The sequence below is a fragment of the Chiloscyllium plagiosum genome, unplaced genomic scaffold (genome assembly GCF_037043375.1).
Source record: "Chiloscyllium plagiosum isolate Xiang-an unplaced genomic scaffold, Cpla_swu_hap1 HiC_scaffold_48, whole genome shotgun sequence".
In the NCBI taxonomy this organism is placed as follows: domain Eukaryota; kingdom Metazoa; phylum Chordata; class Chondrichthyes; order Orectolobiformes; family Hemiscylliidae; genus Chiloscyllium; species Chiloscyllium plagiosum.
In genome coordinates this window covers 2154953-2227041 of record NW_028270186.1, presented here as the reverse complement: position 1 = coordinate 2227041, position 72089 = coordinate 2154953, and positions in this window count along the sequence as shown.

The window sequence follows — 72089 nt, the reverse complement described above, 5'->3', positions numbered from 1 at the left end:
TCAAGGCTGACACTCTGTCTGTGCTTTGAAGGAAGTTTCCTCTTTGAATGAGACATCAAACTCTCGCTCCATTCAGCTGGTGCCAGTGATATGTTCATTATGTCATGACACATTGGAATCGGGTTTATGGCCTGTCCAATTCAGGCAGCCCACAGTTGTGTTTATTCATCTGTTTTCTCCCATTCATCTTCTTTTCACCCAAACCATTTCCTTCTATTCAGTTTTACATTGTGTGTTCATGAAGGTTTTCCTTAAACATGCTGAAATGCTTTCATTCTTCAGTCACTGTCTCGGGTCGGGAGTTCCAAATTCTTACAGTTTTCTAAGTTTTTCTGAAATTCCCTACTGATGACAATCTGATAAATCAAATATCAGAACCGATGAAGGGGCACTGGACCCAAAACGTTGATTCTGCTTTCTCTGCAAAGATTCTGCCATACCTCCTGAGTTTATCCAGCAGTTTCTGTTTTTGTTATAAATGTCCTTCCACAGGGAATGGTCACAATAGCATTCAGGAAGAGGAAAAACTGCTTGGTGACTTACAGCTGCCTCCAGAGCAGATTAATTGGTTGTTGGATCTTATTGAGTGTGAAATTACCATTTGGCTCCACTTCAAAAAAGTAATTCATTATCTGGGAAGGTCTTTGAAAAGTTCTGTTATTGCTGTGTAAGCTAATCCTTGCTGTCTATTTATTGGGACTGCCACACACTTGGCATCAATGTTTCAACAATCCATTGTCTCACATATTATTCTATTCTCAGCTTGCTTTTCAATTGTCTGTGATGTTGGTGAAACGCCTTTCCAGGACGATTTCATGGTGTGCATATCACCATTGAAATTACTCGCCTGACAGTGAAGGTAGTTTTACTCCAAAAGCTGAAAAGTGGAGAAGCTGAAAATCTGATTTTTAAGCAGAAAGTTGTGAACTACTCATCATCTTTGGCGAGGAACAGAATTCAGTTGAGGTAGTTAACTTTCTAATAGTGTGGGGGCTTATGAGTGGACAGCTGCTCAATGGGTGACCTGAGACATAGTGTGGGTGGATTGATAATTATTATATTGTGGTATGGTAGCTCAGTGGTTAGCACTGCTGCCTCTCAGCACCAGAGACCCAGGTTTGATTCCAGCCTTGAGCGACTGCCTGTGTGGAGTTTACCCATACCCCCTGTGTCTGAATGGGTTTCTTCCCACAGTCCAAAGATGTGCAAGTTCGATGGATTGACCATGAGAATTGCAGTGGTAGAGGGTTAGGGTAGGGCCTGGGTTGGATGCGGTGTAGAGGGTCGGTAAATTTATGCCCTCTGGTTCTAGATTCCCACACACTTGAAAAAAGACCTTGGCTATCCACACCCCTCATGATTTTATCAGCCTTTATAAGGTCACCTCTCAGCTTCCAAGGATAACAGCACCAACCTATCCAGCCTCTCCCTATAACTCAAAACCTTCAGCAATATCCTTAATCACCTTTTTCTGAACCATTTCAAGTTTTAAAACATCTTTCCTATGGCAGGGAGGCCAGAATTGAATGCAGTATTCTAGAAGTGGCCGAACCAATGTCCTGAACAACCACAACATGACCGCCCAACTCCTTTACTCAATGCACTGACCAATGAAGCTAAGCATGCCAAATGCCTTCTTCACCATCCTGTCTACCTGCGAAGCCACCTTCAAGGGACTATGCACCTGTACCCCTCGGTCTCAATTCAGCAACACTCCCCAGGGCCCTATCATTAACTGTCTTAATTCCTGCCTTGGGTGACCTTATCAAAATGCAACACCTCATATTTATCTAAATTAAACACTGTCTGCCACTCCTCACTGCATTGGCCTTGAGAATGTTGCATTTGTGGAGCTTGACCTCGATCCCAAGATAGCCAATGAGATGACAAGCTGAACAAATTAAAGGAACACCATCAACAGAGCTCTCTGCACACACCTACCATCCCACAGAAGAGTACAGAGCTCGCTAATATCACACATAAATGAAGAGGATATCTTTCTGGACATGATTCAATAATGGTCCCTCAAGAGACTGAGAGTTTCCTGACAGGTGGTTCCAGACAATACTAGCTCCAACAGCATACCAAACATTTTCTTTAAAGTAAGAAAACATCACAAGACTCCTCTTGGAAGAAGATTTTTGAAAGAAAACTTCCTGCCAAGCAGACCAAGTGGGTACACATTGCCAGAGGCTGTCAAAGTCACTACAGCCTTTCATGCCTTTACCTCTGAATCTTCACAGAGATTCGATGTTTGTCTTCCAACCTGGTGGAGAAAGTGAGGGCTGCAGATGCTGGAGATCAGAGCTGAAACTGTGTTGCTGGAAAAGCACAGCAGGTCAGGCAGCATCCAGGGAACAGGAGAATTGACGTTTTGGGCATAAGCCCTTCTTCAGGAATGAGGAAAGTGTGTCCAGCAGGCTAAGATAAAAGGTAGGGAGGAGGGACTTGGGGGAGGGGTGTAGGAATTGCGATAGGTGGACGGAGGTCAAGGTGAGGGTGATAGGCCGGAGTGGGGTGGGGGCGGAGAGGTCAGGAAGAAGATTGCAGGTTAGGAAGGCAGTGCTGAGTTTGAGGGATTTGACTGAGACAAGGTGGGGGGAGGGGAAATGAGGAAACTGGAGAAATCTGATTTCATCCCTTGTGGTTGGAGGGTTCCCAGGCAGAAGATGAGGTGCTCTTCCTCCAACCGTCGTGTTGCCATGGTCTGGCGATGAAGGAGTCCAAGGACCTGCATGTCCTTGGTGGAGTGGGAGGGGGAGTTAAAGTGTTGGGTTACGGGGTGGTTGGATTGGTTGGTCCGGGTGTCCCAGAGGTGTTCTCTGAAACGTTCCGCAAGTAGGCGGCCTGTCTCCCCGATATAGAGGAGGCCACATCGGGTGCAGCGGATGCAATAGATGATGTGTGTGGAGGTGCAGGTGAATTTGTGGCGGATATGGAAGTGTCCCTTGGGGCCTTGGAGGGAAGTAAGGGGGGAGGTGTGGGCGCAAGTTTTGCATTTCTTGCGGTTGCAGGGGAAGGTGCCGGGAGTGGAGGTTGGGTTGGTGGGGAGTGTGGACCTGACGAGGGAGTCACGGAGGGAGTGGTCTTTTTGGAATGCTGATAGGGGAGGGGAGGGAAATATATCCCTGGTGGTGGGGTCCGTTTGGAGGTGGCGGAAATGACGGCGGATGATACGTTGTACATGGAGGTTGGTGGGGTGGTAGGTGAGGACCAGTGGGGTTCTGTCCTGGTGGCGGTTGGAGGGGCGGGGCTCAAGGGCAGAGGAGCGGGAAGTGGAAGAGATGCGGTGGACGGCATCGTCAACTACGTCTGGCGGGAAATTGCGGTCCTTCCAACCTGGTGCCCAGTTATGGCCATGATTACATTTCTGTTCACTTCACAAACAGCCAGAATGAGTTGGCACTTAGCTCTGATGTGATCCCACAGCTGCAAGGAGACATCAGTCACATGGATGTGTAAACAAGCTGTCCCAATGAGGAAGAACCTCTTCATTCAGAAGATTGTGAGGCTTTGCAACTCCTCACACAGAGAGCTGTGGGGGCAGACTCCTTGGCTATATTTAAGACTGAGGTAGATTCTTGATCACTGGGAGAATTGAGGGCCACTGGGAAAAGGCAGGATAGTGGATGTGAGGAATGTTAGATCAGCCATGAATCATGGAGCAGGCTTGAGAGGTTAAATGACTTACCCTACTCCGATTCCTATTCCTTATGGTCTTGTAACAACATGGCAGTAAACCCTTCTGCTCATTACACAGAACACACAGAGAAGCTCACCTTTCTCGTAATCTGTGAAAGTATGAGGAACAGAGAACTACCCGAATTCCACTATTGAAAGGAAAAATAACAATTTTCCACTTTAACTCCAAAAGTGAACATTAAACAACAACTATTTACAACTCTAAGCCTCCTTTCTCTTAAAGGTTTGCCATCTCCCTCCCACTCTATAACAATATACTGATCCAATAAAGCCCCTATTAAATTTACAGCAACTTAATTTTCAAAAGCAGACAGCGGCTGTTTTCTCCGATGTCGATCTTCCTCTGTTTGTAGATCTCCCTGGGTTATCTTCAGTCTTCTGCTGCAAAGATGTTTCATCTGAAAGAGGTCCCTTTGACGGAGAGTGTGGTGAGTAGCAGTCTTTCAATGGCAGTTGGTGCTCTTTCTGGCCAACTGTCCAAAATGCCTGCTTTATTTTATACCCCAAACATTGGATCATCTCATTGGCTCAATGTTGTCAAACAGTAAAATTCAAACTCGATTGGGTTTTCGTATCTCAGGGCATAATTTGAACTGATTGATACTGAGGTATCTAGGTTGCAAGATACTGTGAGATACTAAGGTATCTAGGTTGCAACCAAATGTTACATCCAGTACATTCTGTAACTACTAGTCAGTCGCTTGACAGGTGCTTGCAAGCTTTCAGTTTTCACTCTGTCTTTAAGGTACAGTACACACCTTCAACTTCCTAGAGTCTAAAAGCTTCCACTCTACCAATATCTAGCTAGTCAGCAATGACTGAAAGATCATCATGATTCCCAGGGAACAGTAATGAAGTTTGCTTCCCGCACCAGTCAGATCTTGCTGAGATAATAACACCTCCAAGCCAAAGTCCCATCTCTGAAGACCCAGATGAAGTGATGAAAGCAGAAATGAGGCCCAGGCAAGACTCTTTCAGAACCATCTGACAATCCTGGACTGTGAGTGATCAAACTGTCAGGACATTGAGAATTGCTTCAGGTACATTAACAAATATAGAGATGCCTTTCAGATTTACTCATCGATTTACTCATATTAACTGTGAGGATTGGACCTCAGGAGGAGGAGGTTGCTGAATGCAACCTCTTCAAAGGATAGGAGGAGGATGGTCCCAATGTGGTGAGGGGACCAGCAACCCCACAGACAGCTGCCTGGGATGGCCTCAATCTGGCATGTTCACTTAGACTGAAGCAATCTGTGGCAGCCATCTGTCAGAGCTATTCTCTCGAGTGGTATCGGTAAAGTATCCCACTGACTTGCAATGTGCCATTGAGAGGTACAGTGCTGTTACCATTGCTTCAGTTTCTGTCTGTCTCTGAACAGCTGCATAAGGAATGCTTGAAGCTTCCTTCTGGCAGGGTCCCTTTCAACAGTTTCACTGCAGCAACACTTTGTTCGCAGGTCCAAATTCCCGGGCATTAGTGTTAGTGCAGTAACGGGATTGTGCAGCTTCTGACAAATGCAGGGCTGAAACCTTTGGGTAACCCACATGCTACTGTTCTGCCACCACTGTCATCAGGTCAGAAGATTAAAATCCAGCCCCTCACATATTCAGGCAGTCCTGATCAAAGGTCACACGTGTTGTTTCTCTCTTCACAGATGTTGTCAGAGCTGCTGAGCCTTGGCAGGATTTCTATTTTCATTAATACGATGTTAAGCATTCAGTTCATGATTTTGCAACACATGCAAGCTGTGACCATAAACAGGTGATTTAACCTATTTATGTAATATAAACAGACTGTTAGGACATGATTGGTATGCGGAAGAGCACTGGGATCTGCACACAAGCTGTGACCGTAAACTTATAATTAACATATAACAGCCATTGTCTTCGTCTATTTGTGCTCTTTGCTGATGGAGCTTTAGTCAACGCTCTCCCTTCTCATAAAGACTAAATGATTGATTAATTAACAACTTGATAACTCCACACCTCATCACTTAGTTCTTGCTGCATTTATGGTGTGCTTTCCATGGTGGTTGAGAAAAGGGAGTGATTTTGGCTCCTTCAGAATGCAAGAAGAAGAGGAGGGTTGGGCTTCTGGATCAATGCAAAGAGCCGATTAACAGACACAGGCCTCCTGACATCTAAACTAAAATAAATATACAGGGTAAAGGGATGTTTTTCATTCTCCACTTCCCCACGTCATGCTGCTTCACATTCACTTGTATTCTTCAAAGAAGATTCCCAGCAATCTTGAGAAGAAATGGAGATCAGAAATGGAATAGCCCTCTATGTTCCCCACAATTATGTAATCCAATCTAGCCTTATAACCTTCCTCTACCTCTCCACACTTTGAATACTGGCCTCTTGTCTTTAGCCACTTTTGGTTACTGACTGTTGACCACCATACCTTCAGTTTCCTTGGCCACAATCTCCGAAATCTCCACAATCTCCCCTACCTTTCTGCTTTCCACTTTTAATACATTTCTTAAATTGTAGCTCTTTGACCAAGCTTTTAAACATCCATCCGACCATCCACTCATGTCGTTCAGTGTCACTGTGACACATCTGAGGAAGTTTCGTTCAATTACACAGGTTATATAAATACTATTTATTGTCATTAGCTGATTATGGGGCCACAGTAGAATTCCTGGATGTCAATGTGTTGTGAACAGTTCAGAGCAGGTTAACAGACCAATAACAGGAATGGGTGGGCTTTCTTATGAGGAATGGTTCAATGGGATAAGTTTGTATCCACTGGAGTTTAGAAGAAGTGAGTTGATTGAAAGAAATATGATCCTGAGAGGTATTGACAGGATGGATGTGAAAGGAGAATCCAAAATGAGAAACTACTGTTTGAAAATCGGGGATCGTTCATTTCAGACAAAGGTCTTTGGATTTCTGTTCCTGCAAATCGGGTGGAGGTGGATTATTTTTGAAAGCAGAGCTGAATAGATTCTTGTGTGAAACGTTATTGAGGGGAATGTGAAATAGTCAGATCAGCCATCATCTTTTCAAATGACAGCATGTCTAAAAACAGGGCAGAATGGCCAATGTGTGCTCCTGAATTGTATCTCCATACATTCAGCTGACTTTACCGCCAGTCTCGCGGAATTGCGTCCAATGCCTCCACTAACTTCAACCTAAAACAAAATCATTGAAATGTTGACCTTTGCCTACATTCGAGGCTGTGGAAATTATGTGAAGCCTGTCCAACCAATTTGATCAGATTTCCTTTGCAATAAGAGCTGGAGGGCAAAGTTATGCAGAATTAAATAGTTGCCAGCAATACTGTTGGAAAGTTATGAACAGCTGTGAGGCCTTTGCAGTGATAAATCTATTGCCCAGTTTTTGCCTGGGGCATGCCAGTCGCTGTCAGCAACTGAAACCATGTGGGCTACGGTGTCAGAAAGTTTCAAGAAAACATAGAATAGTTTCCCCTCTTCACAATGATGAACACTTGGGCTTTTTACAGAAGGCCAAAACCACGGGGGAGAGATTCTGAAATGTAGTCGCTGCATACAGGCAGAGTTTGATAGCTTTCAAATCTGTCACTTTCTTTTGAGTTTCTGACTCATTTGATTTCAGTCTATCAAAACGCCTCCCAGTGCTTCCTGAGAAAAATATTAAACAACTGTGGTTGGCCACGACACCTCTCTTGCTGTTTCTTGAATCATACCCAGGGCATATTTTACAACCTGAAAGAACTATCCAGGTTTTACATCTCATTGTGAAAAATAACACCTCCAAAAATGCAGCATGCACCCATACTACAGTGGAGGATCAGCTTGAATGATGTGCTCAGGTTGCTGGAATGGAGCTTGAACCCTAGAACTATGTGATTCAGTGGAAACAATGCAACCCACTAAACCATGACTGGCAAACCACTCGTGTGGTTATGTGTGCAAATTAACACCCAGATTAAACGATGCAATAGGTCTTTGTTCAGTAGGACACAGTCTGGCTTTAACTAAGAAGGAACAGAGGAATTCTGGAAAGATTCAGCAGATTCATAATTGATTTGTAAAGTAAATAAATAAATGGTTGAATTAATAGAATCATATAACATGGAAATAAATCCTTCAGTCTCATTAGTCCACACCGACCATGTTTCCATCCTAAACTGGTCTCACATGCCTGCATTTGACGCATATCCCTCCAAACCTTTCTTACTAATGTGCTTATCCAAATGTCTTTTAGTTGTGTGCTCCAGTGAAAAAACCCCCAGCCCATCTAGCCAACTGTTATAACTCAAACCCTCCATTCTTGGCAAATCTTTTCTGAACCTTCTCCAATTTAATAATATCCTTCCTGTATCTTAATGTCACCTTCTTCTTACCAGACCATGAAGGAGAAATGACTGGTGAGTTTAACCTGAGGGTCAGCACCTTTTAGCTGAAAGGGAAAATTGAGAAGGAGAGTCTTTCACAGTAACTTCAGCCTATGTGGGAATTGAACCCAAATTGCAGATCAACCATCCAGCCAACTGAACTAACCAACCTTTTGATATGATTTAACTTTATAATCACACACACGCCTCTGCACTCTGCATGCAGAAAGAACATATCCAAGTATTGACAATTTTCAACTGAACAGAAATTTGGAAGACAGCTATTCTGACTTGCCTGATTTGAATTTTAGCAAAAGCTTGACAATTTGCTTTCTCCTGGTGCATTGTCTCTGGCAGGGTAAATCATCTACCCATTTGGTTTGGTTAAAAGTGTTTGTATCCAGTGATATATACTATTTGTGTCATATTTGATGCTGTAAATAAAAACTTCAGGACAGCAGCCAGGACACCAAATGAAACAAAATATGTAGAACTCATATATTTGCATTCTGATAATTCACCAATGTTCCTTTGACAGCACTTTCCAACCCATGACCAGGAATTGAGATGGCTATGGACAGCACAGTGGGCGGCACGGTGGCACAGTGGTTAGCACTGCTGCCTCACAGCGCCAGAGACCCGGGTTCAATTCCCGCCTCAGGCGACTGACTGTGTGGAGTTTGCGTTGGTCTGCGTTGGTTTCCTCTGGTTTCCTCCCACAGTCCAAAAATGTGCAGTCAGGTGAATTGGCCATGCTAAATTGCCCGTAGTATTAGGTGCAGGGGTAAATGTAGGGGAATGGATCTGGGTGGGTGCGCTACGGCGGGTCGGTGTGGACTTGTTGGGCCGAAGGGCCTGTTTCCACACTATAAAGTAATCTAATCTAATCTAATGTATGGGAACACCATCCCCTACAAGTTCCCCTCCAATCCACATACCATCCTAATTTAGTCACTCGTTGAAAATCTTGGACTTGTCTCTTGAACAGCACTGTGTCTGTCCCAAACAACTGCAGCGGTTCAAGAAAGCAGCTCACCATGAACTTCTCAAGGGCAATTAGTGATGGACAATAATTGCTCGCCTAGTCAGTGATGCCCATATCCCACAAACTAATCAGAGAACATTCCATGAGAATTCAATTCCAAAAAATGGGGACAATGTACTCTTCCAGATGGCTCCCAAGAGTGAGGAAGTAAAAGCAATCTGATTGTTATCAGCCATAAACTGGACAACACAGAAGGAGGATGAGTGGGCCAAATTGCTTTTCAAAAAGCAATATTCTCGATGAAGTAATCCTCTCTGGCTATTTTACATTCTGTATTTCTGGAAAAAACATGCTGTCAAAGCTTTTCATCTTTCTCTCATTCACTCACTCAACTTCGGTCAACGAGTTGCAATGTGAGTGCACCAAGGAACGCTTATCTCCCGAATGTTTGTTGATTTGATAATGATTCAATTCTTAGAATGTCCCTTCTTCCTATTGTTGACAGGTCCCTGCATATGAACACGGATATGGCTCAGTTGCAGGAACTTCAAATCCGAAGGACTTTCTAGTTTCTACAATCAAATCAAGGAGCACTGGAAACATTGTGGTAAACCCAGCAGTATCTGAAAAGCAGTACAGCATCCCTTCAAGGAAGGATTTGCAGTATTATCCCACTGTGAAAGGCATTCACAAGACCCAGTATTTACCAACAAAAAGAGATAGGCTTTTCTGTCTCAGCAGTGAGGACGCATCAAGCTTTGACATTGCTTTTCTCCAAGGCTGTAAAATGGACTGATGTTCATCCATTATCAAACCCTTCTGGCCACTGCAGATCTATCCAAGCAAGAAATAGTCATTTAAGTGTGCTATCTATATCCATAAAAATCACTGAGGAAGATCATTTTCACTGTGAGTGTTATAGCTGTTACTCTTCAGAGAGTAATCAGCGCCTAACTGTAACACTAATTTCACAAGGTAAGCTCTCAGAAAACCAAAACAGAAAATGCTGCAAATGTACAAGACGCCTGTCAGTTCTGTTGTTGAAAAATGCAGGTATCTGTTTGAAAAGTGGGCTTGTTCAAGTAACTGGGAGATAAAACTACAGGTAAGGGAAGGAAGGGAATGATATTTGATGATAGAGTGTCAGAGCAGACGATTACTGAGCTCATACGACCAATTTACTTTTAGATAATGGACAAATATGAGATGATCAACTGTTTGAAACGTAGAGAATAAGAGCAGGAGTAGGCCATTCAGCCCTTTACGCTTGGTGTATTATTTATTGTGATCATGGCTGACTGTCCAATTCAGTAGCCTGGTCCCAGTAACCCAAGAGCTGTATCCAAATTCTTGAAATTATTCAATGCTTTGGCCTCAACCACTTTCTGTGATAGCAAATTCTGCAGGCTCAACGGTTTCTGGGTGAAGAAATTTCTACTCATCTCAGTCTGAAATGGTTTACGCGTATCCTTAGACTGTGACCCCAGATTCTGGTCTCTCCCGCCATTGGGAACATCCTTCTTGGATCTGTTTGGTCTCGTCCTGTTTGAATTTTACAACTTCCTGTAAGATATCCCCCTCATTCTTCTAAACTCCAATTATTACAATCCTAACCGAGTCCATCTCTCATCGTATGTCATCTTGCCATCCCAGGAATCAATTTGGTAAACTCTCGCTGCGCTCGCTCGATAGAAAGAATATCCTTCCTCAGATACGGAGACCAAAACGAGACACAATATTCCCGATGTGGTCTTACAAAGCCCTGTATAACAGCAGCATGACTTCCGTGTTCCTGTTCTTGAACCCTTTTGCTCTGAAGATCGACATACCATTTGCCTTCTTAACCACCCAGTGTACCTACAGATTGACCTTACAGTGGACAAAGACACTGAGATCTCATTCCACATTCTTCTCTTTCAATATACAGCCATTAAGATAATAATATCCTCGTGTTTTTTCTTCTCCCAAAGTGCATAACCACATATTTATCCACATTATACTGCCACTGCCACACATTTGCTCACTCACTCAACTTGTCCCAATCCACATTGAAGCATCCTCCTCACAGTCCAGCCTTTCACCCAGCTTTGTGTCATCGGCAAATGTTGAGATATTACATTCAGCTAAACCATGAATATATGTTGTGATTAGCAGAGGTCTGAGCACTGGTCGCTGCAGTACCCCAGTCATCACTACCTGCAATTAGGAAGAACTATGTGATCCAGTTCTTTATTCACTCTATCCCTCTGCTCCATTCCTTCCCTTTGTTCAGGACCATTTATTTATCATGTCTTGTTTAATTTTCTCCTCATTGTGTTTGGATGCTCATTGACCCATTGTATCTTTCTGGCATTCTGCACTCCTTCGGTCCACTATGATAACCCTGCCAACACTGCCGGGTACACTATTCCTGGACAAATCACTCATACCTATTAGCCTTAATACTAACACTTTGTAAATCTGGCAACAAATGAGAGATTGACATCTACACAACATCTTTCACAATCTGAGGATGTCCAAAGACACAATACAAGATGCATTTTCAAATGCAGCCATTGTCATGACATAGGAAACATGGCAACTGATTCAAACTCAGCAAGCTCCCCGAAAATAGAATGAACAATGTGTGCGATATTGGCAAAGCAAGCATTTTATTGCTTCTGCCAAATTATCACTGGGAATGTGATAGTAAGCCAATCCTTGAATGGTTATATTCCATTTGGTGCAGGGACACTCACAGTGCTGGGAGAGAGGGAACTTCATTATTTTGACCCCTTGACATGACGCACTGTTGACGTTGGTTCAAGTTGGGATTATCTATGACTTAGAATCATAGAATGGCTACAGAACAGAACACACAATACACAAAAAGCAACGGTGGACATTCAGCTCCTTAAAAGCATGCTCCAACATGCAATAAGATCATAACTGATCTGTTTGTGTTTCAAATTCCACATTCCCATCCACCTCAATAACCTCTCATTCCCTGCCGAACAGTACTCTATCTCCACTTTAAAAATATTCAGTGAACCACCCCCACCCCGCCACACCCAACCACCCCCATGGCCTTCTGAGGCAGAGTGTTCCAAACTCTCACAGCTCACTGACAAATCAAAAAGTTCCCTTCATTTATGGGGAATGCTTGGACAGATTGAGACTGTCCAAGAGTTACGAAGAATGAGAGGTGGCTTGATTCAAATGTATAAAATCCCAAATGGTCTTGAATAAGGAGAATGCGGAGAGGATGATGCTTCTGAACTGCCTCAGATGCAATTGCAGTGTTCCTGAAATAAGCAAGCCAAAATGCACGCAGTATTTGAGATCTAGCCTCACCAATGCCCTGTATGACTGAAGCAGACATCTTTACATTCAAGTTCAATTCTTCTCAGAATAAGGGAAAACATCTTATTCGCCTCTCAATTACATGCTGCACTTGCAGAAAAACAGAGTATTACTTAAACAGAGAATGACTGCAGAATCCCAAGCTTTTTTTCATTGGTTTATTTGATGGGTACATTACTGTCTGGGCTGGCATTTAATGGTCTTCCTGACCTGTCCAGAAAGCAGTTTAGATTCAAGCACTTTGCTCGGGGTCTGGAGTCACATGTTGACCAGACCAGGTAAGAATGGCAGATTTCCTTTCTTAAAGGCCATAAGTAAGCCAGATGAGTTTTACAACAATCAAACTTGTTGCATGGTTGCCACCTTGTTTGCTTAATATTTCAATTTTATTTTATTGAATTCACATTTTTCCATTTGCTACAGTGGAGTCAAACTTAAGTTCCCAGAATATTAGCCCAGCCCTAGTAACATTGGCACGATGCCACTGAATACTCTCTCCATGTCACAATCCTTTCAGAACTGGGGCTAGATTTCCATTCCTCCATTGTTGCTGGATTGAAAACCTGAAACTCTCTTTCCAACAGCAATATTGATGTCCCCACACTCAAAGAAAGGGCTTCCTAAGTTTGAGGTGAGGACCCAAGCAAGCAGCAGCAATGACCAATAACTGTGCATCTTCAACTGAATTATAAAGCCTTGCTTCTACTTGTATAACCACTCACACAGCAATCCACTCCCCTGACTCTCACTAGTATTCAGTCTAGACCTACAGGTCTTCCCCCACATTCACTCTCACATTTCTCTACCCTGCAATATTCTCAAATTGTTTCCAGTGTAATTAATTGCATTTTCTGTGATACGTATGTCTATATCTATTTTGTATAAAAGCATCTTTCTGCGTGTGTACCATTCCTTTAGGGCAACGGAGCGATGGCATCACGATATCACAAAGATCCTCACCCAGCTTTCAATTGTCGTGGTGTGTGTAGTCAGTCACTTTGTCAGCTGTGTGAGATGTTGCATTCATGTAAAGTAGCTATAAAAATCGATAAGCACAGCACAGATTCGGTGTTTTCATGAGATCTTGTAACCATATAAATAGTTAAGTCATTAATAGTTTTCAAGACATCTGTCTCAACAGGAATCCAGTCTCCAATCGTCTCCATTCTCCTCAGCTGATCACTATCCACTCCTTTGTATGTCTTCTCCCTCTTTGGGCTCTATCCCCACCTATCTTTTACTCCTTACCCATTCCCTCCACCCTATCTTCTGCATAGGAACCATCTTTTTCCAAGCTCCTGTCAGTTCTGAGGAAGGATGACTCCATCTGAAACGGTAACTCTGATTTCTCTCCAGCTATGCTGCCAGACTTGCTGAGCTTTTCCATCACTTTCTGTTTTGTTTCTGATTTCCAGCATCCACATTTCTTTCAGGTTTTGTTAAGAATCCACTCTCCAGGGCTATTTTACAAGGGCGAACAGATGGGAAAGAACTCTGACCACACCATATTGTAAGCTTTTTGATCTGAGTAATCACTGGCAACGAGTCAGTATGAAAAGTTCCTGCTGATAACTAGTTAGTGTCAGCTAGCTGGGGCAAAAAGGTGATCAATTATGGTGTTAGTTTTGAATCCTCTTTTCTGAACAGTTCGTATTAATCTCCGTGAAGTCAGAGCTGAATTTTGCAAGCAACAGTCAAGACAACATATTCCAACCTTTTCTGGAGCACATACATCTCAGTAGAGAAGGAACCTTTCACAAATGCTTTCTCTTCAGAAGACAAGGAAGTCACAGTTGACCTGATTCAAACATCACAGTTTTGCAAGTAATGCAGGAAGTTCAAATCTTCCTCAGGCAAAGTACAGATTGAAACATTGAAAAAAAAAATTGTCTGTATTATAAAGGTTTACCTGTGTCCAGAGATTGGTTGATTCTGCTATTTTATTTTTCGGAAATGGCACAAAAGCAACTAAAAAGACATGCACGATGTCACTTTGATCTCTCTTTTCACTCAAACATTTGAGGGGAGGAGTCTAAATTAAAACAGAGTTGCAAGGGGAGATAACCCACTGAGGTGCCCACCCCTCTCTAAAGGCATCAAAAGTATTGGTGGGCACTGCGTGATTCCTCTCCAAGGGCACCTGGACAATGAATCCAGCACTTTAAACAGACTCCAAAGAGTCTCACATGGTCTCAATCAACTCTGGAGCTGATCTGGTTGAGCGTTAAAGGCACCTGAATTGCCAACGTTGTTGAGTAGCAGAGAGAAAGGTACAAGATTGTGGAAAGAGACTGACAAAGCAGGAGTCACCCTGATTGCTACAGCAAAGAGACAACACAGTCACTGTGGGAGTCAGTGAGTACCTGGTGAATCAAATTCTCATGTCCACAACTTGTTGTTTGAATCCTGCTCCCAATGCTTGAATGCAAATTTCCATGCTGTCACACCCAGTACTGGACAAAGGGAGTCCCGTATTAACCACTGTTGCCTTCTTCCAGCTGGAATGTTAAAGTGAATCCAAAGTTGGCCCCATGGAGAAATAACTGAACGACAAAAGCATGCAGGAGTGGGACCGATTCCAAAACAACGGGCACAGACTCAATTGGACAAGTGACCTCCTTCAATGTTTTCATTCTTCTGTGATTCTGTGAGACATTATAGAAATGCAAGTCGTTCTTCCTCTCTTAATCTCATGAAAGACTGAAGAAACCTTTAGGAAGAGGCTAGTGGTTTTGCTACTGAGGAAGTGAATACACTCATACTCGCATATATCCTGTGTTCTACTGATAAGAATGCTTCTGCTGAAAAATGAGCATTGAAAACCAAGATGCTACAATATTAGTATTCCCTTCACAACAACGTTAGTTTCTTCCAGCACTACTGTTGCTTTTTCAGTGATCAAGAAGAAAATATAAATCCAATAGGCAAGAATTCGTGATCAAAATAACTGTGAGGCTCATGGCTTATGCCATTATTTATAAGTAATTTGTCCAGCAACTTGAGACACAATGTAAGATCCCATGGTTACACAGGAGTGAAATGCTACCATTCTGTCATCGGTTTCTGGCTCCCCAGTGAACATTGCAAATTTCCTGTATTTACATGGTGGATCTGATTGAAAATGTAGGACCAGCAGTTTGGAGCACAGGGACCCTTTTTCTGACATAATCATTGTTAGAAATTGCGAATCAACCTCTCTGGCACTGAACATTAATTATTACGTGTGGAGACATCTTCACTCGATTTTGAATTTTTTGGCAAGACTTCGAAAATATGAAATGCTAAATTTTGAGATGTCTTTGCTGTTTTCGCTTTGGCATGATCCAACAATTCGGGATGGCCCACTCCTCCATGGACTGCAGCACTTCAATGAGGTGGATCACCAACACTTTCTCAAGGGCAGTAAGGGACAAGCTACAAATTCTAGCATTGGCAGCAACACATCATCCTGTGAAAGCACAGACAAAGGTCTTCTTTGCCCGCTATTTAGTTTTGTTTTCGCAGCAGATTTGACATTGATTCACCCTTGATTTCATTCTTTGCTCAGTTCATTTTCCCATCCATAGATGTTGGTAGTTGTGAAGATAGCCTATTGGTCCCCATGTTCAGACAGATGTCACGTGTCCTGTTGCCTGCTCTCTGCTGTTATCAGCTTCAACGTTCATGGATGTTTTTTGAGCAAAATGTATTTTGAGTTGAAGCAAACAAGGGCACGTCTAATTAACAGCAGAGACTGTTAAATATCCTGCCACTGCAGGATTTGGCCCAACATCAGTTGTGACAGCTTGCATTTATACAATCCTTCAATGTCAAGTTGAATCCCAAAGGTGTGATAGAAAAGGATGCCAAGTCAGGAGGTGGAGACGAGAAAGGAGAAGTTGACACGTACAGGCTTTGAGCAGGTACTTGATGCTGGAGAGGTGGTTGTGGAAAGAGTTCCAAAGAACAGGATTCACTTGGCTGGCAATATTTTCAGCATGTCTGAGAGCAGAGGATTGGACCATTCAAGAGGGGATCAATTGTTATGGGCCACAAACCTTTCCTTCAGATAAAAAGTATGCCATTGTCTCTTGACAGGAAGTGCTTGTTCATCTCGATCCTTTTTTTGACCTTGTTATTCTTCATGGTTTCTGACTCGTGTTGGATGAATTGTCCAGGATATGTTGATAGACTGAGATGTAGTAGGTATGTGTGTTCCAGCAACAAGTCTCTTATCCCACCCAAGGTTCAAGCACCATTGATCATTGCTTTACAATCACAAAAGATGCCTGCCACTCCATGCCCCATCCATTTTCTGAAAATCAGACTACAATGCTGTACTCCTTCTCCCGGTGTACAAACAGAAATTGAAGTGTGAGCATCTTGTACAGAAAGTGGCTCAGTATTGGTCTGAGGAAACTAAAGAGCTTCTTCTACAACACTGCTTCTCATCGGTGGATTGTTCCATATTCAAGAAGTCAGCAGCTAACCTGTACGAGTAGACTTCATTATAAGTGTGTCAACGGCTGTGTGCCAAAGAAGTTAATCCGAATGTTTCCTGGCCAGAAGCTATGGATAAACTGGGAAGTCCATCCCTACTGAAGTCCAGGTCTGAGGCATTCAAGTTGGGTGACCCTGACCTACGCGGCAAATCCATGTATGACCTTCACAAAGCCATTAGGGATGCCAAGGGGCAATATCAAACCAAGCTTGAGATCCAGGCTAACCATGGAGACACCATGTGGCAAGGCTTACACGACATAGGTTACAAAGCGAAGTCAGACAGAATTCTGGCCAACAGTAGACCACTTCGCAACGAGCTCAATGTTTTGAACAGAAGGGCAGTGAAACAATATCACCTGTCCCAGCAGCCTCAGATACACCTGGACCTACAGTCACTACGTCAGACATTAGATCTGCCTTCTTAAGGGTGAACACGTACACAGTAACTGACCCGGATGGAGTCCCTGGCCATGCACACAGATCCTGTGCAGACCAGCTGGGGGGAGCATTTGCTGACATCTTTAACTTCTCCATCCTTCAAGCTGAAGTCCCCACCTACTTCAAGAAGAACATCACCATCCCAGTGCCAAAGCAAAATCATTCAGTGTGCCTCAATGACTACCGCCTGGTGGCTCAGACCTCCATAATTATCAAGTGCTTCAAGATGTTAGTCACAGCTCACATCAACTCTATCCAAGGTTGCCTTGATCTCTTCCACAACAGGTTCATCACAACAGGTCCATGGTGGCCGTCCACTCATCCCCTGAACATCTGGAGAACAAGAATACCTACATCAGACTCCTCCCTATTCTACAGCTCCACCTTCAACACCACAATTCCAAACAAACACATCTCTAAACTATGAGTCCAAAGTCTCTGCTCCCACCTTTGTAACTGGATTCTTGACTTCCATAGCGGTCATCACCACCGGTGCATTGCAACACTGCATCCTCAGTCGCCTACTATACTCCTTATACACACAAAACCATGTGGTGAAATTCCGCCCCAATTCCATTTACAAGTTTGCTGATGACACCATCATTGTAGGTTGGGTCTCAAACAACCATGAGACGGAGTACAGGGAAGGGACTGAGTACTTAGCGGCGTGGTGTAAAGACAACAATCTCTCCATCAACATCAGCAAAGCAAAGGAGCTGCTCAGGGACTTCAGGAAGTGGGGCTGGAGGGCACGCTGTATCACACTGTCTGCATCAATGGTGTCAAGGTGGAGGTGGTCGAGAGTGTCAAGTTCCAGGGAATGATGGTCACCAACAATCTGACCTGGTCCCCTCATGTTGACACTACGGTTAAGAAAGCACAGCAATGCCTCAACTTCTTCAGGAGGCAAAAGAAATTCAGCATGTCCACAAAGACCTTGTAAAGTTTTTATTGATGCACTATAGAAAGCAACCTATCTGGATGCATGACGGCGTGGTTTGGCAACTGCTCTTCCCAAGACTGCAAGAAGGTATAGAGAGATGTAAACACAGCCCAGTCCATCACATGAACCAACTTTTCCATCTGAACTTCCCACTGCCTTGGGAAAGCAGCCAACATCATCAAAGACTCCAACCATCCCAGCTATACTCTCTTCCACCCTCTACTGTCGGGCAGACACATAAACGGTTATATGCACATACAAACAGATTCAAGGACAACTTCTTTCCTGCTGTTATCAGACCTTTGAATGGACCACTTTAATATTCTGGTTGATCTCTCTCTGCAGCTTCTCAGCAGCTGTAACATTGTATCCTGCACTCTTCTGTTACCCTGGTGTACTTGTATAGTACGATCTGTTTGTAAAGCTCGTTCAACAACACTTTTCAACATACTTTAGTACATGTGGGAGTAATAAATCAAATCAAATCAAAGATGAGACTCATGTGGATCATGAGCACAGTACAGGCCTGTTTCAGTGATTTACATTCAATGTTATTCTATTCACCTCCTCCAATCGAGCGTCTGTCTGACAGAATATATTGTGCCTGTACTTGTGAATCTGTATTGGTATGCAGACTGGCAATGCTTTGATTTGAATTGTTTTATCCATACCCTCTATGCTTCATCGCTCGATAGTTATATAACCTTTTCCAGCAGCTCTCTGTCACCATTGATACCTGTGCCTTCAGCTGCCTGCATCCGAATCTCTGGAATTTCATCCCTAAAGCCTGAATCTGTCTCTCCACCTCTCTTTCTCCTTTCATACCCTCCATAAAAACAAGGTCTTTGGCCTGTTCAAATATCTTCAAAAGTGTGTGTAACAGATTTTGTTTGATCACACTCCTGTGAAGCGCATTGGGACATTTGAGTATATTCATGTTCCATAAATACAATAAATCAAAGAGAACAAGGAGTGCAGCAATGAGTTGGAGTTTGGAGGAGAACACCAAACTGGGGAGTTTGGTCAGTGAACACGGGGTTCAGAGAAGGACACCAGTACATGATGTCAACTAGCAATAGGGTCGAGTGAGTGGGTAATTAGAGTGAGCATTATGTAAATTGAAGGTGGATTGAAGTTTTCTTTTTGATGGATGAACGAAGACAGTGTTCCTTGACTGTATCAATCTCACAACCTTTGTGAGTTTACTCATGGGAGAAGTACATTAAAATAGACTGAGAGACAGCAGAGCGCCAGGAGGCAGATTCTATTCTGGACTGTGAGCAGAACAGCTTTTGAAGCTGCAGTGAATAATTTCCTGGTTCTGCAATATTTACTTAACTCTAAGCAATTAACACCAGGGAGCGCTCATTTGAAAATTATCAGCTACCAATGGTTATTGAGGGCAGGAGATTCCATTAACACAACAATACATACGGCAGCTGATGAATAACCTCCCTCACCCACATTAATACTTTTATGGATTGACCTGTGCAGTGTTATGATAACTATCATTTGCCAGGATCTGCCTGCACTTAGTCAAGACAGAACAGCCTGGAGGATTAAATAGGAGTCAGTGTAATGCAGAATCTGACATTCAGTGTATGAGAGAGATAAATATGCAGCCAGTTCAGCCAAGTAATGGTGGAGGGGGCGTTGGGGGTGGGGGAGATTGCTGGATAAGCTTGAGTATTCAGTCTGCGTAATTCAATTGCACACTGGGCCTGACTCAGTTGAACGGAGATGGAATAATGACCAAACAAGGCAGGCAATTTTTATTCTTTGCAAAATCATCACGAACCAATCTTTACAAAAACATTACAAAAAAAAATCTCCCATTCCCAAAAGCAGCAACCTTCCTTTAATTAGCACCTTTAAGACACCAAAACATCTTGAGGCAACTGAGCAATGGAGATATGAGGAAATGTTTGTAAGGAATATTTTAAATGAGGTGAGAGATTTAGAGAGGGAATTCCAGAATTTCGGGAATCAGGCAGCCGAAGGCGCTGTGTGAGAGAGCTTGGAGAATTGTGAGGCTGGAAGAGATCCGAGAGATTTGGAGGGATGAAGCTGAGCAGGCATTTGATTAATTCAACTGCAGTGTCTTTCTCCACTTTTTTTTATATTTTCAGCTCCCCTGTTTCAAAGTTGAAGATTTGGATTCATCTGAAGTGTCTGTCCTCTGTGAATGATTGCCCATGGGTTGATAGTACTCCCTGCAGTGCCTGAGGTCCTGTGGTGTTTGGCCTCGAAATATTGAATTACAGGCAGAAAACATTGAAGATTTTCTCTTTGCCTGGTACCTTGATCACAGAACAATGCACAAGGTGCCTTCAGGCCTCAAATCCCATGCCACTGAATGGGTCTATTGTGACTGAGACTGAATCTTTAGCAGTCTCTTGAACAAGTAGTTAGGCACACCATTTCAGCCTCTTATCAGAAAGACAGCACTCACATAGTTTAGCACTGTACCAGAGTAGCAACTGCAGCTTTCTGAAACGGATTTGCATTTCTGTTAGGATTTTTCAAAAGTTCAGAATGTGTCCCATGCTTTATAGTCACTAAATTACCATTCAGAAGTGGATTCACTGTTTGAAAGAAGGAAATGAGGCAAGATCCCACGTAGCAGCACTGTGATATTGACCACATAGAGTCATAGAGATGCACAGCACGGAAACAGGCCTTCCGGTCCAGGGGAGGTGCGGGCGGGTTGGGGGGGGGGTGGTGTGTGGAGGGTTGGGTAGGGTCATCTCTTCAGCAGGGTTTAAACTAATTCAGCAGGGAGATGGGAACCTAAATTGTAGTTCCAGTGTCCAGGAGGTTGAGAGTAGTGAGGTCAGAAGTAAGGTTTCAAGGTCGCAAGAGTTCACTGGCAAGCAGGAAGGTGATTTGAAGTGTGTCTACTTCAATACCAGAAGCATCCGGAATATGGTGGGTGAACTTGCAGCATGGGTTGGTACCTAGGAGTTTAATGTTGTGGCTATTTCGGAGACATGGATAGAGCAGGGACAGGAATGGTTGTTGCAGGTTCCGGGGATTTAGATGATTCAGGAAGAACAGGGAAGTTGGGAAAAGTAGGGGAGGTGTAGCATTGTTAGTCAAGGACAATATTATGGTAGAAAGGACGTTTGAGGACTTGTCTACTCAGATAGTATCGGCTGGGGTTCGAAACAGGAAAGGAGAGGTCACCCTGTTGGGAGTTTTCTCGAGGCCTCCAAATAGTTCCAGAGATGTAGAGGAAAGGATTGCAAAGGTGATTCTGGATAGAAGCAAGAGCAACAGCTTAGTTGTTATGGGGAACTTAAACTCTCCAAATATTGACTGGAAATACGACAGTTTGGGTACTTCAGTTTTGTCCAAGGTGTGCAGGAGAGTTTTCTGACACAGTATGTCGACAGGTCAATAAGGGGCGAGGCGACATTGGATTTGATTCTGGGTAATGAACCCGGCCAGGTGTTAGATTTGGAGGTAGGTGTGCACTTTGGTAAGATTGACTATAATTCAGTTATGTTTACTTTAACAATGATAAGGGATAGGTATATACTGCAGGACAAGAGTCATAAGTTGGGGAAAGGCAACTATGATGCGATTAGGCAAGATTTAGGATGCATAGGATGGGAAGGAAACTGCTGGGGATGGGCACAATCGAAATGTGGAGCTTATTCAAGGAACAGCTCCTGCATGTCCTTGATAAGTATGTACCTGTCAGGCAGGGAGGACGTTGTCAAGTGAGGGAGCCGTGGTTTACTAAGGAAGTTGAATCTCTTGTCAAGAGGAAGGCTTATGTTAGGATGAGGTGTGATGGCTCAGTTAGAGCACTTGAGAGTTACAAGTTAGCCAGGAAAGACCTAAAGAGAGAGCTAAGAAGAGTCAGGAGGGGACATGAGAAATCTTTGGCAGGTAGGATCAAGAAAAATCCTAAAGCTTTCAATCGGTTTATCAGGAATAAAAGAATAGGATTAGGACAATGAAGAACAGTGGTGGAAAGTTTTGTGTGGAGTCTGAGGATATAGGAGAAGCACTAAATGATTATTTTCCGTCGGTTTTAATGCTGGAAAAAGATAATGTTGTCAAGGAGAATACTGAGATAAAGGCTATAAGATGAGATGGGATTGAGGTTCACAAGGATGAGGTGTTAGCAATTCTGGAAAGTGTGAAAATAGAGAAGTCCCCTGGGCCAGATGGGATTTATCCTCGGATTCTCTGGGAATCCAGGGAAGAGATTTCAGAGCCTTTGGCTTTGATCTTTAAATCGTCATTGTCTACAGGAATAGTGCCAGAAGACTGGAGGATAGAAATGTTGTTCCCTTGTTCAAGAAGAGGAGTCGGGACAACCCTGGTAATTATAGACCAGTGAGCCTTACTTTGGTTGTGGGTACAGTATTGGAAAAGGTTATAAGAGGTAGGATTTATAATTATCTGGAAAGGAATAGGTTGATGAGGGATAGTCAACACGGTTTTAAGAAGGTGAAAGTGAGGACTGCAGATGCTGGAGATTAAAGTCGAGAGTGTGGTGCTAGAAAAGCACAGCAGGTCACGCAGCATCTGAGGAGCAGAAACACCGATGTTTTGGGCAAAAGCCCTTCATCAGGAATGAGGCTGGGAGCCTTGGGGGTGGAAAGGTAAATGGGAAGGGGGTGGGGCTGAGGGTAAGGTAGCTGAGAGTGCAATAAGTGGGTGGAGGATGGGATAAAGATGATAGGTCAGAGGGGAGGGTGGAGTGGATAGGTGGGAAGGAAGATGGACAGGTGGGACAGCTCATGAGGGCAGTGCTGAGCTGGAAGGTTGGACTGGAGATAAGGTGGGGGGAAGGGAAATGAGGGAACTGGTGAAATCCACATAAATGCCATGGGGTTGGAGGGTCCCGAGGCAGGTGATATGGCGTTCTTCCTCCAGGCGTCGGGTAGTTAGGAAGTGACGATAGAGGAGGCCTAGGACCTGCATGTCCTTGGCGAGTGGGGGGTGGAGTTGAAGTGTTCAGCTAGGTGGCGATGGGTTTGTTTGCTGCAGGTGTCCTGGAGATGTTCTTTGAAGCCCTCTGCGAGTAGGTCATGCCTCACAAACCTTATTGAGTTCTTTGAGATGGTGACCAAACAGGTGGATGAGGGTAAAGCATTTGATAACGTTCCCCATGGTAGGCTTTTGCACAAAATACAGAGGCATTGGATTGAGGGTGATTTAGCAGTTTGGATCAGAAATTGGCTAGCTGAAAGAAGACAGAGGGTGGTGGTTGATGGGAAATATTCATACTGGAGTTCAGCGACTGGTGGTGTACCACAAGGATCTGTTTTGGGGCCACTGCTGTTTGTCATTTTTATAAATGACCTGGATGGAACTCGGCAAGATAGTAGCGATTCAGTTGAACTGCAATGGATGGCTCTGCCTAACAGCCAAGGCATACTGGTGTTTTATTGCCATTCCCTGGCTAACTCCTAGGAGAGAGTTGTTCATTTCAAGCCTTGGGAACGCATATTCGTTAATATTTGGGAATGGGAAAGATGCCAAAGGGAAAGGACCGAGCAAACAGCAGCAGGGAGGACATTCCTCTGCAGCACCGGGCACTCCAGAGGCTGCAGTAGCGGCTTCTCCCGAACCCACAAGATCTTAACAGATTTGCAGGAATTGGCAGTGGCGATGGCGAGACATACCACGAAGGTTGAGGCTGTGATTGAGAAGATCTGTGCTCAGGTCCAACCCATCGTGAGCATGCTGCAGAAGCATGAACGGGAGCTCCAGTGCCTCAGGGCGTGGGTGGAGGAGGTGGAGGGTCAAACCGCGGCCTCAGAAGCGGCGATCAAGTCCTCGTCTGGATGGATTCAGACCCTGGAACAGCAAGTGCAGGCCTTGCACGATCAGGTCGTCGACCTCAGAAATCGAGGTTGGAGGTCAAATCTATGGACTGTCGTGCTCCCGGAGGGTGAGGAAGTTGGGCAGCCAGTCAACGTCTTTGAACCCTGGATGTAGCAGTTCCTGGGCCTTCAAATCGAGTCCGGCTGGCTGCACATTGAAAGGCCTATCAGATCACAGTGCACAGGTCTGGGCTGGTACAGCGCCCCTGCCCAGTCCTAGTGCACTTCCACAAATACAGGGGCAAGCAAAGAGTGATTGAAGCCTCCAGATTACTGGGGAACGATCCACAGGCACTGCAGCCCAAGGGGTCAAAAAAGAATTCTTTCAAGATTTCTCAGCAGTAATAATTCAAAAGAGGAAGTCCTTCGATGAAGTTAAGAAGAGGCTGAGGAGCCTGGGCATCCAGTACTCCATGAGGTACCCCGCAGTGCTTTGTTTCAGCCACGAGGACTCCGTTTATATGTTTGACTCGGTGGATAAAACCAAGAACTTCGTGGACATTTTCAAATCGTCCGACTGATCTGAAGAATATGGTTAATGTTTGTCCACATTTCCTTCTTTCCCTGTCTTTTCCCTTTTCCCTCTTTTTTCTCTCTCTAATTTTCTTTTTCTTTTGAAAAGATCTTGGAATATGTTGTTCCTATTTTTTTTTTTATTGGATTTTATCATGGGAAATTTCATGGGTGTCCTTTGTTGTTTTCTCCTTTTTTTTGTTTATTTTCTCTTTCAGTCATAATTGGGGTTGACATGGAGCTGGGGATGGGCAAAACGCTTATCCTGACTTTGCAACCTTTTGTTAATTTAAGGATCATCTCCATGTTTACTTATTTATTTTTGCCTCAGGCTGGACCACAGCCTGTGCTTAAACGAGCTGTGAAGTGGGGATGGGTAGGGTGAGTGCCCCCTGGGCAGGGGGGAGAGTCTCCCGCTCAAGATTTTATAGTTGGTTTTCTTTGGCGTTTTTTGGTAGTCAACAGTCGTTTATTAGAGTAGTTTTTGTATACACAATTTTACAACTCTTGTGCTTGGTGCATTGTAAGCAGGGTTCTCCCTCCCGAGGGGTTCAAGGGTCTCTGAAAGGGGATATGGCTCCGTGTCTTGTTAAATGGTGCACCTGGAACATCAAGGGAAGTCATTCGCCTGTTGAAAAGAAGAAAATGCTTTCTAGCCTTCAGAGGGAAAGTGTTGATATCACCCTGTTGCAGGAAACCCAAATTGACAATGGGGAACACTTGAAGTTACAACAGTAGGGTTATGACCGCGTATTTTTTTCATCTTTTACTACTAAAAGTAGGGGAGTGGCTATACTTATCCGGAAAAATCTGCTGTTCACATTATTAGAGCAGGTGAAAGATGGGTTTGTGATACTTAAGGCCCTGATATGGGGAGGAATACGGCATCTTAAATGTCTACTGTCCCCCAGCACATCCCCTCAAACTTCTGATTAGTGCCTTCTCTGAGCTGAGTGCCTTTGGAACACAGCACATTATCATGGGGGGGGGGATTTCAATTGTCTTTTGGATCTGACAGTGGACAGGATGCCTAGTGGGCCCCAACTATTTCTTCGCAAGCCAAGCAGGTGGCTAACTTGTGTGAGGAGTTGGGGCTGGTCAACATTTGGAGATGCATTCACCCTACGGGCAGGGACATCACCTTGTTTTCAAACCTGCATAAATGTCACATGAGGACTGATCTTTGTCTGGGTCCCTCGACCCTCCTGGATTCAATTATAGGTCGTAAAGTTGGGAACTGAGCTATTTCTGATCACGCAGCGTTATATTGGAGGTTAAGGCGGAGAGTGAAGGGTTAGGTTCGCGGCGTTGGCGGCTGGATCCTTTACCCGTCAAGGATTCCAAATTTGTGGAATACTTTTTGAGGGAGTTTCAGAAGTTTTTGACCATCAACTCAAGCACGGCTAGTTGTTCATCTATGCAATGGGAGACCACTTAGGCCTTTACTAGGGGATTAGCTATTTCCCATTCAGCTAGACGGAAATGATAGAAGGGGGAACAGCATCGTCTACTTGAGATGCGGCTCAAAGCCGCTGAGGCGGCACATTATGCGAGGCCTTCGGTGACCAAGCTACAGCAGATCATGGCCTTCTGGGCTGCCTGAAACTCAATACTTACACAAACCGCAAAGAAAGAACTTGCTTTTGTGAGACAAAGGTTGTTCAAGTATGGGATAGGCCAGGGAAGTATTTAACATATCTGACTCAGAAAAAGTGTGCTCCCCAGTCCATTACTGCAGTTAGAGACAGCGGCAGGGTCCTTACTTATGATGCCAAAAGGACTAATGAGGCTTTTCAGAGTTTTTACTCTGAATTATATCGGTCTGAAGGTTGCGAGGATGAGCAGGCCAAAATGGAAACCTTTTTTAAGAGCCTGGACCTCCCAAGGATAACTTTGGAACAGACCTCTCTTCTCAATGCCCCCCTGACAGTTCAAGAAATACAGGAGGCAGCTACGCAACTTCAAAGTGGGAAAGCACCTGGCCCTGATGGTCTGCCGGGTGAGTTTTAGAGTCATCGAGCCATCATGATTACAGCACGGAAACTGACCCTTCAGTCCAACCCGTCCATGCCGACCAGATATCCCAACCCAATCTAGTCCCACCTGCCAGCACCCAGCCCATATCCCTCCAAACCCTTCCTATTCATATACCCATCCAGATGCCTTTTAAATGTTGGCATTGTACCAGCCTCCACCACTTCCTCTGGCAGCTCATTCCACACACGCATCATCCTCTAAGTGAAAAAGTTGCCCCTTAGGTCTCTTTTATATCTTTCCCCTCACGAGGAGTTGAAAGGGATTCTGTCAGAGCTGATGCTGGAAGTGTACAATCATTCCTCTATGCATCAATGTCTACCACCATCTTTAAGAGAAGTTAATATTTCCCTCATTCTTCAGGAGGGGAAGTTTTCTGAGGGTTGTGCTTCAAACAGGTCCATCTTCCCATTAAATTCAGATTTTAAGGTCCTGTCAAAGATTTTGGCACTGAGATTGGAGACGGTGTTGCCCTATATTGTCAAAGAGGACCAGACAGGTTATATAAGGGACCGTAGGTATTCTAATAATGTTACAAGGTTGCTTAAAATGATCCAAACACATCAGCAACGATCAATCCAGAGGTTGGTGATTTCCTTAGATGCAGAGAAAGCATTTGACCGGGTGGAATGGCCATAACTCTTTTCTGTCTTCGAGCAGTTTGGGTTGAGTGGGGTCTTTGCTAGGTGGGTGGAGGTTGTATATCGCCACCCTCTGGCCACGGTCATCACCACTGGTGTGAAATCTGGGAACTGTAGGATTGGTAGTCGTCAAGGCTGCCCCCTCTCACTGCTGTTGTTTACGTTGGTGATAGAGCCACTGGCAGAGGCTATTCGTCAGAACGTCCACAGGACTGCTCCGGAAGTGGGATTGAGGGTACACAGGAATACACTGTGTGCGGATGGTGTCCTTCTGTTTTTATTGAACCCGATCACCTCCGTACCCCATCTGATACAATGTATCAATTCATTTGGGAGTTTTTCATGATATAAGATCAACTTTGCAAAATCGGAGGCTGTGTCTTTGGGGGACCTAAAGGAAGTGCCAAAGGTTGAAGGTGGCCCAAGGTTCCCTTGGTGGGTGGATTGGGTGGGTTTCTGATACCTAGGTATCTTTATTGCCCCCATGTTTGATCAGTTATTTTGGACTAACTTCGTTCACCTGCTCGACAATATTAGCTGGGATCTCGAGAGATGGGAGGCTCTTCCAATTTCATGGCTGGGCCGAATAGCTCTTATTAAGATGAATGTCCTCCCTCGTTTGCTTTATCCCATGCATATGCTCCCGAAAATGTTTCCCAGGTCAACGTTGTGGAAACTTATGGATTGGTTTAGTTCTTTTGTTTGGCATCATGGGTGGCTCCTTATCAAACTTAATAAATTGCAGTTGCCTCAAGGAGGGGGAGGAGTTGATTTCCCAGACATCAGGAGGTATCAATTGAGTCCCCTGCTGTCCTTTGTCTGCGATTGGGTAGGTTACGATCCAAACTCAATATGGCTGGATATTGAGGCCACCCAGGCAAAGTGCCCCCTTATTAACCTATTGTTCATAGATAAGATGAGGACAGTTTTGGACCACTACTGGAACCTCATTGTTATTAGTACGGTCAAGGCATGGAGGGCGATGCATCAGAGTGATGCATCAGATGCTTCTCCAAGACTTTGCCACTCACTCCCATAGTTGGCACGCCAGGGTTCCGACCAGGGTTCAAACTATGGGCAGCGAGAGGGAGTTTCTAGTTTGGGAGACTTGTTTGAGGGGGAGGTTATGATGTCTTTCAAGCAATTGAGCTTCAAATACGGGTTGCCCAGCAGAGACCTTTTCCATTTTTTTCAGGTTAGGGATTTCAGCCAGAAGAAGACTACGCTTCTCACGAAGCCCTATAAGCCTGATATAGAGAGGTTGTTGCTATGCTCCACAAGCACCCTTTCGGTTAGTGCCCTCTATCGCCTGCTGGGTGGCAGGGCCTGGCAGGATATTAACTGGTTATGTGAGGTCTGGGAGCAAGAGCTGGGAGTGGAGATCTCTTCTGAAACATGGGAGAACATAAGGGAGAATACTCGAAAGATCTCAATCTGTAACAGGACATGTGCACAGGGCTCATCGGGCACAAGACCGTCCTGCAAAGTTTAAAAAAAGGGGCATCTTCAGTGTGCCCCAAATGTACAATAAGTGTTGGTACTCTTACCCATTGCTTCTGGACACGCCACAGGCTCCATGTTTACTGGAGCGCTGTGGCAGGAGAGATAAGTCAAAGTAGACCTGATATCTCTCCTTCTCGGTCTACCAAATTAGATGGGCATGGGAAGAAATGATTCAATATTCTGATGACTTGGGTGTCTGAGATCCTGTCAGGTTTGCTGGGATAGTGAAACTTAATTATGGAGCATGTTCCCTTGGATTTTTTCACAAATACGGTGCACCACACAACAACCCTTTTTGATCAGGCATGGCAGCCCTTTTATGAGTTATTTGAACACTGATTTGTCTGCTATCTTAACCAGGGTGTTTGTTTAGCCAGGATGTTTTGGTTTGCTGAGTCCTGGCCCTGGAAGGGGAACCCCTGAGTTAATGCGGGTTATATACAACACTCTCATGTTTTGTTTGGGAGCTCTGTGCCACGCATTGCTATTTTGTTTTCTTGTCTGTTATTTTGTTTTTTTTAGTCACTTATTTATTTATTAGCGTTGTTTTGCACAGTGTTTGGTTTTGGTTTGTTTTATAGGGAAGATTTGTAGTTAATAGACAATAGTTGTATTGTAATTTGCATTTCTTTTATTATACTGGTATTTGTTACATTTTCTATAACTTTATATTTCAATAAAGTCAAAAAAAGTTTTTTTTTGTGAATAAGTATATTTCACAAAAAAAAATCACCTGGATGAGGGCATAGAAGAATGAGTTAGTAAATTTGCAGATGATACTAAAGTCGGTGGAGTTGTGGATGGTGCTGAAGGATGTTGCAGGTTACAGAGGGACATAGATAAGCTGCAGAGCTGAGCTGAGAGGTGGCAAATGGAGTTTAATACAGAAAAGTGTGAGGTGATTCACTTTGGAATGAGTAACAGGAATGCAGAGTAGTGTAGATGAACAGAGAAATCTCAGTGTCCATGTACATAGATCCTTGAAAATTGCTACCCAAGTTGATAGGGATGCTAAGAAGGCATACGGTGTGTTCGCTTTTATTGGTAGTGGGATTGACTTTCGGAGCCATGAGGTCATCTTGCAGCTGTACTTGAAGTATTGTATATAGTTCTGGTCACCGCATTATAGGAAGGATGTGGAAGCTTTGGAAAGAGTTCAGAGGAGATTTACTAGGAAGGCACCTGGTATGGAGGGAAGGTCTTATGAGGAAAGGCTGAGGGACTTGAGGCTGTTTTCGTTGGAGATAAGAAGGTTGAGAGGTGACTTAATTGTGACATATAAGATAATCAGAGGGTTAGATAGGGTGGACAGTGAGAGCCTTTTTCCTCAGATGGTGATGACTATCATGAAGGGACATATCTTTAGATTGAGGAGTGATAAATAGAGGACAGATGTCGAGGTAGTTTCTTTACTCAGAGAGTAGTCGGGGTGTGGAATGCACTGCCTGCAACAGTGGTAGATTCACCAATTTTAAGGACATTTAAATGGTCAATGGATAAACATTTGGTTGAGAATGGAATGTAGATTGGTTCCACAGGTCAGCGCAACATCGGGGGCCAAAGGGCCTGTACTGCACTGTAATGTTCTATGTTCTATATCCTAAACAAATCTACTTCCATATCCCTCTAAACCTTTCCTACTCATATACCCAACAGTCAGCTTCTAATTTTTTTCTTGTTGATGGTTAAGGAATAAGTGTTCTATATTTTATACCTTGGATCCAAATAGAGATGAAATAGAGATCCAAATAGAAGGGTCCCTCCATCTCGAGATGCATGAGAGGAGAGAGATTTTAAAAAGACATGGGGGCAACTCTTTTGCCGAAATGTGAACTTTCAGGCAACTTTTTCACATAGACGGTGGTAGGTATACGGAATGAGCTGCTGGAGGAAGTGGTGGAGGCTGGTACAATTACAACATTTACAAGGCATCTGGATGGGTAAATGAATAGGAAGGGCTTGGAGGGATATGGGAAAAATGCCGGCAAATGGGACTAGATTAGGTTAGGATATCTGATTGACATGGACGGGTTAGACTGAAAGATCTGTTTGCATGCTATACATCTCTATAACTCTAAATGTGTACAGAAAAGTCAAAGCCCTGAAAGAACTGCGGATGCTGGAAATCTGAAGCAAAAACAGAAATTGCTGGAAAATCTCAACAGAGCTGGCAGGGTCTGTGGAGAGAAATCAGAGTTAATGTTTCGGCTTCAGTGATCCTTCTTCAGAACTGATCTCCAGTCCTTGGTTCTGATTTGCCTCCACTGATGTGTCTCCAGACCTGCTGAGATTTTCCAGAAAAAAGAAAAGTCAGCCAGACACCAAGTCCATTTTATGGTGTACGGTTTGTTGAAATAAAACTCTCTCTGACATGTTTACGTCCGGATTCTGAAAATATTTAGCTTCTCACATGCAAGTCTGTTATGTCACAGAGTCATAATTGAGGGAGCATTGCAGTGTTGGAGTGTTATTACTGAGGAAGCGTTGTATGATTCAAGGGTTGATACAACTGGCTTGCTGTACTATCAGATCGTCAGCACTGAAGAAGCATTATGTTGTCAAATGGTCATCAGGGTGCGCTATCCTGTCAGAGGAGCAGTACTGAGCGAGTGTTCCAGTGTTGTCAGGTCAGTCATGAGAGACTGATGATTTCAGATTCAACTGCAAGTCTTAAAGAAAAATCTTGTTGTCCAGAAAGTTATCGACCAATATGCTTTTCAATCCCTTCCTGCACAAAGCTAGTTCAATTCAAACTCAACTTCTCCCTGATATGAATTTACAAACTGCCTTTCCTACATCAATACACAAATTCCTTAAAGATTCTCCAAATATACTTTATTCCCAATTCTTGTCAAAGTTGGTGCAGACTATTTCTACGCAAAGGTTGTTTGTTTACGATCAACTGAAACTGTCCCTGGCATGAGTGAAGTACAGAATGCAGCTGTCAAATTCCTCACGGCATCAATTCCTAAAGAACATCTGTACTGTGGAGACGTTACTCATCAAGCACCTACCTACTTAGACTGCTTCTTAAATGATGCTTATGACTTTGAGCCAAGAAATGTTTTGCATTCTGGCACAAATCCGCTGAAACCTCTGCCAGTTGTACCAATATCAAAGAGCAATCACGTGGTGTTGGCAAGCAAGGGTGTGGTTTCATTGAAGTCAGTCGCATGTGAGGCTGGAGATCAAAGTACAAAAGCATCAGTGGTTCTCAAAGAGCAGCGCTCAAAAAGCTAGTGCTTCCAAATAAACCTGTTGGACTATCACCTGGTGTAGTGTGATTTTTAACTTTGCACACCCCAGTCCAACACCGGCACCTCCAAATCATGCCTGCAAACTGTAAGAATCAGGAAGCCAGCCATGTATAAATTCATTTCGTGTACAATTTTGTGAAGGACAAGGACAGACTTTTTTGAGACATGAAACCTAAATCTTGATTGCTAGCTGAAATGGATAGAAAAAATGCGATTGGTTTCTACACTGACCAAAACCTGTTTCAGATTTGTTCTTAAAATCACAAGAACAGATGCTTCATTATCACATTGCTGTCTCCAGAGTTTGCTGTGAGTATTTTGGTTTCTGCAACTGATCATGACACCTCTGTGAAAGGGCATCATGGAATCTTTGACATCGTCTTGAGGGCAGACGAGGCATTGATGAAATGTCTCATCGAGAAGGTGGTATTTGAGTGGGAGCAGTATTCCTTCAGTGCTGCAGTGTCACTTCTGTGCTCAAGTCTTTGAGTGGGGCTTGAACACAGTCTTGTGACTAAAGGAGAAGTGCATTACCAATAAAAACACATATGCTGTGAACTGTCCCGAGGGAAACAAGTGACAGTCATGGATCAATCTACTGTAAAGTCTCATAGCAAAGAACAGGAGTGGATCATGTCAGCTGTACAACCGCCCAGTTGAGCACTTAAGCTATTTCACAAAACCAACATGGTTTCATGGTGATCTTTTTATGTGTGATTTGTAGATGTTGGACTGGGGTGTACAAAGTTAAAAATCAGACAACACCAGGTTATAGTCCAACAGGTTTAATTGGAAGCACACTAGCTTTCACCTGATGAAGGAGCGTCGCTCCAAAGGCCAGTGTGCTTCCAATTAAACCTGTTGGACTATAACCTGATGTTGTGTGATTTTTAACTTTTCATGTGTATGTTTCTACAGGTGTATGCCACTGTCGAAGTTGCAGCGCATTAACCTAATTTGTTCAATAATTCTGTCAGTACTGTAACATTTCAGTCACCGTGTCCACTATTTATGTTGATTTAATCCCTGTGTATTTCTAAAATTCCCATTTTTATGTTAGTTTGATGGAATGGTTCTGCTTGAATCAAAGACGTTGTCACTGGTGCACAATGGCGCAATCGACTCCCGTTAACCCAGCGTCAGATTTGGAGTTGAGAAATTATCAGAACAGGGACTGACTCTTTATGAATTGAGCAGGTCATTCTTCATTGCTTATTCTGCGTGAAACTGTCACTTATTTTCCAAGAACAAAGTGTTGTAGAATGGAGTTTCTGTCAAAAAATTAATTATACCACTACTGCATTGTAATTTCAAAACAAATTGCTGTCTCGGATAAATTGAGAAACTGTGACATAAAGAGCAGATGGAAACATATAATTTTTTGCCACCACCTTGTCATTTCTGACAGCTTGCTCTGGAATCACACACACAGACAGACATGCAGACACAGACACTCACTCACACATCCACATGCACACAAACACTGACACACACATTGACATGCAAGTGGAAGTATTGGGTAGTATACCTGCAAACATTCAGGTGAGCACACACATGGACTTCGATGTGCACTTGTTTATAGACTCAGATGCAACTCTCTAAAATTCAGTGTGCAATTTACAACGTTTGTAAGTTCTGTGCGAGTATATTTGATCATTTGTCGGCAAGTTATTGCAGCGTAGAACTATCTTTTGCTTATTTGAGGTGTTGAACCAGTATAAAAATTGAAAAGAAGGTCAAATTTAACAATTTAATTCCAAAGTATTATTAAATGTAACAACCAAATATCTCTGACTTTTGAAAAATAATGACAAATATCCTGTGCACGTTGCATTGCATGATTCTTTGTGTCACTGTCTCGGTCATATATTTCAGTGAAAGCTTGACTTGAATTTTAACAGCATCCCTGAGTCTCAGTCTGAAGGATTTCACACAGAGTTCATGATGTCAGTCCTACAGCTACTTATTGTTTGGACAAACACAAGATTTTGTTCAGTTCGTGATCCCATCAATCGCCACATTCTGCACCTGTATTTTTTGATGCATAAGAGAGGAGTGTTGACTATGATTTCCCTTCAAATAGCGCTGCCTTTTAAATCTATCAGGAGATTCCTCCATCAATTTCCCCTCTTCCCGCTGAACTGCATTGGCCTGTGGTCCTTCATCCTGAAATTTCCACCCTTGTTTTCAAACGTGGCTATGGCCTTACCTGTTTCAATTTTTATAATCTTCTCCAGCCGCACGATCCTCCAAGATCTTGAACCTCCTTCCATGCTGACCTCTTGCATAACTCCAATTTGAATCGCTGCAATTTGGTGGTTGTGCCAGAAAGTAACCTAGGTCCTGTTACACGGGCAGACCTTGTTACTTGATCCTGATTAGCTTCTTGTCCAAGCCCCTGGGCCTATTGGAGTTTAACTTTTGACTCTTTGGTTCCAATGCATGACAAATACACACAACGCATCTGCGTTCTCGTGATACAGTAACAGCATGCTCGACTGAAGAAAGTGTGAAGCTCTGTCCGGAAGGCTTCTCAGAATGAATCACTGTTTTGTTACCAGGCGTGAATGTGAAATAGACCTTTTATTCTGAACACGTGACTCCAGAAATGCTCTGATTTGTGGTGGAACTGGATCATTCCAAAGAACAAGAAAAATATGGTCTTTCTGAAGAGCAAATTGTCTTTGTCAGTGTGACTAATTGATCAAAACCCCTTTCACCTTTTGTCCTGGATAGATCCATCCTGTAGATGCCATCCCAACAATGCACTTTACTTTTGAAAGGATTTCAGCAAATTTGCACCCAAATTGCCAAGTTTATGCTTATTTTGTTTCTCTTCCTGAAGAGATCCATTGTCCATTGATAGGTCTTTTCCCCAAATGCCTCAACCCCACAAAGACCTGCTTCATAAATTGTCTTTATACAATTCGTCTTCTTTTACAAATTTTTCCACTGAATGCTGGAACTGCAAATTTCCATGAATTCAACTTAATCTGCTCAATATTCGGATTTCCAGACAGCCTTTGACAGGAAGCTGCTGAACAAAATAGGAGCCCATGGTGTTCGGGGCAAGGTACTGGCATGGATGGAGGATTGGCTGACTGGCAGAAGGCAGAGAGTGAGAGTAAAGGCATCTTTTTTCAGGTTGGCAGCTGGTGACTAATGCAGTTCCGCAGGGGTCAGTGTTGAGACCTCAACTGTTCACATTATTCATTAAGGATCTGGACAAAGAAACTGAGGGCTTTGTTGCTAAGTTTGCAGATGGCACAAAGATAAGTGAAGAGACAGATAGCATTGAGGAGCAGGGAGGATGCCAATGGATTTGGGCATGCCAGTTGAATGGGCAAAGAAGGGGCAGATAGAATGTGACACTCTGGCAAGTGTGAGGTTATGCACTTTCATAGGAAGAACAGACTGTTTTGTAAATGGAGAAAGGCTTCAGAAATCTGACCCACAAACGGACTTGCGAGACCTCTTTCAGGATTCTCTTAAGGTTAACATGCGGGTTCAGTTGGCGGTCAGGAAGGCAAATGCACCATTGGAATTCATTTCAATGGAGGAGTGATACAAGAGCAGAGATCTATGACTGAGGCTATGTAAGCTACTGATCAGACCGCATTTGGAATGTTGTGAGCAGTTTTGGATCCATAACTAAGGAAGAATTTTCTTCTAATTCATTTATGGGATGTGAGTGTCACTGGCTGAGCTGCCCTTGAGAAGGTGGGAGTGAGCTGCCTTCTTGAACCACTGCAATTCATCTGCTATGGGTTGACCCACAATGCCCCTGGGGAGGGACTTCCAGGATTGTGACCCAGTGACAGTGAAGGAATAGCGATATATTTTCAAGTCAGGATGGTGAGTGGCTTGGAGGGGAACTAGCAAGTGGTGGTGGTGTTCCCATGTATCTGCTGCCCTTGTCCTTCGAGGTGGAAGTGGTTGCAACTTTGGAAGCTGCTGTCTGAGGATCTTTGGTAAATTTGATAGATGGTACACACTGCTGCTACCGAGCGTCGGTGATGGAGGGAGTGGATGCTTGTGGATGCAGTTCCACTCAGATAGGCAGCTTTGTCCTGGATGGTGTCAACTTCTTTCGTAGTGTTGGAGCTGCACCCATCCAGGCAAGTGGAGAGTGTTCCATCACACTCCTGACTTGTGCCTTTGTTGATGATGGACAGGCTTTGGGGAGTCTGAAGGTGAGTTACTCACTGCAGTATTCCTTGCCTTAGATTGGCTCTGGTAGCCACGGTATTGATATGGCCAGTTTAGTTTCTGGTCAATAGTAACCCCCAGGATGCTGGTAGTGGGGAATTCAAGTGATGGTAATGCAATTGAATGCCAAGGGCTGATGGTTAGATTGTCTCTTACTGGAGCTGTCATTGTCTGGCATTTGTATGGTATGACAGTGACTTGTGTTAGAACCCTGGTGCCAAGGTAAATGGCAGGTGGTCTGCTCTTTCTTAATGTAGCATCATGGGAGTTTTTACATCCACCGGCAGAGGCAGGCAAGGAATTGGTAAACTACCTTTTCGCAAAGATATCACCAACCGTGCACTCCATATCCTTCCCCAGTATTACACTGGAATGCCATCCTGGAGTGGAACTTGGACATTTAAATTTCTAACTTGGAGGCACATGTGTCATTCATTGAGTCATACAAACTCAATCAATGATCTTTATTTTGTGAAGGATAAACCATTGTTGTCATGTCCTCCAATAACTTAACTGGACAGGATGTGTGTTAAAATGCAATTATTTATGATGGTTTACTGATCAATTCTTCAATCATTCGGTTTAATTCAGTGCTTTGAACTTGAGGTGCAGGTTGAGAGGGGTTTAGGATGACTGATGCTGTGCTTTTGAAGGCAATGTCAGAATTTGATTTTCTTAGAAGGTCTCAACAAGAGCCTTTTTTAGTTCGTTTGTAAAAACATTCTCATTGCCTGATTATTTACATAACTTTTGGGAGAGCGGTAAGATGCTCTGGCTTCGCAGGTTTATTACAAATCAGCAAGTGTAGCTCAATGCTGAAGCACTTGTTTCATTTTCTGACTCTGTCCTACTTACTGTCACAAATTAGCTGAGCATCTGCAGGACAACTTGTGCTACATTTTGATTAGCACTCTGTCCGTTCATGATTGTAATCCAACCTCCATCTTCAAGGTTGACGAGAAGTAAACAAACATGAGTAAGACGTTATATATTCCCTTCTCAAAACAGAGATGCTGTGTGTAAGAAGTATGTCAGGCTGCAGCTACAGAGAGAACCAGAATTTACAAATCAGACTGGTGGCGAGTTCTGATGAAAGATCATTGGAAAAGCTCATTGATTTGAAAGGTTAGCTCTGTCTGTTTATAGATGCTCCATGAGCTACTGAGTATTTCCAGCCTGTGCAGTATTTTGCTTTTGTAACTTTTTTTGTCTGTGACCCACCCAGTATGTCTCCCACCTCTGGGCTCTTCAAATACTGCCGAATTAACTGCTGAAATTCCATCCCAGAACCCACTGTCTGTTGACCTCACTTGACTCTTTTAAAATGTTCGTGAAACCTTCTGTTTTTCATCAAGCTTTTAATCACAGAAACCATACAGCTAGCTGTCCGAAGCGCGCGCGCGCGCACACACACACACTATCCCTGTTACCCTGCATTTCCCATGCTAGCACATCTGGTCTGCAATTCCCTAGACAACAGGCAATGTAGCATGGCCAATCCACCTAACCTGCACGGCTCTGGACATGTTTCGTCACCTGCCCGGATACCCCTTTATGTGGTCAGTGTCAAATTCTGCTTGACAATCATTTCTGCAAATGCCTTAGAATGCTTAGATTACTTACAGTGTGGAAACAGGCCCTTCAGCCCAACAAGTCCAAACCGACCCACCAAAGTACACCCACCCAGACGCATTCCCCTACATTTACCCCTGCACCTAACACTACGGGCAATTTAGCATGGCCAATTCACCTAACCTGCACATCTTTGGACTGTGGAGGAAACCGGAGCAAACCCACGCAGACACGGGGAGAATGTGCAAAGTCCACACAGAGTCGCCTGAGGCAGGAATTGAACCCGGGTCTCTGGCGCTGTGAGGCAGCACTGCTAACCACTGTGCCACCGTGCCGCCCATTAACTTCATTAACTTAACTTCATTAAAGGTGCCATACCAATCGAAAATGTTGTTATAGATCAAAGAAGCGTCTCACACACACACATTGGCAGCTCAGAAAAATCATTTCCCGCCTCAGTTTAAAAGTGGACAGTTTGGATACCATTCTACAGAAATAGACTGTGTGGAATTGGGACATTTTAATCTCGGAGTATCAGATTTTGATATTGTCTGTCAAAAAGATGTCTCCACTTTTCAAGGAGACCATAGCTAGATGTCAGAAATATCCGATAGTTATGTATAAACCCAGAAGGAGCTCAGGAGAAGCCTTTTCGACCAGATGGTAGTGATGGAACTCATCAACCCCACGGAGTAGTTGAGGTGAGCAGTCTTGATACATTGAGGAAACAAACAGGAAGCCAGACAAACACATGTAGGAGAGAGGAGTACAAGGATAGGTGATAAAATGAAGTGAAGAGAGTTTAGGAGGAGGCTAATGTAGAACATTGACACTGGCATGGAGTAAATAGGATGAACAATTTCATGGACGTTCTCAGGTTTTTCACTTCCTTGGTGTTGTATGTGTTGGCTCCACATTTCCACTACATCTTGAAGGAATAATTCTGCTTACAGTGTGCAGTGCTTTAATTAAAGGGAATGATCAGGACAATTCTCACCCCTCATTTGTATGAACTTGTCATGCATTTTGTGTGAGAATGTCATGCAACCCTCTTCAGCTGAATAATATCCTTCCTGGAACAGGGCAACGAGAACTAGACACAGTACTCCGGAAGTGGTCTCACCAGTGAATTGTACACCTTTCATATGATGTTCCAACTCCTGGACTCAAAAGGTCTGAGCAATGAAGTTGAATGTGCTTGACACCTTCTTAACAACCTTGTCTCCAAGTAATGCAAACTTTTATGTACCTGAACCCTGAGGTCTCTCTGTTCTATAACACTACCCAAGGCCCTACCTTTAACTGTAGAAGTCCTTTCCTTGTTTGTTTGACCAAAGTATAATTCCTGATACTTATCCGAATTAAACTCCATCTGCCATTGACCCAATTGATCAAGATCTCTTTGTAATCTTAGATAGCCCTCTTCATTGTCCACTATGCTACCAATTTTGGTGTCCTCCGCAAACATGGATTTCCTACAGTGTGGAAACAGGCCCTTTGGCACAGCAAGTCCACACCGACCCTCCGAACAGCAACTCACCCAGGCCCATTCCCCTACATTTACCCCTTCACCTAACACTATGGGCAATTTAGCATGGCCAATTCACCTAACCTGCACATCTTTGGAATGTGGGAGGTAACCAGAGCACCCAGAGGAAACCCACGCAGACACAGGGAGAACGTGCAAACTCCACACAGACAGTTGCCAGGGCTGGAATTGAACGGGCGGCACGGTGGCACAGTGGTTAGCACTGCAGCCTCACAGTGCCAGAGACCCGGGTTCAATTCCCGCCTCAGGCGACTGACTGTGTGGAGTTTGCACGTTCTCCCCGTGTCTGCGTGGGTTTCCTCCGGGTGCTCCGGTTTCCTCCCACCATCCAAAGATGTGCAGGGTCAGGTGAATTGGCCATACTAAATTGCCTGTAGTGTTAGGTAAGGGGTAAATGTAGGGGTATGGGTGGGTTTCGCTTCGGCGGGTTGGTGTGGACTTGTTGGGCCGAAGGGCCTGTTTCCACACTGTAATTAAATCTAAATGAACTGTGAGGCAGCAGTGCTAACCACTGAGTCACCATGCCACCCTATACTAACCATCTTTTCTATATTCTCATCTAAATCATTTATATAAATGCAAACAAAAGTGGATCCAGCAGGGATTCACTGGAACATCCTTGGTAATAGGCCTCCAACCTGATAAAATGATGCAGACGAATGTCAGGCTCCAGATATATTCAGGTTACCAAATGCCTCCCATCAGATTTTCCAAATTACACTTTGTAATATTACTTCCGCAATAAAATGGAATCAGTGAGTTACTGACCTGGAATTTGCAGAAAATCTGGTCACTTTCATAGTATGTGACAATTGAAATTAGACAATCAGTGAAGCTTTACAATTTGCTCTCTCCTCCAAAGGGTCATCAAAATCCTCCACTCACCTGCCACACATTAGCTTCCCCCCGAAGACATTCAAAGTGAGAAGAAAGCCTTTCAAGTTTTATCAAATACCTTGAAGCTGACCACTAACATTTCCTAGCTTGACCAGTCAGAATATTAAAAGAATGTTTCCTCTTGGGGAAGAATCTGGAATTAGCAGCCATTGTTTAAAAAATTGTTTTTTCTCTCAGAGAAGTGTGAGGTTTTGAAATGCCCTTCCTTAAAAGGTAGTGAATGCAGAATCTTTAAATATTTTCAAGTCGGAGTAGATAGATTCTTGATTACCAAGGGACTTGAAAGATTACTGGGGGTATGCACGAATGTAGAGTTGAGGTTAAAATCAGATCAGCCGCTATCTTATTAAATGGCCTACTTATTGTTCGATGTGGCATGTTTGATGTGCTAACCTGAGATCATTTTTTTTGTTTCACTCACAGATGTGGACATCTGTGACCAGGCCAGCATATTATTGCCCATCATTAATTGTCCAGTGGTCAGGTGAGTCAACCATATTGCTGTGGGTCTTGATTCACATGTAGTTGAGAGTATAGTGCTGGTAAAGCACAGCAGGTTAGGCAGTAACTGAGGAGCAGGAGAATCGGGCAAAAGCCCTTTATCAGGAATGAGGCTGTGAGCCGAGGGGTTGGTGAGATAAATGGGAGGTGGGGGGGTGCGGGGCTGGGGGGGAAGGTAGCTGGAAATGTGATAGATGGAGGTGGGGGTAAAGCTGATAGTGTGGAGCGAATAGACTGGGAGGAAGATGGACAGGGAGGACAGGTCATGAGGACAGTGCTGAGTTGGAAGGTTGGAACTGGGATAAGGTGGGGGGAGGGGAGATGAGGAAACTGGTGAAATCAACATTGATGCCATGGGGTTGGAGGGTCCCAAGGCAGAATATGAGGCATTCTTCCTCCAGGCATCGGGTGGTTAGGGAGTGGCAATGGAGGAGGCCCAGGACGTGCATGTCATTGGCAAAGTGGGAGGGGGAGTTAAAGTGTTCGGGGTTGGTTGGTGTAGGTGTCCCAGAGATGTTCTCTGAAGTGCTCTGCAAGAAGGCTTCCTGTCTTCCCAGTGGAGAAGAGACTGCATCAGGAGTAATGGATACAGTAAATGACATGTGTGGAAGTGCAGGTAAAACTTTGATGGATGTGGAAGGCCCCTTTGGGACTTTGGACAAAGGTGAGGAGAGAGGTATTGGTGCAGGCTTTACAATTCCTGGGGTGGCAGGGCAAGGTGCCGGGACGGGAGGGTGGTTTGTTGGGGGGGCGTGGACCTGACGAGCGAGTCACGAAAGGAATGCTCTTTACAGAAAGGAATGCTCTCCACATCAGGATGTGGAGGGAAATATATCTCTGGTGGTGGGGTCCGTTTGTAGGTGGCAGAAATGGCAGAGGATGATGCGATGTATATGGAGGTTGGTGGGATGGAAGGTGAGGACTGTGGGGATTCTGTCCTTGTTGCGGTTGGAGGGGTGGGGTCTGAGGGCGGAGTTGCAGGAAGTGGATGAGATGCGTTGGAGGGCACCATCAACCACATAGGAAGGAAAATTGCCATCTTTAAAGAAGGACGCCATCTGGTGTGTTCTGTGGTGGAACTGGTCCTCTTGGGAGCAGCTACGGTGGAAGCAGAGCAATTGGGAATAAGGGATAGGAGGCAGGGTGGGAGGAGTTGAAGTCATGTCGGCCAGACCAGGTAAGGATGGCAGAGGTTCTCCCTGAAATAACATTAGTGAATCAGATGAGTTTTCCTGACAATTAACAATGGATTCATGACCATCATTAGACCCTGACTTCCAGATTTGTTTTATTGAATTCAAGCTCCACCATCTGTACACTAGTGATAATATCATGAGTTCATTGCCTCCCTATTATTTTAGCATGATGTTATCGTTACTGTAATTGGGTTCCCAAATTCTTTTACCTTCTGCATGTTGCCCATTTGTGTCCATTAGTAGTATTATCTCTTGTGCCTGTATGTTTAAAACCCATTTGTAAATTATATATTAAGAAGATTTGGAATCCTTTCAGTCACTATCAGTTGAAATGAACCAAACTGGGAAAAACTGACTGAACCATTTGTGTGTCTGATGTGTATGTTATCACACTGCATTGCTTCACAACAACTTTTATGCACGTATGTAACACACTTCATAGAATGCTAGAATGGAGAGAGTTCAGCCTGTTGTGTCTACACCAGCTCTGTGCAGTAGCCATTCACCAAGTCCATTTACTCTTCTTTTTCCATAAGGAGTAACACCTCACCTTTCCAATGGGCATATTAAAGTCTTCTGAACAACACTGAGTGCAACATTCTTACATACTAAGCCAATTTTTATTTTTTCATCTTCTTTCTTAATCTCTTCAATTTGTCTTCAGATGGCTGCCATCTTGCCTTTCACATCTCACCGAGACACATCTTTTGTTGCTTTTGGACCACAAAGCCATTTGTCATTTGATGTCTCTCAAACAGCATCTTGTCACAGACTTCCCCTTTTGTTCTTATTTCCACCTTCTCCCTTTGGACTTGCTCAAAACCTACGCTACTTCTAACTTCTCTCAGTTTTGATGAAAGGTCACAGACCTGAAACATGAGCTGTGTTGCTCAATTGATGTATTTCCAGCTTTTCCTAGCTTTAATTCAGATTTCCAGCAATCACGATTCTTTTTGCTGCAGTATTAAATTAGTAACTGCTGTCTTTAAATGGATTGTTCTAATGAATAATTGTGCACTCACTGGACTGAATGGCCTATAGGGTTTCTGTGATTTTATGATCTGAATTGCGTATTGAATTGGAGTGTTTGGAACTCATGAGGAAGGACTTAGCTCGAGCAATAAACAGAGACGTAAAGTTTGTTTATTCCTGTTTCAGCCAGACTCCTTGCTTTAGTGGGCGGCACGGTGGCACAGTGGTTAGCACTGCTGCCTCACAGCACCAGAGACCCGGGTTCAATTCCCGCCTCAGGCGACTGACTGTGTGGAATTTGCACATTCTCCCCGTGTCTGCGTGGGTTTCCTCCGGGTGCTCCGGTTTCCTCCCACAGACCAAAAATGTGCATGTTAGGTGAATTGGCCATGCTAAATTCCCTGTAGTGATAGCTGAAGGGGTTAATGTAGGGGAATGGGTCTGGGTGGGTTGCGCTTTGGCGGGTCGGTGTGGACTTGGTGGGCCGAAGGGCATGTTTCCACACTGTGAGTAATCTAATCTAATGCTTGCCACTGTGGAGTAAGCAAGTCTTAGAAAGGGGATGGGTGCAGTTAGGACAACCTGACCTAACCTCACTGGCACTGTGACCCCTACCCTGTGGGCCAATTGGCTGAAGTCAAAGAACATTCCAGAAGGGCTCAGAAAAGGGAGGTAAGAAGGGATACCTGGTGGCAAAGACTCTGGGTGAGACCCCCCTTCGGACCAAAATCATAGAATGCTTACAGTGCAGAAGCAGACCATTCAGCCTATCAACATATGCTGACCCTCCAAAGAGCATCCCACCCAGATCCACCCCATCCATGTGATCCTGCATTCCCCATGGCTAGCCCACCCAGCATATCCCTGGATATTATGTGCGATATACCATGGCCAATCCACCTAATCTGCACATCTTTGGATTGTGGGAGGAAACTGGAGCACCTGGAGGAAATCCACACAGACACAGGGTGAATGTACAAACTCCACACAGTGGCCCCAGGCCGGAATTGAACCCAGGTCCCTGGCATTGTGAGGCAGCAGTGCTAACCACTGAGTCACTGTGCCACTACTTTGTGCTAAGAAGACCCTGTGTCCCCTGTCGACAGAGCTCAATGAGTTGGATCCAGCAGCCCAATCAAATTCACCGAAGCGTGTAGTATATGTGTTTTTTGGTAAGTCAGCTTAGTTTGGGAGAAGTTCACTGAATTTGTTTCCGAATTGTTTTCGTTGACTTGCCTGTGTTTTACTAAAGCTAAATTTGAACCACAGTGCTTTGTTTGTCTCAGGCAGTAACAGCACCTGGGTAAACACATTTTATGAGGAATGAACTGGTCAAAGTGTCTGTGTCAAATATTTCACAGGCAACACCAGGTCACTTCATCTGGTTGTAGGAGGTACAGTGCAATTGGTTCAGACTTACAAGGTCTCTGATTTGTTGCTGAAACCTTACAGTTTACAGCAACTGATGAGGAAAATCACTGAAGCAAAAGGACAGGTTTTAATGGTTTCTGGATCAGTGGTGCTGGAAGAGCACAGCAATTCAGGCAGCATCCGATGAGCAGCAAAATCGACGTTTCGGGCAAAAGCCCTTCATCAGGAATAAAGGCAGACAGCCTGAAGCGTGGAGAGATAAGCTAGAGGAGGGTGGGGGTGGGGAGAAAGTAGCATAGAGTACAATAGGTGAGTGGGGGAGGAGATGAAGTTTAATGGTTTCTGACCCATCATTCACACCCATAAGCTGTTCAGTGATCTGTGAGCCAATCACATGGTTGCTGGAAGGCGGATGGCTCTTGCCAGAGAAAACACTTATCACCAATCCACAAACCAATCTTGCATCAGATCAAATTACCATTCACACACAGACCCTCCAGCTTGATGCATCCCAATCAGAAAAATGCTACAATCCATCGAGTTCAGATGAAAGGAGTTGTTTCTGTCAAGAGTTGAGAAGATCCAAGCAGCTTGTCTGCAAGGAGACCTCCTCACTGCTTGAACAAACATCAATATCAACAGCTCTTAAAATGAGTGTCAGTGAAGTTGGTTTGTAAAGGTGCAGCCGTCTTTTCACAATCCTTGTTTTTAATCCATTCCTTTTCCAATTTCAGTCCACAGTTAAAAATATAGGGAATTTTTTAAAAAGGCGCAGTCTTTACGTTTGGCTCCCTCTCTCCTGTCTGGTGAGAATGAGTGATGGCACTATTTTGGCCAAAGAGTGAAATTCATCCAGCAACAGAGTAATGATTCTTTTCTGATAATTGAGACCAGTTGTGGATGCCAAATGTCAGTATGTGACAACAGTTCTCTGATTGGCTTCTGGGTAGGGAATAACTAAGGTGTTTGGAGTCAAAGGAGGGAATCTTCTGGTTTGCTGAAGAAACAGGTTCTGTCTTTCTGTTTCTCCGCAAGAAAGTAACTTCTCCCAACTGTATTCAACCAGTAACTGAGAGCCTTTACAATTATTGTACCTGCACATTAATCACCCAAGTCTCTTGCAAAGAACTGAAAGAATCTAGGAAGGAAATCAGAGAACAGAGGTTCTTTGGCAGCAAACAGAACATCTCATTGATCCTAATGGACTGGTGCCATGTCCCTGTACTTTTTCTGTTCACTCAAAAAAAAGAAATTTCAACTGGAAAAGTTATATGCTGATTGGTCATTGTTTTGTCTTCCTCTGCCAAGAACTTATTTGTCGGTACTAAACATCAGCTCTTGTTAAGTAGAAGTCAGTGTGTTCTGTTAACCTGGTTCCATCACCCAGATATGATGCAGAAGTGCCGGTGTTGGACTGGGTTGGACAAGGTCAAAAATCACAGAATACCAGGAGAGAATCGAACAGATTTATTTGAACACACTAGCTTTTGGAGGACTGCTCCTTCATCAGGTGCTGGTATCTGATGAAGAAGCAGCGCTCCAAAAACTAGTGTTTTCAAATAAACCCATTAGACTATAACTGGTGTCATGAGATTTTTGATCTCATCAGAGAAATAAATTGGGGACTTTGTATAAATCATTAATTTTTGTGGTGACTCGGGAGCAATGGGACTTGGGAATCAGTGCACCTGCCCAGGGAGATTGTAAGAGAAGGACAGATAGGTGACAGATAGGCTTCCATCTTGCTCGCAAATTCCTTCCAACAAAATGTTGTTGGCTTTGTTAATCACTTGCTGGCTTCTAATGACACAAGATAGGTTTGGCAATTCTCTGCATTGTTGACAACATCCTTTCTCAACTACCTGGGTGACACTACCATTGTTAGACATGTTCAGCAAGTCAAGAAGAAAAAGGGAATAAAACACAGCGAACAATGCATTGAATCTTCTCAACTCTTGACAGAAACAACTCCTTTCATCTGAACTCAATGGAATGTAGCATTTTTCTGAGATGGGGTGCATCAGTCAAGGGCACTGAATTCAAACTACAACTTGTTATTCACCTGTCTTGATCTCATTTACACCCATCATTTTTCATCTTTCCCTCTTTATCTTTCATTGTGCTCATTTTGTTACTGTCTCTCTCATTATACCAGGTGTCAGAGTTTAAAAACAAATTCCATTAGCTTTCCACCCCCATCTTCTGTCAGAGATTGAGTGATTCACTTGTTGTTTGCACTGTGGTTTGCTCAGGTCTTGTACAAAGAGGAAAGATTAATCTGTAGAACAGTACAGAGGAAAAGTCAGATTACATAACCTCATGTCGCACACCAGCATTGATGCTTTTCACTGACATCCAACTAAAAATTCCGCAGTATTGTGTGGCTAATTTGCCAAATGCCTGTGACTTCCTTGCTTGCTTGAAAATGTCAATCAAAGCTATTGGGAATGTTGTCATGAACAAAGAAGAAATTAGAAACTGTCAAAAAACTGAAACATTTAGAAAGCTTGAAGAAAAATGTGCTAAACTGTTGGAAGAATATGGGTCAGTTGTATTATTTTGGAATTGATTCAGATAGGGTCATAGAGTCATGCAGCACAGAAACAGACCCTTCAATGCACCCATGCCAACCAAAAATCCTAAATTCATCTCGTCCCATTTGCCAGCATTTGGTCCATATCCCTCTAAACCCTTCTTCTTTATACATGCCTTTTAAATATTGAAGTTGTCCAAATCTCCATCACTTCCCCTGGCAGTTCATTCCAATCACATACAACCCTATGCGTGACAAAGATGCCCCTTTTAAATCTTTGCCCTCTCACTTTAAGCCCACGCCCTCTTGCTTTGAACTCCCCTCCCTGTCTACTTACACTATCCATGTCCCTCATGATTTGAGAAACCTCTATAAGGTCACCCATCCGCCTCTGATGCTGCACAGAAAACAGCCCCAGCCTATTCAGCCTCTCCCTACAGCTCAAACCCTCCAAACCTGGCAACATCTTTGTAAATCTTTTGTGAAGCCCTTCTTACAGCAACAAGACCAGCACTGAGCGCAGTATTCCAAACATTGCATAACCAATGTCCTAAACAGATGCAATATGACCTCCCAACTCCTCTCCTCAATGCTCTGACCAATTAAGAAAACCATACCAGACATCTTCTTCACGAGTCTATCTACCTTGACTCCACTTTCGAGTAACTATGAACCTGCATTTTAAGAAGCTTTTGTTTCGTAAAACTCCTCATGAAGTGCATAAGGCTTGCGCTCATTTGCCTTTCCAAAATTCAGCACCTCAAATTTATATAAATTAAACTCCATCTGGAACTCCTCAGCCCATTGGCCCATCTGATCAAGGTCCCATTGTACTCCGAGGTAACCGCTGTCCACTACATCTTCAATTTTGGTGTCATCTGCAAACTTACTAACCATGTCTCCTATATTCACATCCAAATCATTCATATAAATAATGAAAAGCAGTGGACCCAGCACCGATCTCTGCAGCAAACCACTGGTCACAGGCCTCCAGTCTGAAAAGCAACCCTCCACTACCACCCTCTGTCTTCTACTTTCAAGCCCGCCCTGTATCCAAATGGCTAGTTCTCTCTGTATTGACCAGTCTCCCATAAGGAAACTTCTCAAGTGCCTTACTGAAGTCCATATGGACAACATCCACTGCTCTGCCCTCATTAATCATTTTCGTCACTCCTTTACAAAGCACAATCAAGTCAGTGAGACATGATTTCCCACGCACAAAGCCATGCTGACTATCCCTAATCAGTCCTTGCCTTTCCAAATATATGTACATCCTATCCCTCAGGATTCCCTCCAACAACTTGCCCACCACCGATGTCAGGCTCACCAATCTATAGTTCCCTGGCTTGTCCTTTCCACCTTTCTTAAATAATGGTACCATGTTAGCCAACCTCCAGTCTTCCGGCACCTCACCTGTGACTATCAATGATACAAGTATCTCAGCGAGGGGCCCAGTAATCACTTTCTCAGCATCTTACAGAATTCTGGGGTACCCTTGATCAGGTCCTGGGGATTCATCCACCTTTGTTCTTTTTAAGACATCCAACACCTCCTCCTCTCTCACAGTTCTCAAGATATCACTATTTATTTCCCAAAGTTCTCTATCTTCCATGTCCTTCTCCAGAGTAAACACTGATGCAAAATACTTGTTGAATATCTCCCCCACCTCCTGCAGTTCCACACATACTGATCTTTGAGGGATCCTGTTCTTTCCCGAGTTACTCTTTTGTCCTTAATGTATTTATAGAAACCCTTTGGATTCTCCTTAATCCTATTTGCCAATGCTAAATCATGTCCCAGTTTTGCCCTCCTGATTTCCCTCTTAAGTATACTCTTACTGCCTTTATACTCTTCTAAGGAGTCACTCAATCTCTCCTGTCTACATCTGACATATGCTTCCTTCTTTTTCTTAACCAAACCCTCAAGTTCTCCAGTCATCCAGTATCCCCTACACCTATCAGCCTTTCCTTTCACCCGAACAGGAACATACTGTCTCTGGACTCTTGTTACCTCATTTTTTAAGGCTTCCCACTTTCCAGCCATCCTTTGATCTGTGAATATCCACCCCCAATCAATTTTTGAAAATTGGCCTTTCTTACGTAAAACTATGACTTTTAAATCGGGCTATCCTTTTCCATTACTATTTTAAAATTAATACAATTATGATTGCTTGTCCCAAAGTACTCCCCCACTGACACCTCAGTCACCTGCCCTGCCTTATTTCCCAAGAGTAGATCAGATTTTGAACCTTCTCTAGTAGGTACATCCACATACTGAATCAGAAAATTTGCTTGTATACACTTAACCAATTCCTCTGCATCTAAACCCTAAACACTATGGCAATCCCAGTCTGTGTTTGAAAATTTGAAATCCCCACCCATCACCACCCTATTATTGATGTGAAGATGCCAGTGTTGGACTGGGGTGGACAAGGTCACAAGTGACATGGGATCAGGTGACTATAATCTTATGGTCCAACACTATGGTCCAACACTGCTCGTACTCACTGGAATAAGCACAGCAGGTCAGGCAGCATCTGAGGAGCAAGAGAATCGACATTTTGGGCTTGACTCTCCTGCTCCTCGGATGCTGCCTGATCTGCTGTGCTTGTTCCATCACCACAATTTATTGACTCTGACTTCTCCAGCATCTGCAGTCCACAATATCTCATAGAACTCCCTGATATATCCTCCCTAAGTATAGCTGTAATGTTATCCCTGATCAAAAATGCCACTCTCCCTCATCTCTTGCCCCCTTTCTATCTTTCCGATAGCATTCATCCCTGAGCCATGTTTCTGTAATTGCTATGATATCCCAGTCCCATGTTCCTAACCATGCCCTGAGTTCATCTGCCTTTTCTGTCAGATCTCTTGCATTGAAATAAATCTAGTTGAATCTATCAGACCTACCTTGTTCTCTTGTTTGTTCCTATCTGCGTGGATTATTTGACCCACTCCTTTTCCCAACTACACCATTCTCAGGCTGATCCCTTTTCTCACTGTCTCTCTGGATTTCCACAATCCTCAACCCCTACTTTACTCGTTAAATTTTCCCGGGTGACTCCAGCAAATCTCCCTGCCAGTATCCTGGTCCCTTTCTAATTCAGGTTTATGGGGCGGAATTGGAAGAGGGGGATTGGTTTTGCTGCAGGGTTAGGGACTGTGGGATTTGTGTTTGACGCATTACTTCAGGCAGAGAGTGGAACAGTTGGATTAATTGAGATTGATACAGAGCCAACTGGAGAGAGTGGGACAGTGGGATGAGGTTGTGATTCACACGCGCTGTAGGGAGAAAGTGGGAGAGCGGAATTAATTCAGGGTTGCTGCAGGATTCTGAGAAAAGATACAGATCTATAATCAAAGGATAGGGCACTGAGAATTTGTGATTGATCCTGGGATATAGCCAGAGAACAGATGTGCAATGAAAAGCTGACATGTGGAGAGTCAATTTAATTTGCAATCAATGCAGGGCAATGTCAAAGCCACACAAAGAGCAGGTCAGACAGAGAGGCACCAGTAAGGACATGCTCCAGGAACAGGACAATGAAGCACCTCATCAATTCAGAGGAGACATTAACACCTTCCTGTGAAGAGGAATGGAACCATCGACACTGTCAGGATGTTGCATTGTGTGAAGGAACAGGACATTCATCCAATAACTGTTTTCCAATTAGCATCCTTGGAACTAAATTACTCCATTTCCAGATACATTGTAGTTTTCCATTTCTTAAATAGCCTTATTGTGCAGCATTATTATAAAACTGGTCTCATCCTCAGCTCTGGGAACAGAAATCTGATTTACCTGTACAGACTGTCAGTTCTGTGTCAGCCTAGTCTGGTTCTCCTCCAGTGATGTCAATTTCACTTCAAGCTGTGTTTCATGATCTCTAACCTATTGGGCAAATTTCTCTGACACCCTCCAAACCTTTCCGATTCATATACCCATCCAGATGCCTTTTAAATGTTGTAACTGAAATGGCTTCTTATAATTTAGTGCTGCTCTAACTCGGGCAGCACTCCCTCAGTGCTGACCCTCCGACAGTACAGTGCTCATTCAGTACTGATCCTCTGATAATGTTGAATCCCCTCTTGTAACTTTATCAAAAACATGCATTAGAAAGTTAACAGACAGGAGGAGAGATGCAGAAATGATCTCATCTCCTCAGATGTCCTGCTGAATGGTGCCCCTATTACACTGCCAGCTGCCAGGCTTGCTGCCTAATGCCTTTGAAGACCTTTGCAGTTAATATTTAAGTGCCTGAGGTCTGGAGGACCTCGGCATGTTCATGGGACTCCTGTATGGCGCACAAACTAATGCAAACAAATAAAAGCTTGCAGGAAAATCCCTGCTGAATCTTATAGTTGACATTCTCTGCCTGCTACTCTCAAGGCTGTTGACAATTCCAAGTGCATATCTCAGGATTATCAAACAGCCTTAAAGAAGATGTTTCCACATACCTGGTAGTCTCCTGCTGATGGAAAGTCAAGTCAGGAAATCAAATGCACTTGCATTTGATTGTTTCAACTGATTCACTGTTCAGCAGCCAGTCCTTGAATCTCTGGAAGTTAATGTTCGGACATTGTGACAGAAAAGCCAGAAAGTCAAACTTGCATCTATTGGAATCTCATGACTTCAGTCCCTCTGTGTTCCAGCGAGACTTTCGAAACCATTGAGGTCAGTGAGAAAGTCAATGCAGTCCGTCAGATGGAGATACTGGGGTTGAGACTATGAATCAACGTGCGAGGCTGTGATGTTTTGGGGTTTTTTTTGAAGATCTCTCAGAAACAAGAAATTGGCTTGGAATGGGATTTTAAAATACTGGTCTGGATGTTTCCAAACTTTGGCAAGTATCATTTTCAGGGAATTTTGTGAAGGGATTCTTCCTGTGAGGTCCAGCAGGTGTTCTCATATCATTTTACACTGCTCATCTCATTAACTGTTGAGCCAAAACCTCACAACACTGCTCTCACGCTCACCAGCAGTGGAAGTGTCTGCCAACACCTGGATTTCACCTGAGATGTATTTATAATCCAACTGAATGTCAGATCAGTTGCTGCAATCCAAGAAGGGCTTTCTCCAGTTGCAGTGAGTGAAGAATTGCCCCAAAGATGGCAAAGAGAGGCATGTTGGCACACTGCTATGCTGCCAGGGATCTGCTCGGTGGGCAGGGGGTAGAGAGGAAGTCCACCTTCTTTCGTCAGGACCAGCAGTGGAGACCACGGCAGCAGATCACGTCAGACTCATCCATGGTGTCCACAGTCTGACGGAAAATACGGAGTAGTGCAGGAAGAAAGCTGCTGATGGTGCCCATTGACTGAAAACATTCATACTTGACTTGAATATGGAGTGCTCCCTTCACACTTTGAGTCGTTGCCGTTTAGTTGAAGCACATGAAGTGCATTTCCTGAATCAGCTGCTGGTACATGGTGCAAGTCATGTTTTGCCACAGCATAGTGCAGTCCAGTGACATGTCTGCCCCCTTCAATGCCCACAACTAGTAAAGTTGACAAATTGCCCATGTGTACTTAAAGGCAAGGCAAGAACAGGTTAGAGGCTACAAATGCGAGTGTTATGAAGATGTGGGTGCACTGTAACTTGAAGATAGTTAGAAGCTTACAGAACTACCTGACATAGCACCAAGTGTTCTCAATAAGGTAACAATGTGAAATTTGGTCAAAATTTCCCATTTTGACCATATTAGCTGGTTGCCTGGAAATGACAAAACAGATTCAAATTAGACCAAATCAGGTTAAATTATACCCAATCAAGTTTGAACTTAGTATATTGACAATCTTCAAAGCCAATGACATTATCTGATATTTTGGGGGTGTAAGACCGGGGAAAACTGAACAGTTGAGAGAGAACCGCCAAACCAACGACATCTGCAGACTGCCCAGAGAATAGCTCTCTTCAAGGTACCTTTATTGATCTGTGACCTGTGAAACATAGAGTCATAGAGATGTACAGCATGGGAACAGACTCTTCAGTCCAATTCATTCATGCCGACTAGATATCCCAAATATAGTCCCACCTGCCAGCACCCGGCCCATATCCCTCTAACCCTTCCTATTCATATTCCCATCCAAATGCCTTTTAAATGTTATCATTGTCCCAGCCTCCACCACTTCCTCTGGCAGCTCATTCCATACACGTACGAACCTCTGCGTGAAAAGGTTGCCCCATAGGTCTCTTTTATATCTTTCCCCTCTCACCCTAAACCTATGCCCTCTAGTTCTGGACTCCCCCAACCCCATGGTCCCTAAGAAGACAAAAAAAGGCACAGGAAGATCCGAATAGAAAGTTCGACAGCTGGCTGGTTTTGAAAACGTGAATATTTGGTAAATTTTGACTGGGGGCTTTTATCAGACTAGTGTTTTTGAAGGGGATAGTAAAAGATGGGTTCGAGGAAGGAGTTGTAAATAATTGTTAGTTAGCTAGTCTCTGTTATACTTCCAGAAGTAAAGTTGTTAATTTTTACTTTAAATACTTCTTGGCCTCTTGAATTTTCACAGATTACTGCACAGGATAAAGCTTTCCTGTGTTGCTGCTTTAAGTTAAGCAGGAGGGTTTATCCCATGTTGTAACTCTCGTAATTCACCCCTTCACTCCCCAAACCCTGTCCACCATCTAAAAGACCCAAATCAGGACTGTAATGGAAATTGTCTCACTTGTCTGGATGGGTGCAGCTCCAACAACACTGAAGATGTTTGACACCATCCAGGACAAAACAGCCTGTTTTGACCACATCCACAAATATTCACTTACTCTGTCATTGACAGTCAGTTACAGCAGTGTGTACTAACAATAAAATGCACTGTAGAAATTCACCAAGCCTCCTTAGATAGCATCTTCCAAACTCGCAATCATTTCAATCTAGAAGGACAAGGACAGCAGGTACATGGGAATGCCATGACCTTCACGTTCCTCTCCAATCCTGACTTGGAAATATGTCACATTCTTTCAGTGTCCCTGGGTCAAATCCTGGCATTTCCTCTGAAATGACACAGTGGATCTACCTATTGCATTTGCACTTCTGTGGTTCAATAAGGCAGCTCAGCACCATCTTCTCGAGGGCAACAAAGGGTGGGCAGAAAATGCTGACCAGCCAGCAATACCCACATCCTACAAGTGAATAAAGAAAAGTTCAGGATAAGATGCCAATGCGCAAAATGCCTTGGCAAGGTAAGGCAAGGCAGAGATGCTGGGAGCTTCCAAATTTGGGCAAAATAAGTGAGCACTGAGGACATAAGCTCAGAACCCTGAGATACACTCTGTTCCTTCTGTGCCACTGCACAAAGTGACCTGGCAGTGGCATTGTCATTGAAAGGTGTCAGTTAGCTTCCAAGGACAGCGATGAAGTGGTGAGCTTCCATATGAAATCTGAGATGTGCCATCATGATGTGGTGAGGTTGGTGCATGTCCACTGCTAATCTCTGTGGGCACTGGGAGCAGATTGTCATGTAATATTGGATGATACTGTCCAAGGTCAATTCATGGAGAGGTCTCCACAGAGTTTCAGTCACTTGCTCAGACCTTCATGTTGGGAATTGGGGCTATCTAGTTTCTCTGCATTGCCTCGGAAAACAGCAACCTTTGTATAAATGAGATGAAGTTTGGTCAAAATGATAATGGGAAAAGGCCCCACAATACTTACTAACAAAATTCTCACTTTGCCATTGAAACCTTACACTTAAAATATGACCTTTCTTCTCAAGAACGAGGATCTAATGTTTTATTCTGACCATATTTTCATAACTAACTCACCATTGCACACATTGTTAAGGGTCTAGAAAAATTCCATCCACAGCCATCAGCTTTGGAAGTGGCAATTCCACCCTCAGAGCTACAAGCAGCAGCAACAAAAACTTCAACAACTTGTCCATCAAAGATGAGGATACAATGGGTAACAAGAGGTTTCATCATGCCTTTCCTGGGAATCACAGATTTTGGAGGAAAGTAAAGCTCTTCATGTGAGATCGAGTCAATTTGGAAAAGTCAACAGTGACTGATTTTTCATTCCAAACTCAACTATCCTGATAAAACCTACTCAACAGCAACTTGCCTTTATATGTCCCTTTTTAACAGGATAAAATGTCACAAGACTCTGAACAGGAATATTATCAGTTACAAATTGACTGGTGGACAGAAACCATGCACATATTCTTGATTTCATAATGCCAGCAAATGAGTAAGAGGAATTGGACCATCCAAGCTGAACTCACCATGCCAATGCAATTGGTCATGTGTTCAGGGTTCATTCTCCCAATTCTGGGATTCCTATCCATATATTGATCATCCTCTGGAATATAGAACATTACACTTCAGCCCTCAATGTTGCACCAACCTGTGAAACCAATCTAAAGCCCATCTCACCTACACTATTCCATTTTCATCCTTGTGCTTATCCAATGACCATTTAAATGCCCTTTAAGTTGACAGGTCTACTACTGTTGCAGGGAGTGCTTTCCATGTCCCTACTACTCTCTGAGTGAAGAACCTACTTCTGGCATCTGTCCTATATCTATCACCCCTCTATTTAAAGCTAATGAGGAATCGGACAATCCAAAATGTACCCTCTGTGCCAATGCAAATGGTCATCTGTTTGTAGAATTTCCTGGAATCAGTTTAACATTTTCCTTTCACTGCTTTGAACACAAGTAATCTTGCACGAACCTTGTAATTTAAGTGAAGATGCTCTCCCAACTTTACCTTTCTCATTCCTTTCTGTTGGAAAAACAGCAGCAGAGTGAGCCATTCGAGATGATGGCTGATGATTGAACTTTGTGTTATTTCCAAGTGCTATCCCTTGCTGCCACTGATATCTAAATATCTCATTTTTATCTCGGGTCACCCCTCAGCAATTTTCTTTCCAGATTTAAAAGAATCTGACTTTTTCCTGTATTTCTTCATAGTTCAGCCTTCCAACTCTGGAAGCAGACCTTTCTGTCCCACCTCCTGTACGTGTCTAAAGTGTCTCCCAGGTCTGTCAGTGTTATGCTTTAACTGCACTAATAGGCTATCCGAACGACAATCACTTTGAAATGTTCCACATGCATATATGCATGAGGCATCAAGATGAGTAAGAAGAGTCGAGTTATTGACTTCTCAACCTGTCCCCTTGCCTAAGGCGTGGTGACCCTCAGGTTAAACCACACCAATCATCTCTGTCATGAAAGAGCAGCCTGGTGGTGCAGTTGGAACATGGTGATTTTCCCTTTCCTTTTTGGAGATGGATCTGAACGGGTTAAAACTGAGACGTGACATAATTATCACCCACAATATCATACGGACTGATTGTCAGAACAGAATGGCATCTCGGAGGAGTGAGATCTAACGTCTGGTCATCCTGAAAGGCTGTGAAACAACACCTCATGTGACTTGGAACTAGTTTCTGACATGCAATAAACTAAAGGAAGTATTTATTTATTTACTTATTTACATGATCATGATGATTAGCAGAGCAAGTTCACCGTGCCAAATGTGTTTCCGTATGTCAGTGGGTTAGCTCTCCCACACTGACCAAGCAGACCTTGGAGTTTCTGAACCTTAAGAAGATGGTGGCTCCATCTTCCATAATGAGGTACAGCCCATACGGTGCAAGGAGCTGACATGCTCACAAAACAACAGGGAAAGGGGTTTTCAGTTATGTGCGGAGATTGGAGAAACCTGGGTTGGCTTCCTTAAAAACTGTGAAGATTGGGCAATGATTTCACAAAGAGCTTTGGTTGGGTGGTTTAGCAGAAACTATTTATATTGGCAGGTAAGTCATTAACCAGGTCACACAGATTTAACTTAAAACAGAAGAATCAGAGGGGAGACAGTCATCATTTTATATATTGAGTTGTGATCAGTACCGAAAAGGATGGTGAAAGCACATTGAAGAATAACTTTCAAAAGGGAACTGGGCATCACGGTGGCTCAGTGATTAACACTGCTGCCTCACAGTGCCAGGGACTCAGGTATGATTCCAACCTCGGGCGACTGTCAGTGTGGGTTTCCTCCCACAGTCCAAATGTGTGCAGGCTCGGGTGGATTGGCCAAACTGAATTACCCGTAGTGTCCAGGGATGTGTAGGCTAAGGTGGATTGGCCGTGGGAAATGCAGGGTTATCGGAATAGAACAGGACGTTTCTCTGAGGGTTGGTGTAGACTCGATGGGCTGGATAGCCTGATTCCACACTGTAGGGATTCTATGAAATAGTTGAAAAGAAAAATTTACATGGCTGTGGATCCGAGAGTATGCAGGGAAAGGAACAGGCATTATGTGGAAAGCTCTTCCAAAAAGATAGCACAAAGTGATGTGCTGAAAAGGGGTAATTCTGTCCTCATACTCTCTCATTCTTTGATTCTAATTCCCTCCCACCAATCCTCTGAAACCATCAATCCTATCCACATGCATAGATTTTCACATACACACTTTCAAACGTTCTCATGTATGTACAGACAAAGGCTTTCAAACTATTATTATGTATCATCTTTCTTGAAGCCAGATTCTTTTGCAATAAATGGAATGAGAGCATTTCATAATCCAATTGAAGTCTCTTATGAAAGCAGTTGTCAGCATTGATCGACTTTGCCTGGATTAAATTCCAGTTTAAATGTAATGCATTCCCCCTTTACCAAAGTACAGTCTTGCACAATTTAAATGAAACATTAACCAAAGAAAACTGCTGTTCAGGCCGCACCTCGCTGAAAGCTGGTCTGCAAACAGTTTGAGCTGTTGGATGTATAATTGGCGATATTTATGATTGACCATTGGTAATTAATCTATGGCAGAATTAAAGATTTACTGCCAGTGTAGAATAAAGGCTTGCCAATTACCCGCCTAATTATTCCCACATCTGTAAGTGTCATTTTATTTTGGAATGGTCATTCATTTTGTGCTGGATTAGCAGTGAAACGTGATTAAAAAGTTGCACCTCAGAATTGGTCTCAATATCCATTGTGTCGCTCACAAACAGCACAGACAGGCTGTCATTTTGTTTGTTTGTGAGGCTGCCATGAACTCGTGTGAAATTAAAAAAACAGTTTGTTCTTCCTGTTCAGCATGTCCATTGTACTCTCCAGTCAAATTCACTGGCATTGGGCACAGGGAACAGAGACAACATATAATCCTCAGGATTCATTTTCAGATCTTCTCTTGGAGATAATATAGCAAAGTAATTATCAACAAACAAAAATTTGAAATTGTCCCAAATTCTGCTACCTGTGATCTAACTTGCACCAAGTTTTGTTTACCCGTCCCCCCAATGCCTACTCACTGATTTCAGCTTGTGGTCCAGGCAGGAGGGCTAGTTTACAATTCTCATCCTTCTGTTCCAGTTACTCAGACCAGCAGCCCATTTCTCCAACCCAACAGCCTCTGGAAGGCACACATTACTAATTTAGACCTGACAGGACTGTTTAGGAATCTGGTGAGAAAAGTGGGAACACTGATCACTTTCGCAGTTTAAAGTATAACTGCAGCTCTGAGTAAGCAAATGCTCTGATCAATATTGTTTGTATTAAGTTTGAAGTTTTCCTAATCAATGACCATTGGATCCCCATGGTGAATACACAAGTTTCAACTGTGCCCAGTTGGATTGGCCATATTGAATTACCCACCGTATCCAGATGATATGCAGTTGAAACTTTATTGCTGGAACAGCACAGCAGGTCAGGCAGCATCCAGGGAACAGGAGATTCGACGTTTCGGGCACAGGCCCTTCTTCAGGAATGAGCAGAGAGTGTTCAGCAGGAGAAGATAAAAGGTAGGGAGGAGGGACTTGGAGGAGGGGAGTTGGAAATGTGATAGGTGGAAAGAGGTCAAGGTGAGGGTGATAGGTCGGAGTAGGGTGGAGGCGGAGAGGTCAAGAAGAAGACTGCAGGTCAGGAAGGCGGTGCCGGGCTGGAAGGATCCGGCTGAGACAAGGTGGGGGGAGGGGGGATGAAGAAACTGGTGAAGTCCAAGTTCATCCCCTGCGGTTGGAGGGTTCCCAGTCGGAAGATAAGACGCTCCTCCTCCGACCGTCGGGTTGTTGTGGTTTGGCGGTGGATGAGTCCAATGACCTGCATATCCTCGGTGGAGTGGGAGGGGGAGTTGAAATGCTGTGCCACAGGTTGGTTGGGTTGGTTCGTCCGGGTGGCCCAGAGGTGCTCCCTTCCCAGATGATATGCAGGCTAGGGTGGATTGTCCATGGGAAATGCAGGGTTATAGGGATAGGGTAGGATGCTCCTCGAAGGTTGAGACATCTTTTGGATAAACTATTTATTTCGAGCCCTCCTGCCAGTATGAAACATTACAAACCTCTTGAAGAGGCATTCAAGCCAATAAATATTTTCAAGCAGTATCTCTAAAGTTTATTTGTTCACTGTGTTTGTGATCATGCTGTGCATAAATCTGCTGCAATGTTTCCTGGATTGCAGCAGCGACTCAAGTTGACGAATTACTGAATTGAAACTTCGTGAGGGCATGAATGGAACTTTAGAAATGCAAGTCTGTCAACATTCAATCATAAGGCCATAAGGTCCAGGAGCAGAATAAGGCCATTCACCCCATTGAGATACTCTGCCATTCAATCATACACTTTGTCTTCCTCAGCACCAGCTGAACCTGCATGTTAACCTCAACAGAATTCTGAACTAGGATTCCCAAGTTGCTTTGTGCTTCAGATTTCTGAAGCCTTTCCTTGTTTAGAAATTAGTCTATGCCTCTGTTCTTCTGACCAAAGTGCATAACCACGCACTTTCCCACATTGTATTCCATCTTCTACTTCTTTGGCCACTCTCCTAGCCTGTCCAAGTCCTTCAGTAGCCTCTCCACCTCCTGAACACTATCTGTCCAACCACCATCTGCAAACTTAGCAACAATGTCCTGAGTTCCTTTGTTCAGATCATTAATGAATAATGTGAATAATTGTGGTCTCAACATCACAGCTGCCATCCTGAAAAAAGGCCGCCATATCCCACTCTCTGCCTTCTGCCAGTCAGCCAATCCTCTCTCTATGCCAGTATCTGTGACACCTTATAAAAGGCCTTCTGGAATCTGAATTGATCATGTCGACTGGCCTTCCATTGTGTAACTTGCTCATTCACTCCTCAAAAAATTTGAACAGATTTGTCAGGCATTGACCTCCCCTTGATGAAGCTGTGTCCTATTTTACCATGCACTTTGAAGTACTCTGCAATTTCATCCTTCATAACAAACTCCAATGAACAAGGTCAGGCTAACCGGCCAGCACCTCTCTGTATTCTGCCTCCTTTCCTACTTAAACAGGGGTGTGACATTATCTGTTGTCCAGTACCTTCTCCTTCTTGGTCACCTCTAATGAAGTTTTGGCTGCTGGTGTCTTCCACTGTGAAAACTGATGTAAAGTACCTATTCAGTTCCTCTGCCATTTCTTTGTTCCCCATTGCTACTTCTCCAGCCTCATTTCCAGTGGTCCAAAATCAACTCTTGGCTCTCCCTTACCTTTAGACATCTAACAAAAACTCTTGCAGTCGTCTTTTATATTTCTAACTGGCTTAGTGTCATGTTTCATCTTCTCCCCCCTTATTGCTTTTTTTAGTTAGCCTGTGCTGGTTTTTAAAGAGTTCCCAATCCTCTGGCTTCTCATTAATCTTCTCCACATTGTATGCTTTTCCTTTACCTTTTATCCTGCTCCTGACTTCCCTTTTCAGCCACAGTTGCCTCATCCTCCCTAATATCTCATTTCTTCCTTGGGATGAATTTCTGCTGTGCCTCCCAAAGTATCCCGAAAAACTCGTGTCATTGCTGCACTATCACCTTCCCTCCTGGTCTCCCCTTCCAATCAACTGTGGCCAGCTCCTCCCTCATGTCTTTGTCGTTACCTTCACGTGATTGTAATACCGTTCCATCTGATTCCACCTTCTCCCTCTCAAACTGCAGGACGAATTTTCTGTCATGTATTATCGTCACTGCTCCCTAGAGGTTCCTCCACCTTCAGTTCCCGAATCAAGTCTGCCTCATTACACATCACCAAATATGGAATTGCCTTTTCCATAGTGCACTGTACCACAAGCTACTCCAAAATAAAATTCTAGTCATTCCAGGAATTCCTTTTGTTGAGGTTTGCAACCAATCAGATTTTCCCAGTCCACCTACATATTGAAGACCCCCATGATTATTATAATAATGGCTTTCTTGTGTACCTTTTCTATCTCCTGATTCATTTTCTTCCCCACATCCTGACTATTACTAGGAAGCCTGTACCCAACTCCCGTCATGATATTCTTTCCTTTGCAGTCCTCAACTCGACCCACACAGACTCTCCACATTCCCCCTCTGTATTACCTCTCACATTGGCACCTTGGACCTCTCATGTTACCAGGGGTTCACACCTACTACAGGGGTGGGAAAATGGAACAGGAAAGACATATGGTTTTCAGGTAGAACCCTGGAAGTATGAAATGAAAGTGCATGGCTGGGTGATTAGATTAGATTCCCTACAGTGTGGAAACAGGCCCTTTGGCCCAACAAGTCCACACTGACCCTCCAAAGAGTAATTCACCCAGACGCATTTCCCTCTAACATTGCACCTAACACTATGGGCAATTTAGCATGGCCATTTCGCCTACCGCTCACATCTTTGGACTGTTGGAGGAAACTGGAGCACCCAGAGGAAACCCATTCAGACATGGGGAGAATGTGCAAACTCCACACAGACAGTTTCCCAAGGCTGGAATTGAACCTGGGACCCTAGTGCTGTGAGGCAGCAGTGCTAACCACTGAGCCACCGTGCTGCCCAGATGATTGATGCAGCAGCAGAGTGGAATCCTGCAGGAGTTAGTGCCACACTGTACAGGGATGGGATGTCTCAGAAGTTCCACAGGAATTAGGTTGTGCCCGGAATGAGCATCTGAGGGCAATCCGAAATTATGTGATATCCTCCATCCAATGGAAAATTGTGTCTGACGTTTGTTGAGATGGTCTGAAGTCCCCAGTATCTTCTGAACTCTTCTCAATCGGTATGTATTGAAAAAAAGCAAGACAATTGGGTTAGAGAAACTGTGACGGCAATGTGAAGAAGCAATTAAAATAACAAGTCAAAGGTTGGGTACAACAGAGGTGGAGAGAAAAATGGAGCTGGTGTTTGTAGAACATCCCAAAGCACTACACAATCAATACTTCAAGACTGTTCTGTGTGCATAGCAATGTGCAGAAAGGAATAATCCCAAGTGAAAAGAGTTTGCAAGGAAAATTAGACCAGGGAACTGACATCAAAGGCAGTCTGTAAAATCTAATGAGAGTTTTTTTTTGTTCTTTCATGAATATGAGTGTTTCTTGGAAGGTCAGCATGTGATGTCCATCTTAAATTTCCCTGGGGCAGGGTATAAGGAGTCATCTTCTTGAACTATTGCAGTCAATTTGGTGGAGGACCACCCACCATGCTGTGAGGGAGGGAATTCCAGGATTTTGACCTAGCAACACTGAGGCAAAGGCAAAGTAATAGTGGTATGGGTTTTCAAAGTGCTGTCTAAGGAGCTGGGGTGAAGTTCAATAGTGCATCTTGTAGATGGTACACTGCTGCTACTGCTACTGAGGGAGTGGATGTTTGTGGATGTGGTGCCAATCAAGTGGGGGCTGCTTTGTCCTAGATGGTGTCCAGCTTCTTGAGTGTTGTTGCAACTGCACTCATTGGGGTAAATATCTCAACAGATGACAGACAGGCATTGGGGAGTTATTCACCTCAGAATTCCCAGCTTCTGAAGGGATTTCTTTTTATGACCACATATCATATAGTAAGGTGAGGGTCCATCAGAGATTTAACAGAATGGGTGCAGATATTTGGGGATTTTCACCATGAGGTTCGGTTGGACAAGCCGGTATTGTTCTTCTTTGAACAAAGGAGTCATGGAGTCATAGACTTACCAAGATGTCCAGCTCAGAATAGACCCTTCGGTCCAGTTTGTCCATGCTGACCAATGTCGTAAGTTAACCATGACTCAAAAGCTTTTTGGAAAACCATCCAGAGGATTTCTTTTTGCCCCAGTAGAAGTGATTAGTCTTGGAGATTCTCAGCAAGTCCAGTGGCAGAGAGAGTCAGACATCTGTCTGGTCAGTGACCATTTGTCAGAATTCATACAGATTGTGGACCTGAAACATTAATTCAAACTCAGTCTCCACACATGCTGCCAGACTTGTTGAGTTTTACCACATTCTCTTCTCTATTTCAGATTTCTGCAACACTTGGCTTTCCTGTATGTCCCTTTTGCTGGGCATGTATAAGTATGATTTTTTTCAATGTAAAATGAAAAACTACATATCATTTAACAGGAAGAAGAAGTGTTAAGACCATAAGACATAGGAGCAGAAATGAGGCCATTCAACCCATTGAGACTGCTCCATCATTCAATCATGGCTGAAAAGTTGCTAAACACCACTCTCCCACTTTCTCTCTGTAAACCTTGATCCCCTTGGTACTCAAGAACCTATCTATCTCCATCTTAAATATACTCAGTGACCTGGTCCCCACAGCCTTCTGTCGCAGTGAATTCCATAGATTCACCACTCTCTGGCTGAAGAAGTTTCTCCTTATTTCCATTCTGAAAGCTCTTCCCTATACTCTTAGGCCCTTGTCTCTCCTATCAATGAAAACATCTTCCCAACATCTACTCTGTCCAATACTCTGTCTGAGTATTGACCCAGAGTCCTCAAACGTACCTCATATGTTAAGCTTTTCATTTCTGGGACCATTCTCGTGAACCTCCTCTGAACACGGTCCAGTGCCAGTCCATCCTTCCTGATATTTGGGGCCCAAAACTGCGCACAATATTCCAAATGTGGCCTGACCAGAACATTATAAAGTGTCAGAAGTAATCCCTGATTTCATATTCAAGTCCTCTCAAAATAAATGTCATCATTGCATTTGCCTTCCTAACTACTGACTCAACCTGCAAGTTTCCCTTGAGACAATCCTAGACTAGAACTCTCAAGTCTCTTTGCAGTTCAGACTTCTGAATTTTCTCCCCATTTAGAAAATAATCCATGCTTCTATTCTTCTTACCAAAGTGTATGACCTCACACTTTCCCACACTGTACTCCATCTGCCACTTGTTTGCCCGCTCTCCTAACCTGTCCAAATCCTTCTGCAGCTTCCCCACCTCCTCAATGCTACATGTCCCTCTGTCGAACTTTGTATTATCTGCAAACCAAGCCAAAATGCCCTCAGTTCCTTCATCTCAGTTGTTAAGGTATAAAGTGACAAGTTGTGGTCCCAACATTGAGCCTTGCTGAACACGACTTGTCATTGACTGCCATCCTAAAAAAGACCCTTTTATCCCCACTGTCTGCCATCTGCCAGACAGGGAGAAAGTGAGGAGTGCAGATGCTGGAGATCAGTGTCAAAAGGTGTGGTGCTGGAAAAGCACAGCAGGCCAGGCAGCATCCGAGGAGCAGGAGAGTCAACGTTTCAGGCATGAACACTTCATTAGGAATATATAGAACATAGAACATAGAATAATACAGCACAGTACAGGCCCTTCGGCCCTCGATGTTGCGCCGATCCAAGCCCACCTAACCTACACTAGCCCACTATCCTCCATATGCCTATCCAATGCCCGCTTAAATGCCCATAATGAGGGAGAGTCCACCACTGCTACTGGCAGGGCATTCCATGCACTGATGACTCGCTGAGTAAAGAACCTACCCCTAACATCTGTCCTATACCTACCCCTCCTTAATTTAAAGCTATGCCCCCTTGTAATAGCTGACTCCATACGTGGAAATAGATTCTCACTGTCGACCCTATCTAAACCCCTAATCATCTTGTACACCTCTATCAAGTCACCCCTAAACCTTCTTTTCTCCAATGAAAACAGCCCCAGGTGCCTCAGCCTTTCCTCATACGATCTTCCTACCATACCAGGCAACATCCTGGTAAACCTCCTCTGCACCCGTTCCAGTGCCTCCACATCCTTCCTATAGTATGGCGACCAAAACTGCACACAATACTCCAGATGCGGCCGCACCAGAGTCTTATACAACTGCAACATGACCTCAGTACTCTGGAACTCAATTCCTCTACCAATAAAAGCCAGTACGCCATATGCCTTCTTCACCGCACTATTTACCTAGGTGGCAACTTTCAAAGATCTGTGTACATGGACACCAAGATCCCTCTGCTTATCCACACTACCAAGTATCCGACCATTAGCCCAGTACCCCATCTTTTTATTACTCTTACCAAAGTGAATCACCTCACACTTAGCTACATTTAACTCCATTTGCCACCTTTCTGCCCAGTTCTGCAGCTTATCTATATCCTGCTGTAACCTGCCACATCATTCCTCACTGCCTACAACTCCTCCGACTTTCATATCATCCGCAAACTTGCTCACCCAACCTTCTAACCCCTCCTCCAGGTCATTTATAAAAATGACAAACAGCAATGGTCCCAAAACAGATCCTTGCGGAACACTGCTAGTGACGGCACTCCAAGATGAACCTTTGCCATCAACTACTACCCTCTGTCTTCTTCCAGCCAGCCAACTCCTAATCCAAACCTCCAACTCACCCTCAATGCCATACCTCCGTATTTTGTGCAGTAGCCTACCATGGGGAACCTTATCAAACGCCTTACTAAAATCCATATACACCACATCTACCGCTTTCCCCTCGTCTACCTCCTTAGTCACCTTCTCAAAGAATTCAATAAGGTTTGTGAGGCACGACCTGCCCTTCACAAAACCATGCTGACTATCTTTGATCACATTATTCCTATCCAGATGTTCATAAATCCTATCCCTTACAATTCTCTCTAAGATTTTGCCCACAACAGAAGTGAGACTCACTGGCCTATAGTTACTAGGGTTATCCCTACTCCCCTTCTTGAACAAGGGAACCACATTTGCTAGCCTCCAGTCTTCTGGCACTACTCCTGTAGACAACAAGGACATAAAAATCAAGGCCAATGACTCTGCAATCTCCTCCCTTGCTTCCCAGAGAATCCTAGGATATGATTAATAAAGGTGTGTACATGGTGGGCAAGAAAAGCTATTTCCACTGGCTGATGATTTCTGTACAAAAGCAGCTAGATTTAAGACTTTTGGCAAGAGATGCAGGGGTCAAGTGAGAAAGAGCTTCTTATATGTTAAGTGATAATGAGCTGGAACTCATGACCTATGAAGATGGTGGAAGCAGAAACAATTAATAATTCCCAAAGGAACTGGAAAGTTAGGGTTGGGTCAGGTTAGAGATGGATAGGGTTAGGGTGGGCACTTGATGGCAGGAAACTTTAACAAATACAGACATTGAGCAAGGCAATGGAAGTGACTTGGTTGATCTTCCAGGAGCCAATATGGATTCAATGGCTAGAGTGAATTTCTTCTTTGTCATGATGACTCAATGACTGAAAGCATTTCAATGAATCGAGATTTGCTCTTTCCACCATCTTTGTTGCAAATCTATTCCATAGATGGACCACTTAACTCACCAAAGTATTGCTCATGAAGGTGATTTTTGTGTTAAACTGCCTCAGGAAAAGATCATGTCCTCGGGTTCGACAGACATTTCACACATTCGATGGCCAATCTACATCTTGTTCTAATTTGCAGATGTATTATCTGAGAGCCAGATCACTGGGTGACCTCCAATTAATCCAGTCTTGCCCAATTTCTTGATTGTGGCAACTGAACAAGCAAATATAATAGACTCCTTTGGTGCAGTCTCATTATTAAAATGGCAAAATACTTCACGGCATCTCTCGAGTATCTCTGTCACTAATGAATGGATAGACTTTCTGTCTTCTCCTGACAAGTCATTTACATTAATTAACTTTGCTTCTAATGATGTCCATTCCAGGCACACAGTGCAGCCTGCTTCAGGTTCACTGATGGATTACCCCATCTCAACTGATCACAGTAAACGAGGAACAGACTGAATCTTTCTGGTGAAAATACTTGAAGGTATTGACTGAATGCAATAGCTATTGAAAGGGAAAGGACAGGACCAAGGTAAGTGAGGCTCAGCACACATTCTGCATAAACATTTTGACAGCTGAATTTCCTTTGAAATGCATGCCTATGCAAAATGATTTGAATGAAATTTCACTTCTCCATTATTGTTGTCAGAGGCAATGCAAACTTGTGTCATGTAATATCGCTGTGTTGTTGATGGTGCGTCACTAATATGTTGTTTTACGATGGCACGAATGTTGTACTTTGTGAAGTCAATTGTATTTCCTTAATAAAGTGGAGCTTTGCAAGGTTTGTGAAGGTTTGTAGCTCAGGTTGTGGTTTAGAGTGTAGGTTTGCTCGCTGAGCTGTAGGTTTGTAGCCAGGTAATGAAACGTCTGGATATCAAACCTACAGCTCAGCGAGCAAACCTACACCCTAAAGTGGAGCTTTCTTAATGTTCCCTGAAACCGGTTACTGTAAATAAGCAGAACTCAAGACTGTTTAACGTTTAATTGCAGCAAGACAAGCATGTTTGCAGCCATGCTGGTGGACTTGCTGAGATTCCCCAGCACTTTCTGTTTTTGTTATACATAAGAAATAGGGGTAAGAGTTTGGCCATTGAGCCATGTAGGACTACTTCACCAAACATTATGATCATGGCTGATCATCAACTCAACAGCCTGTTCCCTATTTTCCCCCATCCTCTTTCATCCCTTTAGCCCTAAGTGCTACATAGACACAAATATCATGCTTCATTCTGTGACAAAACCAATTATCAAGAAAAGGATTTGCATCTAGTTTTGCACGTCACCATCTGGATTGGGACTCACATTTCATCACCCCTGGAGCTCTCACCCACTATGCTGTCAAATAAATGAGTTGAACAAACCATATAATAGTGTGCCAGTCATTACAAAGCAAGATCACTAGCAGCTTCTCTGGTTTGTGATGAGTTAAAATCACATGTAGGCAGAATCTTTTACTCAGTTATTAAGAGAGGGCCAAAGATCTTGTCTTGTGGTTTCTCTTTCTCTTGGGAATCCAGTTCAAAATGAAAAGAAATCAATGAATAGGAGACATCAAGGTTTCTTTGAATAGAAGGAGGATGGTGCAATTTATGTTGACTCCGAGTAATAAGTGACTCATTCTTCCAGTTGTATGACCAAGTGGAACATGACGGAGGCTTGATAAATTGGAAAGAAAATAGTGAATCATCAGAAAATGTTGCACATACTCAGCACTTCAAACAGCATCCATGAGGGCAATCTCTCCCCTCCTCCAATTCTGGTGTCTTTAACATCCCCGGGTTTCCATGGCTCCATGTTGATGACTATGTCTCCAGATGTCTCAGCCCCAAACTCTGGAATTCCTGAACCTGTGATCTCTTTATTCGGGCATTCTTTCAAACCTACCACGTAAAATCCTGTTCTAATGATCTTCTTTTCTTCTGACATTTCTTTCCCATTCCTCCTTTGCTCAGTACAATGGCATCCAAGCTTCCTTATTCTTACCCGCCCAGACTTTTGCAACAACAACTATCACTTGCCTTCATCATTCCTTGGTTTATCAACATGGGAGGTCTTTCATTGTATTGTCAAAGCAAAAACAATGCGAACAATACAAACCTTTGCATATGGAAGAAGAGTAGGCCATTCAGCCCCTTGACCCTACTCTGCCATTGACTAGGATCATGATTGATCTGCTTGTAACCTCAAATCCATATTCCTGGCTACATCTGATAACATTTCAGCTCCATCTTTCGCAAGAATCTCTTCATCTCTGCATTCAAAATATTCAAGGACTCTGCTTCCAAATTTGTCCCAGGAAGAGTATTCTGAAGACTTTTGACTCTCTGGGATAAATAAAGTTGCTTCATCTCTGCATTAGTCATGCAATCCATAGTTCAGGATTCTTCTGTAAAAGGTAAGGTCTTTGTCACATCACCCCTGTGAAGACCTCTCAGGATATCATGCACTTCACTCAAGTTGTCCCTCATTCTGTTAAGTTCCAACAGGTACAAGTCTCGCCTGTCCAACCTTTCTGTATCTGACAACACTCTCATTGTAGATCTGAACCTGGCAAACCTTACATGAAATGCTTCCAGTACATTCACATACTTCCTTAATAAGGAGACCAAGTGCACACTCCTCCAGATGTGGTCTCACCAGTGTCCTGTGGAATGGAAGTACCACCTCACAACCTTTATATTCAATTCCCCTCACAATAATTCACAATACCATTCTATTGTCTGTCCTTGCTTGTTATAGCTGCATAAGAACCTTGTCTGATTCATGCATGAGGACACCCTACATCTCTGCATCTCAGAGCTTTGCAATCTCTCACCATTTAGACAAGATATTACTCTTTTAATTCTTCCTTCCAGCATGGACAATTACACATTTTCCCATATTATACCCTTTCTCCCAGATCTTTGCCCACACTCTTATCCTCTTCATATCTTATTGCTTCTTCTTTTTGTCCTCTTTACAACTTATTGTTGACTTACCTTTGTATCTAGTTAACTGGGAAGATAGTTATATCTTTCACAATGCAAGCACCACTGCATTGATCATATATTTCATTGAAAATTCCTGAGACTGACCGAGGAGTTGTCTTTGTTATATTAGTAGCCAGAGTTGCTGAAGTACAAAGTTGATGAATATGTTGGTAATTATGCCACCAAGGTAGATTTTGAGTAAGTTTTTGCTCTCAGAAACTGACATGTACCATGTTTAATTCACCACTGAAATGTAAATGGCCAAGAAGAACCGACATTTCTCTGGGTGGTTTCTCAGATAAAGACCTTTCTTCAGATCGAGAACATAATTTGACTGTTTTGCTCTCCTGAATTCTGCAGCTTTGTTTTTCAGTTTGTGGTTTTATTTCAGATTTCTGTAATGGTTATATTGTGCCATTTTGCACAAGACAAATACTGGCTCCCTCCCTTCTTGCTCCTCATTTTCCCCTCCCCATACTGTCCTCTTTCTCATAAGTGATGTAGTTCCCATGTCTTTGCTCAAGCCCAATCAAATCCAGTATAAGGGAAAACGTGCCAAAACCCTTTTCCCATCCAGTCCGAGTTTTCAGTAAGACTTTGTATTATGAACTTAAAGTTATTATCAGGAAGATGCTAGATCTCTGTGAGCCCGAGCTGGGAAGCTGTGCACTTACATTGCTTTAATTATCTGGACTAATTGAATAAGTTGAATATAAACCAGTGTGCCAAGTGCCGATTCTTAATTTCAGAGTCGTGCCTTTAGAGACAAAAACAAATTTACCATCTGAGCGTTGATGGAGAACATATGGTTCGGCTGGAAGATAACTACAGGACGTGGATTTACAGAGACTGAAGACCTGAATTTAACCCCTGCAAACTATTGCTTCCATACACAAGAAAAATCCTCCATTCTTTCCTGTTCGTAAACTTTGTGCAGAATTGTATTGATCCTTACGATTTATACACCAGCCATCCAGTAAGATAAAACAATATTTATTAGGTAGTCGAGTTGTTTGGCACAGTACTAGTAATGGAAAACAAATGAAAATTCTGCTTTTAATTTAGTTTTGCTGCAGAATCGGACATTCCTGTTTAAGGTATCATTACTTCTTCAATCTTTCCTTGTTGCCAAGTCTTCCATTCTGGCTTTCCTCCCAACTCTTTTAACTTGAACAAAGAACACTTTCCACCATTTCACCTGCGATTTCAACCTGCTGAAAATTGCAGTCTTCATTATAGTATTTCAATCCAATTAATTGCGCAGGATGTTCAAAAGGTCCTCCTGTTCACTTTAGTTTTTTTGTAAGTGAGTCAATTATACAAATGCAAGAGATTACAACCATGAAACAGTGATGCAACACTTGACTTGTGCAAAACATAAACCCTCCACAGTCTTGTCTTTAAAGCTCATTCCTACGTTGTTTACTTGAATCTCTGATGGAATATCACATGAGCAATGTCTGTGATGGAGAAACCTCCTTCACTATCTTCTAAGATTACAGATTACAGATTACATTACAGTGTGGAAACAGGCCCTTCGGCCCAACAAGTCCACACCGACCCGCCGAAGCGAACCCACCCATACCCCTACATTTACCCCTTACCTAACACTACGGGTAATTTAGCATGGCCAATTCACCTGACCCTGCACATCTTTGTGACTGTGGGAGGAAACCGGAGCACCCGGAGGAAACCCACGCAGACACGGGGAGAATGTGCAAACTCCACACAGTCAGTCGCCTGAGTCGGGAATTGAACCCGGATCTCTGGCGCTGTGAGGCAGCAGTGTTAACCACTGTGCCACCGTGCCGCCCACAGAAGTCAGAAGCTAAAATGAAATACTGCCTCATACTTCTTTCATGCCTTTGGGAGCAGGTTCCCTCTGAAGACAAAAGAGGGTTTTTTCTGAAGTACCAAGCCATCTGAAAGTATTTATCATTTCTATCATTCAGCATGTGTTGATGGACGGCACGGTGGCTCACAAGTTACCACTGCCGCCTCACAGCACCAGGGACCCAGGTTCGATTCCAGCCTCAGGCAACTCTCTGTGTGGAGTTTGCACATTCTCCCCGTGTCTGCATGGGTTTCCCCTGGGTGGTCCAGTTTCCTCCCACGATTCAAAGACATGCAGGTTAGGTGAATTGGTCACATTACTTCAGGGATGTGTAGGTTCGGTGCATTAGTCTGGAGTAAATATAGGATAACAGGGGAGGGGAATGGAGCCATGTGGGTTACTGTTCAGAGGGTCGGTGTGGACTTGTTGGCTGAATGGCCTGGTTCTGCACTGCAGGGAGTCTAAAATAAATGTCTGCAGCAGTTTCTCATTCTCTTATTTGATTGTCTTGGAGAGAACAAAATTCACCCAAAGTGTCTTCCATTCGGTCTGCAAGTTTGTGCATTTTAATAGTTCAGAGAAACAATCAAATTGCAAACCTTTCAACAAATTGATCTGTTGGAGTCTGACTAGCAACACCAAGACAATAGCTCACTGGCTTTTTGTAAACAATTGGCTTTTCTCTGCATCTAATATTGAAACTAAAAGAGAAATGGGGAGGATTTTTACTGTTGATTGGTTCGGGGTAAAAGATCAAGTGTCTCTGATCAGCCCCTTGATAATTTACCGCGTGGGTTATTCAGTACCTGGTACTCATGGGCAGAACAGCTTTCACCTGAAAACCTGTTTGTGATCAATTGAACCGCAAAGGACCTCAATCCTGAATTTGCAATGCCCCATGGATTTCCAGGCCTTGTTCAGATCAGCAGTGAAGAGAAAGGGCTGGGAAGTTTGTCAGACATGGTGAAAATCAGAGGTGTCTTCCTTCTTCTTGTCATTTACTTGGACATGGCAGGGATGCCTGAGGTCTCCGTTGGTGACACTCTC